The 72,089-nt window shown below is 42.4% G+C and overlaps 2 protein-coding genes across 2 annotated transcripts; one reads left to right on the plus strand and one right to left on the minus strand.

Annotated features, from left to right (window-relative positions):
• Positions 1-12,142: 12,142 nt before the first annotated feature.
• Positions 12,143-14,018, plus strand: LOC135541017 (cytokine-like protein 1). The gene is made up of 4 exons (XM_064967158.1): positions 12,143-12,366; positions 12,456-12,500; positions 12,875-13,021; positions 13,333-14,018. Exons 1-4 carry the CDS (start codon positions 12,226-12,228, stop codon positions 13,435-13,437), a joined length of 438 nt encoding a protein of 145 aa, XP_064823230.1. The 5' UTR covers positions 12,143-12,225; the 3' UTR covers positions 13,438-14,018.
• Positions 14,019-37,078: 23,060 nt separating this feature from the next.
• LOC135541018 (homeobox protein XHOX-7.1-like) lies at positions 37,079-38,987 on the minus strand. Its single transcript, XM_064967159.1, has 2 exons — positions 38,461-38,987; positions 37,079-38,114 (listed from the first exon to the last, which is right to left on the minus strand). The coding sequence occupies exons 1-2, from the start codon at positions 38,888-38,890 to the stop codon at positions 37,696-37,698; spliced, it is 849 nt and encodes a 282-aa protein (XP_064823231.1). The 5' UTR covers positions 38,891-38,987; the 3' UTR covers positions 37,079-37,695.
• Positions 38,988-72,089: the final 33,102 nt, after the last annotated feature.

Below are 72,089 nucleotides of genomic sequence, written 5' to 3' on the forward strand. Positions count from 1 at the left end.
TACAGTATTTAACAGCGGTACACAATAGGGGGGAGAGAGATAATATCTCCTTTTATCATTAATATCAACCTTAAAGGAAAAGGGTTGTTATTAATTGTCCAAATGTTATTAATTGTCCAAAGCAGGGATGGAGAGTGAGCGAGTGAGGTAGGCTGCAGTGGGTTTGCTGGTCAATACATATACTGAACATGTCACCACAGAACATCAGTGAATAACAGAAAAATCAATGAATAACATTTTTATATTGACAAATTTAACAGAAATTGTAGACTTTTAATCTTTTCCAACATGTCAAGTGACACTTTACTTCAAATAAGTATGAAACATTTCACAGTGTTAACTTTCTCTTTATTCCTAGTTGATGTACATTTCAGTACCTCTTCAGTATGGATGGGGTATAGCATACATTTTCAACAACAAGACTGCACTTCCAGTTTGTTCTTTACTCTATTGAACTCTTTTGTCTTCATTATTAGGCACAGCACTTGGAACCACCGTTGGCATGTAAAACATTCAAAAGTGTAACACGTTATAAATAATATCAAATATTAATGCAGTATGACAAATTAGCCATCCATTGTGTTATATTAAAGCATACATTGTCTTACATGCCGTCACTGTTGTCAAACGATTATAAACATGTTAAATGAAGTTGCTAACCCAGTCAGTCTTTGGGCCACATCCAGGTTATTTATCAGTGTCACACATGAAGCAGTTGTTGGCTTTGTTGAACTCTGAAATCATAGACATGAACTGAACATATGGCTGTCCCATGCAACTACATCAAAATAAAGAATTTACATTTACTTTGAATTACATGTCATTACACAGACATTTTTAGTATATCCTCAGCCATTTCTTTTCGTAGTTGCTATATGTATTTTTGTGAAGGTTCTAGATCAATTTGGGCGGGGATGTTGGGGTTCTGTGCAACTTCCTTGGCCATTTACACCAAAAAAATCAAATAGTCTTTGACCTAATTGTCACATAACAGCAAACAATTCATTATTGAAAATATAACTATCAAACCTGCATTACAAAGACCCCACAGCTGAAGGTGTCCTGCTGCATGGTGGGAGTTATTTCCCCTCCTTTCCACTTTATGTCCACCCAGTTGTCTTTTCCATGCAGGATCTTCTCATTTCGAAGTATACTCCTTTTTATGTAAACATAATGGAATTCTGATTAGTTATAGGCAAAGTAATACAAAGACGAAAATTGTAAGCTGTTTTCCTTATCACTATAATCTAATAGAGGTAATTTCCTTTATGCCCCATTCTTCACACAGCCTAAATTATAGGCACTGAACCATTTACAGGACAATAATAAAAGTAGCATATGGGATTCATGTCACGTTCTGACCTTAGTTCTACTGTTATGTCTTTGTTTTAGTATGGTCAGGGTGTGAGTTGGGTGGGTAGTCTGTTCTTTTTTCTATGTTGTGGTTTTGCGTTTGGCCCGGTATGGTTCTCAATCAGAGGCAGGTCTCGTTCGTTGTCTCGGATTGAGAATCATACTTAGGTAGCCTTTTCCCACTTGTGTTTTGTGGGTGATTGTTTTCTGTTTTATATATTCACTGTACAGGACTGTTTCGTTTCGTGTCATTCTCTTTGTTATTTTTGTTTAGTGTTCTGAGTTTAATAAATATCATCATGAATACGTAGCACGCTGCGCATTGGTCCTCCGATCCTTCATAAATGTAGAGCGTTTGTAGACTTTGAGAAAAAAATATTAAGTGACAGTTTCATCAGTACGTGCTTAAAGAAAGTCATTACAAAGATCACAGATGACAGTGCCCACCAAATCTATGACAATAGAGAATGAATTGTAAGCACCAAAGTGTGTTTGTCAAAATAATATCTGAAAATGTCAGTTGTTGAACATTAGCCATCCATTACTTCTATTTGCAATAGCAATTTATGGTATATGCAGTTGAGGAATATTCCATGTACCAACACTACATGTAGGACGGACATAAGACATTCCCACATACAGTATACACAGAGGCATTTTTCAGATATGATTTTACCACTCAGAATCCAGAATGGTTATGACAAAGGGGCCTGCACAGGACGTAATACACCCTTACAACAATCCACTTTTGCTCTTCTTGACTTATTATCTGGTAAACCGCTACTGTGTGTCAAGAAAAGAACCCCAATTAGGGGATAGTGCACTCCAGTAAAAAAATGCCTGGTTTAGATGACAAACTATTGCCCTGTGTCCCCGTTCAGAGGGGCATGAGAGACTAGTCAGTGGTAGAATTGAGTTGGCACTTTACTGGCCAAAACACCCACAGGTTGAGGTTACTGATGGACAGTAATTAGTTTAAAAAAATAAAAAATAAAAAGTGCCTTGACGCATTGTGTCTAACAGTCCACAAATAGGGTCCAAAGTGTTAGGAAATATTTGTTCCCATAAATACAAAGGAGGATGTCTCTCCTCATACCTCTGGCACTTTAGTCAGACTGCCAGACACATGTCTGAAAGTGACAGAGCCAGCAGCCAAGAGGTTTTCACAGTATGTCATAAAATATTATTACACTTATGAATGTATGTAAAATACTAATATGTATTAGATCCAGTACAATAGAATAAAAACTAGTTTGGAAGATTGCCTGCCCTGTGAGTTCTGTTATACTCACAGGCATAATTCAAACGGTTTTAGAAGCTTCAGAATGTTTTCTATCAAATAATAATAGTAATAATAATAATATGCATATATTTGCAATTTAGGACAGATTTTGATGCAGTTCACTATGGGCACGCAATTCATCCAAAGGGGAAATACTGCCCCCTATCCTTAAGAAGTTTTAATTAAGATATCAAAAAAACTCTGAACCAATTACATTAATTTGGGGACAGGTCGAAAAGCATTAAACATTTATGGCAATTTAGCTAGTTAGCTTGCACTTGCTAGATAGTTTGTCCTGGGACATAAACATTGAGTTGTTATTTTACCTGAAATGCTGAGGTGCGGGAGGAGGTCCCTCCGCCCCCCCTGGACATCGAGGGTGCCCCGGTGTACACAGTGTGATCCATACTGGAGGTGTCGGGTGAGGGGCCATCAGTACCTCGTGAATTGGGAGGGGTACGGTCCGGAGGAGAGATACTGGGTGCCGGTGGAGGACGTCTTGGACCCAACTCTACTGAGTGAGTTTCACCGCCTCCATCCGGATCGCCCTGTACCTCGTCCACCGGGTCGTCCTCGAGGCCAGCGTCGGCACGCTGCGGGAGCCGCGCGTCGGGAGGGGGGGGTGTAATGTCAGGACTTCCACAGAAGGTGGCTCCTCTCACCGTTCGGGCGGTTTACACCTGTGTCTTATTGGTTGATTTTGGTGGGTATATTTACCTCCGCTGCCTGCTAGTCTTTGTGGGGATTGTTTTCTGTGGTTGTGTTATTAGGGGTGCGTGTCTGCACCACGGGGTTTCTTTTCTCACGGTAGTTGTGCCATTTGGTATTGAGTTTAGGAGTGGAGGTTTCTCCTCCGTGTGTAGCGCTTTATTCCCTGTGTGTGTGGCAACCTCATTTTGGGCGTGTTTCAGTCCCATGTTGTAGTTGTAGTTGAGTTGGGACTGGTTAATTAACTATTTTGCCACTGGGATTTCCTTGCTCTCCTGCTCCTGATTCCTGCACCTCCCTCCGTTAAGAGGTACATAACAGGGACATGTCGAAAAGCAGTAAACATTTATGGCAATTTAGCTAGCTAGATTGCACTTGCTAGCTAATTTGTCCTATGTAGCTAGCTTGCTGTTGCTAGCTAATTTGTCCTGGGACATAAACATTGAGTTGTTATTTTACCTGAAATGCACAAGGTCAATCGCAATATCGGTCAGGAAGTCTACCGACAGGTGTGACCAAGGCCGCTGTGGAACGGGGAGGGGTTGTAACTTCCCTCTGGGCAGGTGTCTAGGAGCCTTGCACTGAGCGCACACTGAACAGGAGGAGACCCTCACGTCCTTAGCTCAAGTGGGCCACCAGTATTTCCCCGTAAGGCTTCGCACCATCCTATCGATACCCGGAAGACCTGAGGAGGGTAACGTGTGCGCCCTCCGAAACACGAACAACAAGCGGGACGTACCTCCTGTCCAGCTGGACACTGAGGTGGAGTAAGCTCTGACCGAGATGCCCGCTCGATGTCCGCGTCCACCTCCCAAACCGCCGGCGCCACCAGACAAGAGGCCGGAAGTATGGGGGTGGGATCGATGGACCGCTCCTCTGTATCGTACAGACGGGACAGTGCGTCTGCCTTAGCGTTCTGGGAACCTGGTCTATACGATATCGTAAATCTGAATCGGGTGAAAAATATGGCCCACCTTGCCTGGCGTGGGTTCAGTCTCCTCGCCGCCCTGATGTACTCCAGATTACGGTGGTCGGTCCAGATGAGGAAAGGGTGTTGAGCCCCCTCAAGCCAATGTCTCCATACCTTCAGGGCTTTTACAACAGCCAGCAACTCCCAGTCCCCCACGTCATAGTTTCGCGCCACCGGGCTGAGCTTCCTCGAAAGGAAAGCGCAGGGGCGGAGCTTCAGTGGCTTCACAGCCTCGGATGCGTCCACGTCCACCATGAATGCCAAAGAGGGATCCAGGATGAGCCAACACGGTAGCCTCGGTAAACAGAGTCCTCAAGCAACAAAACGCTCTGTCCGCCTCAGCAGACCACCGCAGACGCACCCGTCCCCCCTACAGCAGTGAGGTAATGGGAGCAGCCACCAGCTCAAAACCCTGGATAAATCTCCGGTAGTAATTGGCAAGCCCTAAAAACCGCTGCACCTCCTTTACTGTGGTGGGAGTCGGCCAATTACGCACGGTTGCAATGCGGTCACACTCCATCACCAACTCTGATGTGGAAATGCGATAACCCAGGAAGGAGACGGCCTGTTGGGAGAACACGCATTTCTCAGCCTTGGAGTACAGGTCATGCTCCAACAGTCGCCCAAGTTCTCTACGCACCAGAGACACATGCGCGGCGCGTGTGGCGGAATATATCAGAATGTCATCGGTATACGCCACCACACCCTGCCCGTGCAGGTCCCTGAGAATCTCGTCTACGAAGGATTGGAAGACTGCTGGGGCATTCTTCAACCCATACGGCATGACAAGGTACTCATAATGGCCGGATGTGGTACTAAACGCTGTCTTCCATTTACATTTTACATTTAGGTCATTTAGCAGACGCTCTTATCCAGAGCGACTTACAAATTGGTGAATTCACCTTCTGACATCCAGTGGAACAGCCACTTTACAATAGTGCATCTAAATCATTTAAGGGGGGTGAGAAGGATTACTTTATCCTATCCTAGGTATTCTTTGAAGAGGTGGGGTTTCAGGTGTCTCCGGAAGGTGGTGATTGACTCCGCTGTCCTGGCGTCGTGAGGGAGTTTGTTCCACCATTGGGGGGCCAGAGCAGCGAACAGTTTTGACTGGGCTGAGCGGGAACTGTACTTCCTCAGTGGTAGGGAGGCGAGCAGGCCAGAGGTGGATGAACGCAGTGCCCTTGTTTGGGTGTAGGGCCTGATCAGAGCCTGGAGGTACTGCGGTGCCGTTCCCCTCACAGCTCCGTAGGCAAGCACCATGGTCTTGTAGCGGATGCGAGCTTCAACTGGAAGCCAGTGGAGAGAGCGGAGGAGCGGGGTGACGTGAGAGAACTTGGGAAGGTTGAACACCAGACGGGCTGCGGCGTTCTGGATGAGTTGTAGGGGTTTAATGGCACAGGCAGGGAGCCCAGCCAACAGCGAGTTGCAGTAATCTAGACGGGAGATGACAAGTGCCTGGATTAGGACCTGCGCCGCTTCCTGTGTGAGGCAGGGTCGTACTCTGCGGATGTTGTAGAGCATGAACCTACAGGAACGGGCCACTGCCATGATGTTAGTTGAGAATGACAGGGTGTTGTCCAGGATCACGCCAAGGTTCTTAGCGCTCTGGGAGGAGGACACAATGGAGTTGTCAACCGTGATGGCGAGATCATGGAACGGGCAGTCCTTCCACGGGAGGAAGAGCAGCTCCGTCTTGCCGAGGTTCAGCTTGAGGTGGTGATCCGTCATCCACACTGATATGTCTGCCAGACATGCAGAGATGCGATTCGCCACCTGGTCATCAGAAGGGGGAAAGGAGAAGATTAATTGTGTGTCGTCTGCATAGCAATGATAGGAGAGACCATGTGAGGTTATGACAGAGCCAAGTGACTTGGTGTATAGCGAGAATAGGAGAGGGCCTAGAACAGAGCCCTGGGGGACACCAGTGGTGAGAGCGCGTGGCGAGGAGACAGATTCTCGCCACGCCACCTGGTAGGAGCGACCTGTCAGGTAGGACGCAATCCAAGCGTGGGCCGCGCCGGAGATGCCCAACTCGGAGAGGGTGGAGAGGAGGATCTGATGGTTCACAGTATCGAAGGCAGCCGATAGGTCTAGAAGGATGAGAGCAGAGGAGAGAGAGTTAGCTTTAGCAGTGCGGAGCGCCTCCGTGATACAGAGAAGAGCAGTCTCAGTTGAATGACTAGTCTTGAAACCTGACTGATTTGGATCAAGAAGGTCATTCTGAGAGAGATAGCGGGAGAGCTGGCCAAGGACGGCACGTTCAAGAGTTTTGGAGAGAAAAGAAAGAAGGGATACTGGTCTGTAGTTGTTGACATCGGAGGGGTCGAGTGTAGGTTTTTTCAGAAGGGGTGCAACTCTCGCTCTCTTGAAGACGGAAGGGACGTAGCCAGCGGTCAGGGATGAGTTGATGAGCGAGGTGAGGTAAGGGAGAAGGTCTCCGGAAATGGTCTGGAGAAGAGAGGAGGGGATAGGGTCAAGCGGGCAGGTTGTTGGGCGGCCGGCCGTCACAAGAAGCGAGATTTCATCTGGAGAGAGAGGGGAGAAAGAGGTCAGAGCACAGGATAGGGCAGTGTGAGCAGAACCAGCGGTGTCGTTTGACTTAGCAAATGAGGATCGGATGTCGTCGACCTTCTTTTCAAAATGGTTGACGAAGTCATCTGCAGAGAGGGAGGAGGGGGGAGGAGGATTCAGGAGGGAGGAGAAGGTGGCAAAGAGCTTCCTAGGGTTAGAGGCAGATGCTTGGAATTTAGAGTGGTAGAAAGTGGCTTTAGCAGCAGAGACAGAGGAGGAAAATGTAGAGAGGAGGGAGTGAAAGGATGCCAGGTCCGCAGGGAGGCGAGTTTTCCTACATTTCCGCTCGGCTGCCCGGAGCACTGTTCTGTGAGCTCGCAATGAGTCGTCGAGCCACGGAGCGGGAGGGGAGGACCGAGCCGGCCTGGAGGATAGGGGACATAGAGAGTCAAAGGATGCAGAAAGGGAAGAGAGGAGGGTTGAGGAGGCAGAATCAGGAGATAGGTTGGAGAAGGTATGAGCAGAGGGACGAGATGATAGGATGGAAGAGGAGAGAGTAGCGGGGGAGAGAGAGCGAAGGTTGGGACGGCGCGATACCATCCGAGTAGGGGCAGTGTGGGAAGTGTTGGATGAGAGCGAGAGGGAAAAGGATACAAGGTAGTGGTCGGAGACTTGGAGGGGAGTTGCAATGAGGTTAGTGGAAGAACAGCATCTAGTAAAGATGAGGTCGAGCGTATTGCCTGCCTTGTGAGTAGGGGGAAGGTGAGAGGGTGAGGTCAAAAGAGGAGAGGAGTGGAAAGAAGGAGGCAGAGAGGAATGAGTCAAAGGTAGACGTGGGGAGGTTAAAGTCGCCCAGGACTGTGAGAGGTGAGCCGTCCTCAGGAAAGGAGCTTATCAAGGCATCAAGCTCATTGATGAACTCTCCGAGGGAACCTGGAGGGCGATAAATGATAAGGATGTTAAGCTTGAAAGGGCTGGTAACTGTGACAGCATGGAATTCAAAGGAGGCGATAGACAGATGGGTAAGGGGAGAAAGAGAGAATGACCACTTGGGAGAGATGAGGATCCCGGTGCCACCACCCCGCTGACCAGAAGCTCTCGGGGTGTGCGAGAACACGTGGGCGGACGAAGAGAGAGCAGTGGGAGTAGCAGTGTTATCTGTGGTGATCCATGTTTCCGTCAGTGCCAAGAAGTCGAGGGACTGGAGGAGGCATAGGCTGAGATGAACTCTGCCTTGTTGGCCGCAGATCGGCAGTTCCAGAGGCTACCGGAGACCTGGAACTCCACGTGGGTCGTGCGCGCTGGGACCACCAGATTAGGGTGGCCTGCCACGCGGTGGAGCGTTTGTATGGTCTGTGCAGAGAGGAGAGAACAGGGATAGATAGACACATAGTTGACAGGCTACAGAAGAGGCTACGCTAATGCAAAGGAGATTGGAATGACAAGTGGACTACACGTCTCGAATGTTCAGAAAGTTAAGCTTACGTAGCAAGAATCTTATTGACTAAAATGATTGAAATGATACAGTACTGCTGGAGTAGGCTAGCTGGCAGTGGCTGCGTTGTTGACACTACACTAATCAAGTCGTTCCGTCGAGTGTAATAGTTTCTACAGTGCTGCTATTCGGGGGCTAGCTGGCTAGCTAGCAGTGTTGATTACGTTACGTTACAAGAACGACAATAGCTGGCTAGCTAACCTAGAAAATCGCTCTAGACTACACAATTGTCTTAGATACAAAGACGGCTATGTAGCTAGCTAGCTACGATCAAACAGATCAAACCGTTGTACTGTAATGAAGTGAAATGAAAATGTGATACTACCTGTGGAGCGAGCGGAATGTTGACCGGGTTGTTGAAGTTAATTCGGTAGACGTTGGCTAGCTGTTGGCTAGCTAGCTACAGTATCTCTTACGTTAAGGACGACAAATAGCTGGCTAGCTAACCTCGGTAAATTAAGATAATCACTCTAAGTCTACACACTCTAAACTACACAATTATCTTGGATACGAAGACAGCAAAGACAACTATGTAGCTAGCTAACACTACACTAATCGAGTCGTTCAGTTGAGTGTAATAGTTTCTACAGTGCTAGTAGACGGTAGACGTTAGCTAGCTGCTGGGCAGATAGCAGTGTAGACTACGTTAGGACGACGTCTTCCACTCATCTCCCTCCCGGATACGCACCAAGTTATACACGCTCCTGAGATCCAGTTTTGTGAAGAAGCGTGCTCTGTGAAATGACTCCGTAGCGATGAGCGGTAGCAGGTAAATGTACCCCACCATGATAGAATTTAGATCTCTATAGTCAATGCACGGACGCAGACCTCCCTCCTTCTTCTTCACAAAAAAGAAGCTCGAGGAGGCGGGTGACATGGAGGACCGAATATACCCCTGCCTCGGAGATTCAGAGACATGTTTCCATAGCCACCGCCTCCTCCTGTGACAGGGGATACACGTGACACCTGGGAAGTGCGGCTTTTACCTGGAGGTTTATCGCACAATCCCCTCATTGATGCGGTGGTAATTGGGTCACCCTCTTTTTACAGAAGGCGATAGCCAAATCGGCATATTCGGGGAATGTGCACGATGGAGCTTTGGTCTGGACTTTCCACCGTTGTTGCACCGATGTAAACTCCCACACACCTACCTGAGCACTCCTCTGACCACCCCTTTAGAGCCCTCTGTTGCCACGAAAAAAATGGGGTTGTGAAAGGCCAACCAGGGAATCCCCAGAACCACTGGAAACGCAGATGAATCAATGAGGAAGAGACTCCTTGTGAACACCCTGTGTAAACATGTCCAGTGGAGCCGTGGCCTCCCTGACCACCCCTGACCCTAATGGTCGACTCTCTAGGGAGTGCACATGGAATGGTTTGTCCATCTGAACCAGGGAATCCCTAACATATGCGTAAAACCGCAGTACATGAAATTCCCGCTGCGCCTGAATCGACTACCGCCTTATGCTGGGAATGGGGAAAAAACTCATACATGTGACCAACAGGGGGCTCTGGGTGAGCCTGGTGCTGACTCACCTGGGGTGCCCGAACAGTACTCGGCCTGCCGTCTGGACTCCAAGACGAGCTCCTCCAGCACTTGTTGGCAGTGTGCCCTCTCCGACCACACCCAGTTTAGGAGGAGGCTCCTCCTCCTATCGCCCTCGCTGCAGCACACCCTAACTCCATGAGGGTTGGAGCGGAGGCTGGGGGGGGTGGAACCAACAGGAACCGAGCCGGACGCCCGCGCATAGCCAGCAAGTTGTCCAACCTGATGGACATGTCCACTAGCTGGTCCAGGGTGAGGGTAGTGTCTCTACATGCTAGCTCCCTGCGGAGGTCCTCACGTAGGCTGCTCCTATAGTGGTCAATCAGGGCCCTGTCGTTCTACCCTGTGCCTGTGGCCAAGGTCCTGAACTCCAGCGCGAAGTCTTGAGCGTTCCTCGTCTCCTGCCATAGATGGAACAGACGCCCACCCGCCGCTCGACCCTTGGGGGTCGAACAACATGGCCCGGAAACGGCGGGTGAACTCTGGGTAGTGGTCTCTCGCCGAGTCTGGAGACGAGGGCATTCACGCTCTCACTTCCTGAAGGAGTCGGGTGCACGGTTGCCAGGTAAAGCTCCAGCTGGAGAAAAAAAACCTTGCACCCGGCAGCCGACCCATCGTACTCCCTCGGGAGCGCGAGCCAAATACCGCTGGTAGAAGGTGGTGGTGCTGGTTGGAGTGTGACCGGTGGAGGGGCGGGCAGGCCACCTCTCTTCCGTCTCTTCATCATTGCCATCACTTGATCCATAGCGGTCCCGAGACGATGGAGAACGGCGGTGTGGTGTCTCCACATAGAAGTGGAGAGCGTGTCAGCTCCTGCTGATTCCATAGGGGGGTGCGGGATTCTGTTACGTGCTTCCTAACAGAGGGAGGTGCAGGAATCAGGAGCAGGAGAGCAAGGAAATCCCAGTGGCAAAATAGTTTATTGAGCAGTCCCAACTCAACTACAACATGGGACAGAAACACGCCCAGACGAGGTTGCCACACACGCAGTGAATAAAGCACTACACACAGAGGAGAAACCGTGTGGCTCAGTCGGTAGAGCTCAGTCGGTAGAGCATGGCGCTTGCAACGCCAAGCGTCGTGGGTTCGATTCCCGCTGGGGCCACCCATATGTAAAAGTAGTGGCCCCAGCCGACTTGTAAGTCGCTTTGGACAAAAGCGTCTGCTAAATGGGATATATTATTATTATTTTTTACTCCTAAACTCAATACCAAACGGCACAACTACCGTGAGAAAATAAACCCATTGGTGCAGACACGCACCCCACAGGAAACAATCCCGCACAAAGACTAGCGGAGGTAAATATACCCACCGAAATCAACTAATAAGACACAGGTGTAAACAATACAAACAGACACAAATGAAAAATGGATTGGTGTCAGCAGGTAGGCGACGACAACCGCCGAGCACCGCCCGAACAAGGAGAGGAGCCAGTGGAAGTCATTGGTTCAGAGTTTGTTTTAATATTTTAACCTGCGTGTCGGGATCGCGTTTGGTGTGGGGGGACAAAATAAATGTATGCACGATGGCGCCGGTATTAGTTCCGTGTTACAAGGAAAACTACAGGCGAATATCCGTAGAATATCCAACTTGAAACTGTCTTTAGCTCGGTTTGATATTTCAACCTGCATGTGGTGATCGAGTTTGTTGGGGGACAAAATACATTTTTGCGAATCCGGTATGGTGTTAGGTAGGTTTTAGTAATGCTATAAAGTTGGCTGCCAACAGCTATATTACATCCAAAATAAGAAGAAACCAGAGGAAGGAGAGAGATCTATAAAACGGTAAACCGAATTCCTTTCTCATCTGTGGATGAATTGTCGGAGTAGAGGACCTTGTACATTTCCTGTGAAATAACAACCCAATGGTTATATCAAACGAGAAATTAGCTGGCAACAGCAAGCTAGCTAGCTAAATTGCCATAATTGTTTAATGCTTTTTCACCTGTCCCCAAATTAATATAATTGGTTCAGTTTGTTTTGATATTTCAACCTGCATGTCCTAATCGCTTCTGGTGTGTGTGAACTAAATCAATTAGCATTTTTGGTTAACAATATATGCATTAATACATTTTGATTGTTACAAGATGGGATGATGCACTTTGTTGCGCATCAAAGTGTTATTAGACGTGTATCTTTTTTGACACGCAAAGACACAAACGGCGTATCATATTCCATACACTTGTTTTCAAAATGTATTGAAGAGTGTAATATTTTTCTTCGACGTCATCATCACTTTTTTTTTCGGTTCAACTATAATCTGCAAAGGTGCTGGGCGAAGCACACTCGTGTTGTAAAGCTCTTACCTAGTTGCCTAAACACTAAGCTTGTTTTGACCGACGCAACAACGGTTGAAAGATGAGACTCGCACTTTTGTTGTGTTTCTTCAGTTTTATTTGGTTGGCTGACTGTACACCACCGACATGCTATTCCCGAGTGCTCGGCTTGAGCAAGGAAATAATAGGCCTTTTAGGAAAACTACACAATTATCATCGCACGGTGAGCTATTCCAAATTACATTATTGATTTGATAAAACAGTTTCCTAATGTATCCAAATGTTTTCTAATTGTAACTTTTTCTGTTGCAGAAAACATGCGTTGAGATTCTGCCCAAGATGTTTCTGGATGTGCAAGTGAGTTGTTATAGTTCAACATGCTGTTGATGTGAACAAAAGGTTTATTCTCAAACGTCAGTATTTAACAAATGTTTGACAGTGAACCTGCATCATATTTGATGTCTCATTGGGTTATGTTGCAGCAACTGTAATGAGTTGGTGATGCAATACCTAGGTTTGCAGTAGACTAGAAGATGCATACATTCCATAATGTTGTTGGATGCCATCAAAAGCATAAAAAACATATCTTGCCAATTGATTTAAATTCATATAAAAACATTGTTGTACCTCAGTAACTGAACCTGTTTATGTGAAACTTTTTCATTCAAAATAGTAGAATATCCATTGAATATCCATTGAGGATTCACAATGCCATTATTATTTCCCTATAGAATTCGTGCATCAATACCAAGCTCCGTGACTTCCTCTATGTCATGGAGAACCTTCCTACACAGTACTGCAGAGAGCGACCCAGGATCGTGTTGTTGAAGCAGAAAGTCACCAACCTGTACAGAATCATCAACAGAATCTGTTATCGGGTATGTCTGCTCAGCTCTGCAGAGGAATGAACCATGCTGTCTCTCATAGCCAGAATAATTTATTTTTTAAAAAAAAAAGGTCTGTCATAGCCTACTCTGGATGTGGTGCAGGGAATAACAAGCCTGGTTCCAGCTCTGTTTGTGCTGTCTTGCCAACCGTTATATAACGACAATGACCACATGAGTTGGAGCATTTCTGATAATTGCTTCTGTAGTTTATTATCTGTCGACATTTCAGTCAGCTATGCATCCGCATTCTGCCGTTGGAGATGTCGTGTATGCCTTAGTGTGACTGTTTGACCTCCCCACAGGACCTAGTGTATTTTACAGATGACTGTGAGGCCATTGAGACTGGCCAGAGTACCCCTCACTACAGAGAGGACAGGCTCCAGATGCTGGTGGAAGAGAAGAGATGAGCCCATCCAGAGACAAACACATACACAGGAATATAATTGTGAGGGCATGTAAACTCTGTTTCACTCACACACACACATACATAGCACCACACACAACTCTAGCTAAAAACATGACAACATAGTTTAATTTCTAACCTTTAAGCCTAAAGATTTTGAGTTTTTTTGTCCAAGTGAGGTCTCATGTTAGATGGCATGTGACTGGTTACATTTCAAATGGAGAACTTTCCATAGGAAATTAGCTGAATACCAGCTATTCTGATGAAAAGCTTTTACCAGAATAAACCAAAATGTTTGTGTGCATCACTTACCGCTGCTTACCTACCACACTGTTCGAAAGGCATGCCTTATTTATCCAAATATCTTGTATGTTTCCATAACTCTTCATACATACCGAGGACCCAGCTCGTACATCCCTGAGAAAAGATTGATTACCTCATGCTGATTGTATGACTAGGCCTATTCTTTAACCTAAACTCTAGTAATGTATCTTGTTCAGATATAGACTATACTTAATCATGATTGCATTTTCTTGTAATTGGTGCAGTAGGCTATACATCTGTGTATTAGTTATATGTATGTAATAAAACAACTTTTTTAATGCTCGTGAGCTTTCAAATATGTTGTGTGAGTAGCAAGCACAGTTGCAATTGATTGCAACCATTCACTACCATGTCTCAACTTTACCTGTTGTGCTTGCCTGTAAATATTGGTTGTTTTGCCAATCGGACAATGTTTCTCAGACTGTTAGGATTCAAACAAACGTAATGTTTCTCGCAGAGATGAAGTCAAGACTCTAGAGACCCATACTATAGATCAGACCAAGACAGTTAAAATGGGGGGGAAACACACCGTCTGGCTTCCATATGGAAAAATGTAGTTTCCTGCACTTCTGAGTTGTCACTCCGAGTTAGTTAAAATACTCTGATAAGAGCTGGTACTCAGTGGTGTATCTTGACCACATGGGTTGAGAGACTACAAAAATCATCCTCTTGTCCATTACCAAGGCCCAGATTGAGACATTGTTTTCCAAAACCCTTACCCTGTGTATCGAAACAAGGTCCCAGACCCTTACCCTGTGTATCGAAACAAGGTCCCAGACCCTTACCCTGTGTATCGAAACAAGGTCCCAGACCCTTACCCTGTGTATCGAAACAAGGTCCCAGACCCTTACCCTGTGTATCGAAACAAGGTCCCAGACCCTTACCCTGTGTATCGAAATGATGTCCCAGACTTGACATTGTGTGCCAAGACCATGAGATGAAGACTTCACCTCGGTTTCACTTGACAAGTTTGTCATGTGAAACCAGACTAATAAACATTGGTGTTGTTGTGATACTATCTGCTTAAACACACAACATTTGTTGAACAGAAACCACCAAATTATGAACTCTATCTTATTAGCTATTATACTGCTTTACTGAAATATTGGTGCAGTATTTTTCCACTTTCTTTGTAACATACAAACCATATTGTCTTGCTCATCCTCTGTCTTGCTCGCCTGTTAATCTAGGTGATTGTGTTTCCACACCCCTTTGAGATCTGTTGTAGAGTACTCTTCATTATCCCCAGCGGGCTATTAATTTAGCATAGAGTACATGACAATAAATATACATCAAAACAACACATGCAGCGATATGTACACAGCTAATCGTATTAATATGGTTTATTGAGAAAACTGATCGCAGTTGGCATGAAGGAGAGTTTTGACCTGTTTGTTTTGAACTTGGGGAGCCTGTATCTGCGCTCTGAGGGAAGCAATATACTGTATATTCATCAAACAAGGTATGCTGGGAGTCCCTCAGAATGGATTGTGCCTTACATATGACTCTGTCTGACAGGTGAGAAAGGTCAATTAAGTAACATTATAAACATCAATATGACTTTCTCACAGTGTCCTTACTAAAAATCAAATACCTATACATTTTTAGATAAATTGGTAACACATGAATAGGTTTAGTGTAGGAACACACTGTTAGATGGTACTTATTATAACCACTATGACTTATGAGAGTGAATTGATATTGCTTGTCAGCTTTTTCCAATTTCTGCTGTATCTTCTGGACCAATTTTATATTACATGTGTTCCAAAGGCAAACTGGGAAAATGTATGATACTTTTTGACATACTTGATACTTTACAAGATATCAATCTTACTCATCACTTGGTTTTGAATCCACCAGATATTTTTCTTGGGATTTGGCAGGAGGCCTCCCTTAAGATACAGTATGTGTCATGGATTCTCCATCTAGTGGAGCTGTAGAAATCGGAAACGATTAAAGGTAGACTCAGCGAAATGACGTAATCACGAGCAGATATTGACATGAGTGAGACGCAGGACTTCGTTCTCACACAGTATCTGCGCATGTGCATATGCTCACTTCGCGCTGCAAGGTCGACGGCACCAAAATAGCGGAGAAATTGAGCCTGGCTGTTCAATGCTAGGCTCAACTGGCGTTTTGCAGAAATTGCCCCAATTTACTTTCTGCATCTATCTCATATCGCTGACTCTACCTTTAATGATCTATTTGGTGTTTGCTGGGTGAGAGGAAGTAAAATACGTATTTAGGAAGATTCCAGCTGCACTGTTGAAAGAGAAGATGGGGAACTGTAGATATTATTATAATCCACACATAGAGAAATACATACTTCAAATACAAGACATCCACTGTTTTACAACTGCAATGACTTTCCCAGACATACAAAATATTTTGATTATGCGCCGCTCTCTGTTGGGAAGCTGAAGTATTACAGTATTTGACAATGTAATTACAGTGTTACTTGTACTTTACAGAAATAAAAACAACTTAAGTAAAGTCTAACCACAAATCCCTTTGCAGATTAGGTATTTGCTTAAATTACTGTTTGCCTAGTGATGGGGACCCAAAGTTGGGTCTTGGGATAAAATTGTTGGATAATGTTGTGGCAAGATAGATGGCTGTTTTGTTTATCTGGTCTGGCTTCGAATATTTGAAAGGTTTTTATTTTTAGTTCTCATTTACAACTGCGACCTGGCCAAGATAAAGCAAAGCAGTGCGACACAAACAACAACACAGAGTTACACATAGAATAAACAAGCATACAGTCAATAACACAATAGAAAAAAAAGAATGTCTATATACTGTGTGTGCAAATGGCGTGAGGAGGTAAGGCAATACATAGGCCATAGTAGCGAAGTGATTACAGTTTAGCAAATTAATACTGGAGTGATAGATGTGCAGATGATGATATGCAAGTAGAAATACTGGTGTGTAAAAGAGCAGAAAAGTAAATAAAAACAATATGGGGATGAGGTAGGTCGATTGGGTGGGCTATTTACAAATGGGCTATGCACAGCTCTAGCGATCGGTTAGCTGCCCTGACAGCTGATGTTTAAAGTTAGTGAGGGAAATATAAGTCTCCAGCTTCAGTGATTTTTGCAATTCCTTCCAGTCATAGGCAGCAGAGAACTGTAAGGAAAGGCGGCCAAAGGAGGTGTTGGCTTTGGGGACGACCAGTGAGATATACCTGCTGGAGCGCGTGCTACGGGTGGGTGTTGTTATCGCAGTGGTGGGTGGTATATGGGGTTTTGGTGACAAAACGGATGGCACTGCGATAGACTGCATACAGTTTGCTGAGTAGAGTATTGGAAGCTATTTTGTAGATGACATCAACGAAGTCGAGGATTGGTAGGATAGTCAGTTTTACGAGGGTATGTTTGGCGGCATGAGTGAAGCAGGCTTTGTTACGAAATAGGAAGCCGATTCTAGATTCAATTTTGGATTGGAGATGTTTAATTTGAGTCTGGATGGAGAGTTTAGTCTAGCCAGACACCTAGGTATTTGTACTTGTCCACATATTCTAAGTTAGAATATAACCGTCCAGAGTAGTGATGCTAGTCGGGCGGGTGGGTGCGGGCAGCGAACAGTTGAAAAGCATGTATTTGGTTTTACTAGCTTTTAAGAGCAGTTGGAGGCCACGGAAGGAGTGTTGTATGGCATTGAAGCTTGTTTGGGGGTTGGTTAACACAGTGTCCAAAGGAGGACAAGATGTATACAGAATTATGTCGTCTGCATAGAGGTGGATCAGGGAATCACCCGCAGCAAGAGCGACATCGTTGATATATACAGAAAAAAGAGTCGGCCGGAGTATTGAACCCTGTGGTACACCCATAGAGACTGCCAGAGGTCCGGACAACAGGCCTTCCGATTTGACACACTGAACTCTGTCTGAGAAGTAGTTGGTGAACCAGGTGAGACAGTCAGAGAAACCAAGGCTGTTGAGTCTGCCGATAAGGATATGGTGATTGACAGAGTCGAAAGCCTTGGCCAGGTCGATGAAGACGGCTGCACAGTATTGTCATTTATCGATGGCGGTTATGATATAGTTTAGTACCTTGAGCGTGGCTGAGGTGCTCGGAAACCAGATTGCACAGCGGAGAAGGTACGGTGGGATTCAAAATGGTCAGTGATCTGTTTATTAACTTGGCTTTTGAAGACTTTAGAAGGGCAGGGCAGGATGGATATAGGTCTATAACAGTTTGGGTCTAGAGTGTCACCCCCTTTGAAGAGGGGGATGACTGCGGCAGCTTTCCAATCTTTAGGGATCTCGGATGATACAAAAGAGAGGTTGAACACACTGGTAATAGGGATTGCAACAATGGCGGATCATTTTAGAAAGGGAGGGTCCAGATTGTCTAGCCCAGCTGATTTGTACAGGTCCAGGTTTTGCAGCTCTTTCAGAACACCTGCAATCTGTATTTGGGTGACGGAGAAGATGGGGGGGGCTTGGGCAAGTAGCTGCGGGGGGTGCGGAGCTGTTGGCCGGGGTTGGGGTAGCCAGGAGGAAATCATGGCCGGCCGTAGAGAAATGCTTATTGAAATTCTCAATTACCTAGCCTCAGTGCAGTGGGCAGCTGGGAGGAGGTGCTCTTATTCTCCATGGACTTTACAGTGTTACAAAACGTTTTGGAGTTAGAGCTACAAGATGCAAATGTATGTTTGAAAGAGCTAGCATTTGCTTTCCTGACTGACTGCGTGTATTGGTTCCTGATTTCCCTGAAAAGTTACATATCGCGTGGAGTATTCGATGCTAGTGCAGTCTGCCACAGGATGTTTTAGTGCTGGTCGAGGACAGTCAGCTCTGGAGTGAACCAAGAGCTATATCTGTTCTTAGTTATTCATTTTTTGAAAGGGGCATGCTTATTTAAGATGGTGAGGAAATTACTTTTAAAGAACGACCAGGCATCCTCGACTGACAGGATGTGGTCAATATCCTCCCAGGATACCCGAACCAGGTTGATTAGAAAGGCCTGCTTGTAGAAGTGTTTTAGGGAGCGTTTGACAGTGATGAGGGGTGGTCATTTGACCGCGGACCCATAGCGGATGCAGGCAATGAGGCAGTGATCGCTGAGATCTTGATTGAAAACAGCAGAGGTGTATTTGGAGGGCAAATTGATCAGAATAATATCTATGAGGGTGCCCATGTTTACGGATTTAGAGTTGTACATAGTGGGTTCCTTGATCATTTGTGTGAGATTGAGGGCATCTATCTTAGATTGTAGGACTGCCGGGGTGTTAAGCATATCCCATATCCCAGAACGAATTCTGAAGATAGATAGGGTGCAATCAAATCACATATGGTGCCCAGGGCACAGCTGGGAGCTGAGGGGGTCTATAACAGGCAGCAACAGTGAGAGATTTACAGTATTTCTGGAGAGATTATTTTTTTAAATTAGAAGCTCGAACTGTTTGGGCATAGACCTGGAAAGTATGACAGAACTTTGCAGTCTATCTCTGCAGTATATTGCAACTCCTCCCCTTTTGGCAGTTCTGTCTTGATGGAAAATGTTGTTGTTGGGGATGGAAATCTCAGATTTGTTGATAGCCTTCCTAAGTCAGGATTCAGACGCGGCAAGGACATCGGGGTTGGCGGAGTGTGCTAAAGCAGTGAGTAAAAACAAACTTAGGGAGGAGGCTTCTGTTGTTAACATGCATGAAACCAAAGCTTTTTCGGTTACAGAAGTCAACAAATGAGAGTGCTTGGGGACACGCAGGGCCTGGGTTCACCTCCACATCACCCGAGGAACGGAGGAGCAGTGGGATGAGGGTATGGCTGAATTCTATCATAACTGGTCGTCTAGTGCATTGGGGACAGAGAATAAAATGATCAGATTTCTGGGCTTGGTAGAATAGATTCAGGGCATAATGTACAGATAGGGGTATGGTAGGGTGCGGGTACAGTGGAGGTAAACCCAGGCACCGAATGATGATAAGAGAGGTTGCATCTCTGGACAGGCTAGTTATGCTGGTTGAGGTCATCACATGTGTGGGAGGTGGGACAAATGAGTTATCTGAGGCATGTTGAGTGGGACGAGGTGCTCCACAGTAAACTAAGACAATAATAACTATCCTAAACAATAGTGTGCAAGGCATATTGACATTTGAGAGAGACATAAAGTGGGGCATAAAGTAATCGCAGGTGTTGATTGGGAGAGCTAACTAAGGCAACAACTGGTAAGACAATAACAGCTAATCAACTAAAACAACAACAACAGGTAAAATGGTGGTGAATGGGCAGAGAGGGTCGGTTAACTACAAACATGATCTGAGTTGGTGCCGACAGATAAACAAAAAATAAACAAAATGGGAGTACCGTGATTAATGAACAGTCCAACAGGCATCAGCTATGTAGCCAAGTGATCATAGGGTCAGTGAACAGCAATAGATGGAACAGGGAAGGCGCGGGATAGTTGTTACTACGCTAGCATGCTGGAGACACAGCGTTTAAAGTTAGCAGGCCGGGGTAAGCAGAAGAGTCTGCTCCGACGTTCGGCGAAGGCCGGTTGAAGGCACAGCGGATGGAGTTAAGTCGGCGGACCAGTCGTGGTGGTACGGCGGGGTGCCGTGTTGACAAAGGGTCCAGTCCAAATGGCGAAAGAGGTAATTGTTGTTGTAGTAATTTCATTTACTAGCCGGGAGATGCGCCTGACTCGCGGCTAACTGGAGCTAGCTTCGGGGCAGGGGCGTTAGCCACTATAGCCACTTGGTAGCAGCGATGATCCGATACATAGGTCCAGAGCTTACAGCAAGGATCCGGCGGAGTGGTGGATTTTAGCCGTGTTGGGGTAGAGTCCGGGAGGCATCGACTGAGTAGCCGGGTGATCACAGAGTAGGCCGGGAGGTGGGCCTGGCTCAGGGCTAGCTTCGGGGGTGGGTCACACGGTGGCAGCTAGCTAGCTGTGATGATCAGGAGTAATGGTCCAGGGTTTACTGCAGGAATCCGGCATCGTAGTGGAGAAAACAGTCTGATGCTGGCAAGTGTTATCCAGGCTAAAAGAACGTCTGGTGTCTGTGCAGAAGGAAAGGCCGCTAGCAGTGGCTAACAATGGCTAAATAGCTAGTAGCTAATTAGCTGGCTAGCTTCTGATGGAGGATCTGGCTATAAGGTCTAAAAAAATAGCAGATCTGTGTCACATTAAGTGAGGTGGGTTAACGGAAGCTATATTTTTAATTATTTTTTTATTTTAACCTTTATTTAACCAGGCAAGTCAGTTAAGAACACATTCTTATTTTCAATGACAGCCTGGGAACAGTGGGTTAATTGCCTGTTCAGGGGCAGAATGACAGATTTGAACTCACAACCTTCCGGTGACTAGTCCAATGCTCTAACCACTAGGCTATCCTGCCGCCCCAGTCTATTTATTTTCCATTTTAAAATGGAAAAGAGATTGAAAATAAATTTAAATATGTACAAAAAACAGATGAAAAATACAAAAAGTACACATTTGCTGCCTTTTCCTCTTATCATTTGTACATCATCTGCCTCACTATAACTTTCTGTTTCACCTATGTGACAGGGTGGGAACCAAATTGTTGACCAATGTTTCTCAAGGAACCCTAATCAGGGTGGGACAGGTAGAAATGTATAGAAACACCCTCTGACCTATTCAGCGGAGTCTAATTGTCCTGTGTAGTGTATGCTGTGTTGCTGCACAAGCGTAGGAGGGCAACCCTTTTCTGACCATGCTGTTTGAGAAGAAATGTGTTGAGTTTAGTTATCAGTGTATATGTTTGACAACAATGTTTGCAAATGTTTTTGTATGCCACTCCAGTAATGCCCTTTTGTTTCCAGTTATTTCAGGTGGTTTGTGTTTGGAGAGTATTTGGCCGTCCAAGGTGACCATCACATAATTCACTGTTTATGTTTAAATGCAGTGACTACGTTCCAGTCAGCTTTAAAGGGGCACTCTGCTATTGCTACATCCATTTTTATTGCACTTTTAAAGAAGAATATATCTTATAAATGACTAATGAGCTTAGTTCAATTGTCTTACCCCATGAGAACCCCAAATATATGTTTTTTTACTCCTTTGTTTGTAAACAAAGTAATTGTAAACCAACACTGTATAGCCTCAAAACATGGTTAAAACTACAATTTTGATCTCATTGATGCTTAGTCCTTGCAACATCGCTCTTTCTATGAATTTGAGAGGGGTATAACATTTATTCAGTCCCATCCCTTAGCTTTTTAACAAATCATGGGTGGGGTTTACCGCTTTGTTATTGTTTGAACTTCTGATTGCCCCTTTAAAGGAAGAACCCTTAAACCAGAGACAATGCAGTTAAAGTAGTGTGTTACAGTAATGTAACAACAACAAACAAAAAAACAGGCTGAAAATGTTAGGTTTGTAATACTCATTGTAATAGAATGAAATTAAGAAACATGCAACCTTGTTAAAAAAATAATTCCTCTTTAACCATCAGCATGTGGCTTGTTTGGAGGTCCAATCCCCTCCTATTAATATAGCATAATTGCAATGCTGATTGATAATCATTACAGGGTAACATATTTGCCTTATCCAACTTTTATTGTGTGTCATTATGCCAAAAAGCAAACAAACACTCACGCATCGGGGGTCAGGGGGTCAGATTATGTTCTGTGACATTGCACTAAAACAATGCATGTGCCACGTTGTAAAGCTCAGTAATTTTGCCAAAGGGTGGCAGAAAGCATTCTCTGGTTTGCTGAATTAAATTGGCCTGTAAAAGACAGATCAGACACTTGTTGTTTATATTAAGGGCTTGCTGAAGCAGTATTTATGTGCATTTTAATGCTTTTATTTATGAGGGTTTCAGGCAATTTTCCATCACATTTACAACGTTAGTGTCTTAAAACAAATACTGCCTCATTAGTTCACATAAGAAAATATTTCCCTTTAAATTTTCTAACTGAATGGCAAGCAATCGTAATTATACCTCAACAAACAAATTTGGCCACAAATAGATTTGTGTTTCATTGTATTCCACCCTCTTCGAGTTGAGCAGGACTCCTAAATCCATTCAATGTCTGATAAAGGCTTTGCCCCCCTTGTCATTGGCATTACGTAGTTTGTGCACGTTGCAACCTTTTTATGCAGCTTTTAACACAAGTTAAAACAATTATTTAACAAAAGGACATTAGAGGAGGTGTGGTTGTCCATTCTTTTCAATATTCCAAATGGGGGATGGAACATCTATGATGTGGAATCGGTCAGAACTACACTGTTCTAACCACTAAACAGTTCTTCTTCTTCGGGATTGGTTTGGTGGATTGCATCCAACTTAAAGGTGCATACACAACCTACTGTACTAAAGTGTGAAGCCAGGCATGGCCTACCTACAGTAAATTCTCTTCAATATTCCTGCTTCCAAAAGAAACCGTTGCACCTACAACTAGCCATTCTCCTATATTCCACTATTTCATAAAAAATATAAATCACTACCCAATTAACTCTTCTGCAGTAAAATCTCATACATCCAGGTATTTCTGGAGTTGCCACCTACACTCATTAAAAACCCACTACCCCACTACTTTGACCTTATCTGCTCCTGCACCATGCCAACGGCCTGGAAGGATGGGACACCACCCCTCAACACACCCTGGAACTCTTCTGAAGTCAAATCTCATATACCCAAATACTTCTCTGCAGCTGCCTCCACAACATCTATTTACTTTCCATTTCTGTGGTACAGTTGATAACCATTGCTATGAATGCTATAAGAAGCCAACCTTACTGAAGCATAATTCACTCGTTACCCTATCCCTCTGTATTGGCACAAATCTACTACTCACTGGGTTCCTCACAGGTTCCCTCACTCTTGACCCCTCCTCCGCCACTTTCTTCACTGCCTCAGCATACAACACCCTCTAAACTACTCTGACTCTGGCCACTTCAATCTGCCTCTCTCGGACCGGACACTTCAGATCCCCAGCAGCATGAGCATCCTTACAATTGACACACAACTTTATCCACTGAAACTACACAATTCTCTGTCCCATGCCCACCTGCACACTTCCCACATCTTGGAATCTCTCTCCTACACATTGCTGTAACATGACCATAAATGTTGCACCTGAAATAGCGTAGTGGATTCTGCACAAAACCCCTAACAGGATAACTGATATATCCTAATGTAACAGTATAACTTTAGACCGTCCCCTAGCCCATACCTGGGCGTGAACCAAAGACCCTCTGCACTCATCAACAACAGTCACCCACGAAGCATTGTTACCCATCACTCCACAAAGGCCATGGCCCTTGCAGAGCAAGGGGAACTACTACTTCAAGGTCTCAGAGAAAGTGACGTCACCGATTGAAACGCTATTTAGCGCGCACCGCTAACTAAGCTAGCCGTTTCACATCCGTTACACTAACATGACTCTGTCTGGTGGAGAGTGACTCAAAACTCAAAAGGACTGACAATGACTCCTCTGTTTCACCCCGCTCCCCACTGGGTCTCCGTCACACTAAACGGCGGGCATCACAAACACCAGGAATTTTCTACTTCAATTGCTCCACCTCCACACCTAACGCTACTCCAGAAATGACTCCTTTCAATGGTGCCCTGTTCCTAAGAGCAAAGCAAGAAACAGCAGGGTAGCCTAGTGGTTAGAGTGTTGGGCTAGTTACCGGGAAGTTGCAAGTTCAAACCCCCGAGCTGACAAGGTCTGTCGTTCTGCCCTTGAACATGCAGTTAACCCACTGTTCCTAGGACATCATTGAAAATAATAATTTGTTCTTAACTGACTTGCCTTGTTAAATAAAGGTAAAAAAAACAGATCTTGACCCAAGTTGCGTGACACACCTTCTCACACTGGTCAGAAGTAACACAAACAAATTTCACAAGTCCTCTACAGATTACCTTCACAGGTTCAACTACACACAACTCCTTTCTCACCCACCCTGAAACCACAAATGGATCTGGCAAGGGGTTCTAACCACTTCTCCTTTGAGGTTTATTGGCAGACTACACTAATAAAGTGTATTGCCGCCACGTGTATGGGGCAGTAAAATAACCCCAAAAACAAAATATGTTTTGTATGAACAAATTCATACTAACTACCAAAAACAAAACACACTAACCAAAAGTCCAATGTGCTCCCTACACAGGCTCAAAAATTTGGCACCCCTTGCAGGTCTCCCGCTGTGAATTCTTTCAGGCCCAAAAACTTTACTGCCGCAGCCACAATGATTTCCAATTTTTGGGATTTCTTTGACACTTGAGCAGTATAATTAATAACCATTGCAATACAATCCACAAAATCCACTTTTTAACATATCCACCTTTTTCACACCTTTTACAATTATTTAGCTTGTCTCCACGTGGGAGATCCTATAACCGACCCTTACTTTTGCAACCTTTTGCAACACAGTAAAAATGGTGCCGGAAGAAATGGCAGCAGTTTTACGGGCGCCCAACCAATTGTGCTATTATGTGTTTTTTTTGCATTATTTATAACTTATTTTGTACATAACGTTTCTGCAACCGTATCTTACGGAAAAAAATAGCTTCTGGATATCAGGACAGCGATCACTCACCTCGGATTAGACAAAGATTTTTTTCTACAACAAGGAGAACGCACAGGACATTCTCCAAACACCCCACAGGGCCGACATCCCCGTTATTTGCAAGAGGAAGGACGCAGGTACAGAAGACAGAGCTGGATACCTCATCAGGACCCGGAGAAGGCGAGTGGGAAAGCTGCCGTTTACCGTCAATACAACTCGCCAATGTGCAATCATTGGACAATAAGTTAGACGAGGTACGATCACGAATAACCTACCAACGGGACATCAAAAACTGTAATATCCTATGTGTCACGGAATCGTGGCTGAATGACGACATGGATATTCAGCTTGCGGGATATACGTTGCACCGACAAGATAGAACAGCATAATCCGGAAAGACGAGGGGGGGCGGCGGTCTGTGCATATTTGTAAGCAACAGCTGGTGCACGAAATCAAAGGAAGTCTCTAGATTTTGCTCGCCTGAAGTAGAGAATATTGTGGTAAATTGCAGGCCACACTACTTGCCTAGGGAGTTTTCAGCTACACTTTTCGTGGCTGTTTATTTTCCACCACAGACAGATGCTGGCACTAAGACCACACTCAGTCAGCTGTATAAGGAAATAAGCAAACAGGAAACCACTCACCAAGAGGCGGCTCCCCTAGTGACTGGAGACTTTAATGCAGGGAAACTTAAATCAGTTCTACCAAATTTCTATCAACATGTTAAACGTGCAACCAGAGGGAAAAAAATTCTAGATCACCTGTACTCCACACACAGAGACACGTACAAAGCTCTCCCTCGCCCTCCATTTGGTAAATCCAACCACAACTCTATCCTCCTGATTCCTGCTTACAAGCAACAATTAAAGCAGGAAGCACCAGTGACTCGGTCTATAAAAAAGTGATCAGATGAAGCAGATGCTAAACTACAGGACTGTTTTGCTATCACAGACTGGAATATGTTCCGGGATTCTTCCGATGGCATTGAGGAGTACACCACATCAGTCACTGGCTTTATCAAAAAGTGCATCGAGGACGTCGTCCCCACAGTGACTGTACATACATACCACAACCAGAAGCCATGGATTACAGGCAACATTCGCACTGAGCTAAAGGGTAGAGCTGCCGATTTCATGGTGCGGGACTCTAACCCGGAAGCTTATAAGAAATCCTGCTATGCCCTGTGATGAACCATCAAACAGGCAAAGTGCCGATACAGGGCTAAGATTGAATCATACTACACTGGCTCCGACACTCGTCGGATGTGGCAGGGCTTGCAAATTACTACAGACTACAAAGGGAAACACAGCTGCGAGCTGCCCAGTGACACGAGCCTACCAGAGGAGTTCAACATACACAAGGCTGCAAGGCCAGACAGATTACCAGGACGTGTGCTCCGGGCATGTGCTGACCAACTGGCAGGTGTCTTCACTGACATTTTCAACTTGTCCCTGATTGAGTCTGTAATACTAACATGTTTCAAGCAGACCACCATAGTCCCTGTGCCCAAGAACACAAATGCAATCTGCCTAAATGACTACAGACCTGTAGCTCTCACGTCGTAGCAATGAAGTGCTTTGAAAGGTTGGTAATGGCTCACATCAACACCATTATTCCAGAAATCCGAGACCCACTCCAATTTGCATACCGCACAAACAGATCCACAGATGATGCAATCTCTATTGCACTCCACACTGCCCTTTCCCACCTGGACAAAAGGAACACTTAAGTGAGAATGCTATCAAGGCAAGGGCTGATTTCAAGGTTTTACTGGTAACCTACAAAGCATTACATGGGCTTGCTCCTACCTATCGCTCTGATTTGGTCCTGCTGTACATACCTACATGTACGCTACGGTCACAAGACTCAGGCCTCTAATTGTCCCTAGAATTTGTAAGCAAACAGCTGGAGGCAGGGCTTTCTCCTATAGAGCTCCATTTTTACGGAATGGTCTGCCTACCCATGTGAGAGACGCAAACTCGGTCTCAACCTTTAAGTCTTTACTGAAGACTCATCTCTTCAGTGGGTCATATGATTGAGTGTAGTCTGGCCCAGGAGTGTGAAGGTGTACAGGAAGGCTCTGGAGCAACAAACCGCCCTTGCTGTCTCTGCCTGGCCGGTTCCCCTCTTTCCACTGGGATTCTCTGCCTCTAACCCTATTACAGGGGCTGAGTCACTGGCTTACTGGTGCTCTTTCATGCCGTCCCTAGGAGGGGTGCTTCACTTGAGTGGGTTGAGTCAATGATGTGATCTTCCTGTCTGGGTTGGCGCCCCCCCCTTGGGTTGTGCCGTGGCGGAGATCTTTGTGGGCTATACTCGCCCTTGACTCGGGATGGTAAGTTGGTGGTTGAAGATATCCCTCTAGTGGTGTGGGGGCTGTGCTTTGGCAAAGTGGGTGGGGTTATATCCTTCCAGTTTGGCCCTGTCCGGGGGTATCATCGGATGGGGCCACAGTGTCTCCTGACCACTCCTGTCTCACCCTCCAGTATTTATGCTGCAGTAGTTTATGTGTCGGGGGGCTAGGGTCAGTTTGTTATATCTGGAGTACTTCTCCTGTCCTATCCGGTGTCCTGTGTGAATTTAAGTATGCTCTCTCTAATTCTCTCTTTCTTTCTCTCTTTCTTTCTCTCTCTCTGAGGACCTGAGCCCTAGGACCATGCCTCAGGAGTACCTCACATGATGACTCCTTGCTGTCCCCAGTCCACCTGGCCGTGCTGCTGCTCCAGTTTCAACTGTTCTGCCTGTGATTATTATTATTTGACAATGCTGGTAATTTATGAACATTTGAACATCTTGGCGATGTTCTGTTATAATCTCCACCCGGCCACCCCATATAGCCTGGTTCCTCTCTAGGTTTCTTCCTAGGTTTTGGCCTTTCTAGGGAGTTTTTCCTACCCACCGAGCTTCTACACCTGCATTGTTGCTGTTTGGGGTTTTAGGCTGGGTTTCTGTACAGCACTTTGAGATATCAGCTGATGTACGAAGGGCTATATAAATAAATTTGATTTGATTTGATTTGATATTAATTGACTACAGCTCAGCGTTCAACACCATAGTACCCTCAAAGCTCATCACTAAGCTAAGGATCCTGGGACTAAACACCTCCCTCTGCAACTGGATCCTGGACTTCCTGACGGGCCGACCCCAGGTGGTGAGGGTAGGTAGCAACACATCTGCCATTCTGATCCTCAACACTGGAGCTCCCCAGGGGTGCGTGCTCAGTCCCCTCCTGTACTGCATGTTCACCCCCGACTGCTTGGCCAGGCACGACTCCAACACCATCATTAAGGTTGCAGACGACACAACAGTGGTAGGCCTGATCAACGACAAGACAGCCCATAGGGAGGAGGTCAGAGACCTGGCATGGTGGTGCCAGAACAACAACCCATCCCTCAACGTAACCAATACTAAGGAGATGATTTGAAATACACAAATATTACAGGAAAAGGAGGACCGAGCACACCCCCATTCTCATCGACGGGACTGTAGTGGAGCAGGTTGAGAGCTTCAAGTTTCTTGGTGTCCACATCATCAACAAACTAGAATGGTCCAATCACACCAAGACAGAAGATTAAAAGGATTTGGCATGGGTCCTGAGATCCTCAAAAGGTCCTACAGCTGCAACATCGAGAGCATCCTGACTGGTTGCATCACTGCCTGGCACGGCAATCGCTCATACGGCCCAGTAGATCACTGGGGCTAAGTTGCCTGCCATGCAGGACCTCTACACCAGGCGGTGTCAGAGGAAGGCCCTAAAAATTGTCAAAGTCCCCAGCCACCCCAGTCATAAACTGTTCTCTCTACGACCACATGGCAAGCGGTACCAGAGTGCCAAGTCTAGGACAAAAAGGCTTCTCAACAGTTTTTACCCCCAAGCCAAAAGACTCCTGAACAGGTAATCAAATGGCTACCCGGACTATTTGCATATTGTGCACACCCCCCCCCAACCCCTCTTTTACGCTGCTGCTACTCTCTGTTTATCATATCTGCATAGTCACTTTAACTATACATTCATGTACATACTACCTCAATTGGGCCAACCAACCAGTGCTCCTGCACATTGGCTAACCGGGCTATCTGCATTGTGTCCCGCCACCCAACACCTGCCAAACACTCTTTTATGATACTGCTACTCTATGTTCATCATATATGCATAGTCACTTTAACCATATCTACATGTACGTACTGCCTCAATCAGCCTGACTAACTAGCCGCCACCGATCCCTTTTCTGTTAGTTTAGTCTTATGAGTTGCACCTGTTCCTATTTGTGTTGTCTTGATTTGCTTACCTATTTAAGCTTGTGAAGCCCGCCCTTGTTTGTGCGGGATTATTTTGTGTTCACGTTTTGGATCAGAGGTGTTATTGTGCTCTGGACCATGTTACCCTGTGTTTTGGGTTGGTCAGTGTTTTCAGCCCTGTGTTTTGGGCATGACCATTTTGTGCCGTTTATTTTTCCGTGAACCCTCTGCTCTCTGCACCTGATTCCTACCTTCCACTCCTAGTCATCCGTGACACTATCTTTTACTGTTGTTTTATTTCTTTACTTACCTATTGTTCACCTAATACCTTTTTTGCACTATTGTTTAGAGCCTGTAAGTAATTATTTCACTGTAACCGGGCTTGGCACACCTGTTGTATTCGGCGCACATGACAAATAAACTTTGATTTGATTTGATTTACCTCCTTCACCCTTACATTGCACCTGAGTGGCGCAACGGTCTAAGACACTTCATCTCAGTACTGTCACTACAGACCCTGGTTCGATCCCGGGCTGTATCACAACCGGCTGTGATCAGGAGTCCCATAGGGCTGCGCACAATGGGACCAGCGTTGTCCTGGTTCTGGGAAGGTTTGGCAGGGGTAGGCCATCATTGTAAAATAAGAATTTGTTCATAACTGACTTGTCTAGTTCAATAAAAACTAAAATAACTCTGGATCATATTCCCCACCACAATTGCAACACTGACGTTCTTCACTTCGATTTTCAATACACTCGTTCCATCTGCAAACGTTTGCAACATGGCCAAATCCTTTTCAGTTATTGCATTGTATTGGCTTGTGGACAAATGCTCTAACTGCATACTTTACATAACCAAACTTTACATGGGCAAGGTTGTGCTCTTTATCAAAAAACTAAAGAACTGACAGTTCTAACCACTTGGTAACAACTGAAGCATGTATACTATCTGACCTTGTAGCCTAGTTTCACACTTTATTCAGTGTGATTATCATGATTTAACCTTATTGTTACAGGCCTTGTTTTTCCATGTATATGTCAGGTTGAATGTTAGAACGTTGGGTGCACCGATTGGTGGCCTGGTCCCATATCCACAAAGCACCTCAGAAAAGGTTTTAGGAATCCTGTTGTAAGACAAAAACCTCTCAGCTCAGTGTAGGTTTTAGCATGACAAGACACTGGCCAGACAAACTAAAAGTTTATCTCAGCTGGAAATCATGACAGTTTGAGGTAATGCAACGGAAAGATAGTGATGAAGCTCATTGGTTATTCCCCAATTTGCAACAATGGCAATCGCAATGAGGTGAGGCATCGCCATCTGTGAACTCTATAGCATAGACTAGTGGTTCTCAACTAGTTTTACCTGGGGACCCAAATTTGACAATGACAATTAAGTCACAACCCAATATTATGGACTGTTGATGATTACATTTTGTCTAAAGTTTAGACAACCACAGTAAATGTGACTGCACAAATAGATTATGGATATACTGACAAGATACATGTCCCTCCGCCCTAATGCCATGTTCAAAACCACTGGGAACTTGGAAAAAATAGCTTTGACTGGGAAAACATTTTTGGAACAGTCATCCAACTCGGAAATACAACTCGGGAACTCGGCCTCTTTCTAGAGCTCCGACTTCCCGACTTGAAGATCACTGACATGAATATTTTACTTTGTATTCTTTAGAGTTCCCAGTTGTCATGAATGCACCATATCAATGGGAGTCTTTGTCTACAAAGCGGCATGGTGGGCTGTCTAGCTCCAACCTATCCTTTCGTTGGATTGCTGGATACATTTAATTATTGTAATCCTTTTTAATATTTGATGAAGGTTGTTGACGCCAACCGCCTGTATTCAATCGAAACAACTCCGATATAAAGTGTTTTTCTCAAAGTTGCCAGGATGTCGCGTGTCCTACTTTTATCAGTACACTTACAATTTAGACATAACAAAACTTAAAATCAGTCAAATAAATGTCACGTGGCAAATAAGCCATTCATTTCTTGGTTGACCAAATTCAACACTCATTGGCATCCATACAAAAACTAACATGCACAGGTAGCTTTCTTTTTGAAGTGATTTGTTTGTCAATAAGATGACTGGTCGAGTTCATGCCACATTTAAAGGTAATTCATTTTTACTATCCACCTTCCATTCATCCCAGTCATAACACAGAGGACACTCCTGACCCCTAGTGGATACCAGAAGTCATGACACAGAGGACACTCCTGACACTAAGTGGATACCATAAGTCATATATCAAGAAAACAGAATGTAATGTATGCGCTACTCTAGTCTAGAAATCTAGTAAGGCTAATGCTGCCTCAGAAAACACCATCAATCTGAACCTCTTGTCACCCGAGTGTTATTTTTTTCTCTTTCATCTGAAGATACTTTAGCCTGATGCTTAATGTCTGATAGTGCATATCTAGGCGTGATCTTGACTGAAGGTCCATTACAAGACATGGTCAAACTTCGCTATCTAAGGTTACAGTCTGGATACCAGTCTAATAACTGTAACCTATAACACAGTTTTAAAATAATGCCCACTTCTTTTTAGGATGTGTTTTATATATAAATGGAGGGAATTTAATTGTCAAATTCCCTGACTTTATGGCTAAAGTATTTTGCCTGCACATCGGGGGCTGTCTTGAAGGTGTATTCAGTGAGTTCTGCGCAACAGACATAATGCATGTGGCCTTTCTTTATTACTATTCAATTCAAATCAAATTGTATTTTAAAAAATTCAACAGGTGTAGACTTTACGAGCCTTTCCCAACGATGCAGAGTTACAAATAAGAAATATAAATAATAAGAAAATATTAATAAAATACACAAGAAAATACTGCTGCAAATGTTTACTTCTCCCTGCTTTCCGAGGAAGGCGTTCTGGACACCCGTTCAAACGTCCGAAGTCGTCATCTATTTCTAAGGATCAGTCTTAATTTGCTACCAGTTGATTCATTTTTCTCAACAATGAAAATGAAATTCAATATAATGTAGTAGTAGTCTGTGTAGAGTGTAGACTATATTTACATAGTATGCCTAATTATGCAGGTACAGTGTACACAATCCATACATTTTACTACAAGGTTAAACTCCAATAACATTTTATAGATGTTTAAATAAACTCAATTCAACGGGAGGTGTAAACACAATTGATAAAGGTTTACTTGAAAATCCTATCCCCGAAAAATGGCTTTGGGTTGCACAAACTTCACAGGTAACAAGAGCATACCGTGCTTTAAAATACGCAAAAAAATGTATGTAGGCTTATTGTCCTTATATTTAACGTATTGTCTTGTTTGATTATATTTGCGTAAAGAATAAAAATACCACGTTACGTTACTATTTAATTAAATCATGACTAAATTATATTTCGAAAGAACAATATTATTTACAATGGGCATACGCACTACACATAGGGCTACGTCGGTGAACATGCACATTTCATGAATTCTGTGAAGTGGCCTGAACAGGACTATTGACGTTTACAATAACAACCTTTGTAAAATGCTAGTTGTATTCCTAAAATCATGCCATAAATGATGCATGCCGATTGGACTCTCGTGGGGGACTCATGGGCCTGCACACTTTTGTTCCACTTAAACAGGCCATAACTAACCTGATTCAACTAATCAAGGGCTATAGGTGATTAGGTGATTTGTTAAATCAGGAATAGCCTATAGTTCATAGTGCTGGGCTAGAACAGTGGTCCCACTCCCCAAACAGTCCTTTCTCCAACAGGCATGCGGGATGGAGGCTGCTCTCTCGCGTTTTCAACACAAGGTGGTGTTGTGGTATTTGAAACGAGATGAGGAGAAAATATTGACGCTCGTGACTGCTTGTGTCATTGCTTTGGAAAATACGAATTATTAGCAACACTTTATATAAAGTGTCCCTTTAACCATGTATAGGTTATAGAGTTCTACAATATGTGTAATCAGAATATAATTATGCCTACGTGTGCGTCACTCCAGGTACGCGATCCTACATAAAATATTGATTTAACCAAACTGTCCAAATTCTGTTTCAATTTCTCAATTGATGGTTCTGTGACTGATATTGTATAGTAGGCTAGGTAAAACCATAATAAGAAAAAGAAAGTCATGGCATTAGTGTAACTTGTAAAATATTGAGTGTAAGCCAGTTATTAACGGATGTAAACGAGCGTCAGAGTAGGCCGCCTGCAATAATAATAGGATGTACAAATTCAATTCTGAGTCTGTTCAATTCATGGCTATAGCTTAACATATACTGGTATACATTAGAAAACCAATGAAAGTAGGCCTAACATTGATGATGATAATAGGAATAGGCCTAGTTATTAATAGTATTATTATTATATAATTTGTATATGATGTATACAATAGGGTGCATTGTAAGATAACTAAGTGTGATGGATACATCGCCCTTATAAAGCAATGCGAGCATAATTTATTTCAGCAATTCTGCTTGTGTTAGGTTTGAATTACTTATATTGTAGTTTTGGTTGCTATTTGTGACGGTATATTGATACAATGCCGCATATCGCTATATTAATTGTCCCAATTTAAAATGTTCCATTAAGATGGCCCATGCTATAGTGCATGGTCACGCAGACTACTTTTTTAATGCGCCACTAAAAATAATGCTCAACTTTGAGCCAATAGGTAAACTGTATTAAATTGAACATCATTTTCTGTTTGTTTTTTCCCCAGACATAGACACACGTTTCACATTGCCTGTAGATAATAGGCCAGACCTTGATGCGCTGACACTAGTAGTCAGTCGCTTGAATAAGGGTATAACATATTGCCCATATTTTGATAAAGGATTGGAAATCTGAAATTATAGTTTAAGTTTGCAGTTGTCTAAAAAACACTATTTTGCTCAAAACATGTTTGTTTCCCCTTTAGTGTGTGCAGGCCTACTTTACTGTATTTATACTTGGGATTACGCTTTTCAACAGTAAAAGTTCAAAAATCGCTGGATGACGACTTTAATGCTTGTAATCGAATGGTTTTACGTTCTCACAAAATTAGGATGTTAATTTGCCTATAGCCTATGCATTTTGCTATGCGTTCATGGCATTACCTGGACAACAATTTCCATACCAAACAGCACACATTCTGAAACATTAGAATGCAAAAAATGTGGCATCGTGAATATTTTTACAAATATAATATTCATTTTACCCACCACGGCGTAGTGATCAGTTTAATATTTGAAGAGGAAATAAGCATACTCAACAATATACTATAGGCCTAGCTATTTTTGAAAATAAGAAAATAGTCTAATTTATGATCATTATTTGAAATACTTTCAGATCAGTAGAGGAAGCATCCTAAACGTGTCTGCCTCGATACCGTTGAATAACTTCTTATTCATTGTACTTATATATTTTTTATTTTACCAAAATTCCAAAAAGGTACTAAAATAATTGCCTTCCTTCTCCCTTGACAGTGGGATCTCTAGTGTTTCTCTCCTCGCTACCCGTTGTGATCCTTTGGAAGACATAGACAAGCGAGTTTTGTTTTATTTTTGGCTCCAGGCAAGATAGAGGACAAACGAAAGAAAGACAGTCTTCTTGAAAGACCCGACACATCCCCTTTGGCTCTTTTGTGTCAAGTTTTTCCCTTTCAGTCGGAGCGTTCATCCGTATGATTCTCAATTTATTGTCATTACTTATTTATTAATTGATGCCTCCTGGGTGAAATAGAGCGATTGACTCGCCCCGAGGCACTTTACAAGCCTATAGCAAAAAAAATGGCAGGACAGTGTAGTCCTATAACATAGTATCTTCGAGCGAATCTCGGGCCAATTCAACTTCACAATAACATAACAGCCATAGCCTATACATCTACTGTCGTTAATCCGGTAAAATTAGCGTTTTTTCTTCGCCCATGGAAACGGGTGGCCTTGTTCTCAATAACTTCGTGTGAATGCTGAAGGGGTGAAGGAAAGGAAACACAAGCAGGGAAGAACTGTTACACGTCACCCTCATTGACATTTTAGGAATGAAAGTTCCGCCTTGCCTGCAGCTACAGCCTAGCTGGAGCCGGTGTTCCTCTGCTGCAGATTGCCTTTGTTCATTATGGCAATTATTTTACTCAAATGTAAGCCCTGCCTGAATGGTACGGCCGGTCAAAGCCGCCTCTAGACTTTGGAGCGGGCTGCAATTCGCCCACATTAGTTTCCTATTTTCTAAAAGTCTTCGTGATTGCAGCAATTGACATGGGCATTTATTAGGTTTTGAAAAATATTCCCTCTCTGTGCCCAATTGAGGAATGACAAGGAGCCTGTGTTGATGTGTAGAATGACACACGTCTGCCTAACACCGTGGCTTATCCATAACGTAGGTGTCACCTGGCTAATTATAGTCGATAATGACATTCCACCGAATCGTTTACAGGCAATTTAGCACTAGACTCAATTTCTAATTTACCGGAGTGTTTAAATCCGCACAACTGATAGTTGTACATGTTGCACCCCCCTGAGCTTTTCTGGCGCCAACAAAATCTGGGTGAGTTATTTCAAAGCAATGGACAACAGCTGTAGAAATACATTCCGCGTTTTGCTCAGCGAAATGACATTTGACAGGTCTAATTCATAGCTGTAACACTTACACTTACAAAAATATGGGTGAAGGACATTACAAGCTGGCTACCCCACAGTGCTTACACAGAAAAAGCATGCATTCCATTTGCTTATATTCGGTCTTTGCATAGTCGCCTGTGTGTGCATTTATTTTCAAAGTTCCTGCGTTCTTAACTTAAAAAGGCTTAATTTTGAATTAGGCTACTTTGCCACAATGATAGTGGAAATATCAGGCTTAAGTCCTACTTTCGATTGTACGTACAATAAACCATAGCATTCAGAGTACACATTTTTAATAAACCTACGTTTTGTTGATGAAGTTCATGGACAGAAAAATGTAATAACATTTAAGAGTAGATTGGTCTGAAATATAGCCCACTGGGCACAGACGTCAATTCAACGTCTTCCACGTTGGTTCCACATCCATTTAAATGACGTGGAAACAATGTTGATTCAACCAGTGCGTGCCCAGTGGGAGACTACTCTTCCTCACATTTGCCTGTACGTTAGTTATTTTAGTTAGTTTATATATATATATATATATATATATATATATATATATATATAAGTAATTTCTCTGACTGTTAGTTATTTTCCCTGCATATAAGTAATTTCCCCTGCATGTCAGTTATTTCCATTACATATAAGTTATTTTCCCTGCATGTTAGTTATTTTTCCCTGCATAAATGTAATTTCCCCTGCATGTTAGTTATTTCCCTACATATAACTAATTTCCCCTGCATTTGAATTATTTCCCCTATTACAAATAGTCTTTCAATAGCCTATAGTTTTCCAACCACTGTCTACACTCATTGAACTCGATATTTTCTGACGTCGAAACCACATCATTATGGTTACTAAATGTTACCTTAAATCAACGACTTGTAACAAAACTCTGGTGCAATGTTTTAAATACTCAATAACTGCTGGCACGTTCGAGTTTCAATTAGGCCTACATATCATATAGGCTATTCCAGTCATTTGTACTGTCAGTCAACACGAAGAACTGCTCAATGAAAAAGAATAAACAATTTATTGTTAATTTATGTCACAAATATATTCAATATAAATGAGGATATTTTTCAAATATACAGTATTTTACAGTACACAAATCCCTTCTGAAGGGAATCATTCAAACAACAGACAGTGCTGTTATAATATATAAAAAATGCTGTGGTTCTTCTAATTTAACAAAGAGCGTTCATTGACTTTGGATTCAGTAAGCCACTATTTTATGCATTGACAAAAATGCACATGAAAAGTATAGCATCTTAGTCTGTAGTGACAACAGTCCACATTAGTGATGAAAGCCCAACCTACCTTTGGGTCTTATGTGTGTTGGTGCAAAACCCCATGCTGGTGCGTAGAACGTTGGGATGGTCTAACTTTAACTTTTGGGTGGACTCGGGTAGCCAGTGAGAGTTTTAGTGACCCAATAATCAACCGTGGCATCAAACTAATGACAAAGTAGATGTATATACTTGACATACCGAGGAAATCATAGCACTAATACAAGGCAGTCCTCACTCATGACTATCCAGTCAAAATATTTAACACCAGATAGTATTTTGGCGATGTGGTTCTATGTTGAAGCACTTCATAGTCTAACTGGCACAAAATAGGTCCTTCCTTCAGGCGAGGTGATACATGCTGTATCCGACATGAGCTGCATACAGTCCCATGGGAGACACTGGCAGTGAGTGCCTCTGAAAGTGGTGCGACCCTCCATAAGACGAGGGGACGTGCGCACCGAACGGAAAGGAAATCCCGAACGCTGGAGGCAGCATTGGCTTGGCTGCCATTTTCAGTTTTTCCAGTTCTGCCTCCTGAAGCCTCTTAGATTTGGCTCGTCTGTTCTGAAACCATATTTTCACCTGCGTCTCCGTCAGGTTGAGCGAACTGGAAAACTCTGCGCGCTCGGCGATGGAGAGGTACTGCTTCTGTCGAAACTTCCTCTCCAAAGCCAGGAGCTGGGACGTGGTGAAAGGGGTCCGGGGCTTTCTGTTGGTCTTGTGCTTTCTCAGTGGACATGAGGGGGGACTTAGCCTTCCTGCAATAACCAAGACAGAAAACATCGTTAAAACCCATGCTTTCAAGGTGACGGAAATGTACAAATTGTGTTGTTTTGATGTACAGAATTAATAATAAACACTTTATGGAACTGCAGCGTGATTTTAACATAGGAATTCGTTAAAGCAGATACATTCGAAAATACTCAATTATTGTTGTGTGCTTAAACTGCAATGATACAGGACAAACTAAAATCAAACTCAATACAACATTGCTATAAATAATGCAACACGTTTCACCCAATTGCATCATGTAAAGCTCTATGGGCTATCGCAGTTGATTTTACGCACACATTATGGAAGGATACATAGAAAGAGACCGCTTACGTGGAGGAGTAGGCGAAAAGCGAGGGCTCTGTTTCCAAGAATTTCGGTCTTGACTTTCTGGACTCTCGGGTTTAACCAATGCGTCCTCTTGCATGTTTATGTCGCCTACTGAGAACAGCGACCCGATGGCCAGGGAGGGGGCCGAGTTATCCAGTCTCGAAAGCAAGCCCATCCTTGAGCCTAGCGTCAGGGATGACCCCGACATGGATGATCTTTCTGGAGATGAAAAGTCTCTGCTCGGTTTCCTGTCGGCCATCAGAGCCTCGACGCTGAAGGGAAGAATCGCTACTTTGGGCTTTATCCCTTTCTCCTCTGCCACCCTGCTCAAATTGGTCTGCATCTCTCCTGTGCCAACGAGACCCGAACGTGAGGGAATGTCTTCTGTTTTCAAGCCACCGGATAAAGCTGACATGGCAACAGTTGGGGCCATACAGATTCGGCCTTTACTTGGGGGTAAACAATCGAAGAATTTAAAAGTTGAGTCACAGAAATTGCTGGATTGCTCCTATGCTAGTGGCATCCTCATGTTTATCTGAACACTCTGGCGAGCACTGCTATAAGGCAGACGTATGGACGCCACCGTCCAATCAGATGTGAGGTGGGTGGGACGTAGAGAAGCCATTCGATTTGGAAGGAATCTCAGCTAAAACTGATGTGATGCTTGGTTATTTGATTGGCAGGGGAAAAGAAACATTTTAGGCTACATTTTACAACTTAAAGTAAACAAAACTTGTGCAAATACTTAATTTGGAGTGGTATAACATAAATTAGGGGGAAAAAATAATTTTCAATACTATAATTTTTCAATACGATCATTTATATTACAGTTTTGAATATTATCAATATTATTGATGTTATTATTATGTCAGTGGTGGTGGTACTCTTATAATATCGGTAACTGTGGTTATTCCTGCTTGCGCTGTCAGAAAAATAGGCCCATCAGAGGACACTGTAAGTTTCATGTTTTATTGAACTTATTATCAAATCGTTATACAGGCTGATGTAGTCTATATAGGTTTTTATACTATTTACTTATCTCATGTCTTGTACGACTTTATTATGCTATTATGTTTAACAGTTAAAGTGAAATAGAAACTCTCGAATGTTGGCCAACATTTACTGCCTTCCTTTATGTGATCGGCCTCTTGCAAAGCAATTTTTATTGATGGCTGCAGGGCTCTAATCATATTGAAACAATAATATATTACTGGGATCTTTCCCTTTGACTACAACCATTAAGGTAAAAAAAGTATGTGGAGTCAAGGAAGGTGGTAGAGGCATCCGTGGAGCCTATGTTCAATTTAAGCTAAGGCTGTCATTGATTTACCTGTCTACTCTGCGTATACTTGAATAGTCCTATTCTAATAGATATGTGTGTATCATGTTTTTTTATATATAGCGAGATATAGGGCCAACGCTTACTCAGTTGTTTGTTCTCTATTATTTATCTGAAATTGATTAATTACCTATTTTCCTCATTGACGCACGCACAGTGTCGTGCAGTTATAACTCTATAGAGTAGGGTATTCTTTCTCTTAATTTTTTCTTCACTAAAATGAAGCACAGCTCATGCAATCTTAATTGTGTACGAAAATCACGAATTTAACTATTACTATTTCGTGCAGTCTATTTAGCTATCTGGAAAGCGTCTGCGTCGCTAATTGCTAAGTATAAACAATCTGTCACGATTTGTCAGTCCCTCTAATAGGCAGACAAGTTATGTTGTTTTTAGGCGCCAGCTTCGGCATGATCAGAGGGGTTGACTTTAGGGAGACTATTGAAAGTCTTTAACCCGCATCAAGAGCGCAACCCGCCTCCTCCTTGCCCGCCCTAGCCTTGGGACATTACTATTCAGCCCGAAAAATTAGCTTTCTCAGCCGATCGCACGCCATTCCCAACTATTTAAATGGGTGCTATAGCTAGTGTAATAATAGGCTACTCAGAAGAAAAGGTCAATGCTTCCCAATCCCACTACTTATTTTCAGTGAGTCCCTTGCTGAAAAGGATTCCTCGGAAGCAACGTATCTAGGTTTCCCTACAGTGGTTAGTAGGCCTAACGGGAACATGGTGATTTAGCTCTGAAGCTGTCTCAAGTCCTGAGAGTAAATTCTTGTTCTATCTTGCGTAACTACACCATTCAAAGTGACATGATTTAGGAATGACAGTTGAGGTAGCCTATCAATTATTTCTACTGTGGTTAGGTGTGTTATAACTGTAATATCTACCATCAACTGTAAATTGTTTCCACTTTTGTTTTGGGATCAATAGGTCATTCATTCCTTATATAACTAATACAATTACACGCAAATGTGTAATTTAGCATTTCCTTCATTCATTCTACATCCGGTGCTCAGGGGGAAATACATCTGCAACTATGTATGTTTTTGGAAACACTTAAATCCATAACCAAGAATGAGTGGCACTGCGTGGTCACCGCGTGCTCTCTTTGAAGTCGCTGGGATCTCATGTTTTCCATGTCTGTTTGAAGTTGAGTCCTCCGACGAGCGCCTGCTCACGGCTCGCGCGCACTTCTCCATCTTCGAACACGCACTCGTAAAATGGTCCGCGCCAGTAAACACAAATAGGCACACATGATATACATTAACTCCTCTGGTCAACCGACTGCATCCGTTCTTGACGCTTTAATCGATGTATTTTAACAGGTCTGGGGACACAGAAAGAGAAAGGAGCGACTTTGTATGTTAAATCTCCCCTTGATGTGCGCCAGAGTATTGTGTAAAGACTTTCTTCCTTGTTTACTTGAGTTTATTTGTGTTGTGAACAGAGGGATAGTGGTGGAGGAAAACAATGTTGGGGGCAATTAGCATCCCAAACACTATGCCCTTTCAAAATAATAATTTGCCAGGGAAAATAGGATTACCATACCGTTTCATTTAAATTCCAAGGCAACAAATGAGGGCTGAGCTGCGATACAAAACAACTGTAAGCCTCATCTGAGCTTTGTTTAACTTTCTAAGCTACCTTTGATTTGGAATCAAGAGGCAAGGAGGCAAGACAAAGAGACATTGTGGTCCCCTCTGAAAGTTGTCTTAACCCTTTTCATGCAAAGTGTGACAGTTTTGATTTAATACATAAAAGTCACTGTTGATGTCAAAAGGCATTTCAGGCAAAATATTTTTACTTGTTGAAAGAAAATTACTTTCATCTGGACATATTCAGGTTTTAAAACCAAACACTAAGTTGCTTGTGAACATTATAGCTTTTGTTTTTAATTGCTGATGCTTGTGGAACTATTCGTCAGTGGCAGAATATCCTAATGTTATGGTGTTATTTTTCTGTGCATTTATTATAAAATAATCAAGGAGTGCAAGTACATTTGATGCATTATAGCCATGCTTTATGGACACCAACCCCACATGAGTTGTCTCACTGACTATCGAACTCTGGCAAACTTTTGGTGTGTCACATTCCATGATCAGGTCTCTTTAAGAAATCACTGAGCTTAGCACAGAATGGTATGCCTAATTTTGAGCGGCCTAAATTAATTTGATCACCACATTATGATGCACTTCAGAAATATGAAAGGGACAGCCAACAGCCTCCTCCAAGATCTCCATAATTATAGATAATGTATCCTATTTCAAAGCAGCTAGCTCAGTCAGGCGTAACGAGGCACTTTGCTGCCAGTAAGTAACAATCAGAGTCATATGTATATATATAGATGGCTCTGGTAACAATGCCTCACGGTCATTTAAGTTTCAAAATGCCATGCAGTCTCCAAAGCTTGCAGACTTGTCTGAAGTCTGCTTGGCAGGTTTATGTTCAAATTGGCCTTTCTCACTGACAAAACAAACCAATGAAGAAGTCATAATGTTAGAACTTAGACATGGTACATATACAGTACCCTTGGCAGGGATTACAGCTGTAAGTTTTTCTGGGTAAGTCTCTTAAGAGTTTTGCACACGTGGATTGTACAATATTATTTTTTAAATTATTCAAGTTCTGTCAAGTTGGTTGTTGATCATTTCTAGACAAGCATTTTCAAATCTTGCCATAGATTTTCAAGCCAAATGAATGTCTAAACTGTAACTAGGCCACTCTGGAGCATTCAGTGTTGTCTTGGTAAGTAACTCCAGTGTATATTTGGCCTTGTATTTTAGTTATTGTCCTGCTGAAAGGTGAATTTCCCCTCCAGGGTCTGTTGGAAAGCTGCCTGAACCAGGTTTTCCTCTCTGATTTTGCCTGTGCTTACCTCTATTCCATATTTTTTTTTTATCCGAAACAACATCCAAGTCCTTGCTGATGTCAAGCATACCGTAACATGATGCAGCCACCACCATGCTTGAAAATATGAAGAGTGGTACTCAGTGGTGTGTTGTGTTTGATTTGCCCCCAACATTAAGCTTTGTATTCAGGACAAAACTTAATTTCTTTTTCACATTTTTAGCAGTTTTACTTTATTGCAAAGATTATACATGTTTTGGAATATGTTTTTCTGTACAGGCTTACTTCTTTTCACTCTGTCATTTATGCTAGTATTGTGGAGTAACTACAATGTTGTTGATCCATCCTCAATTTTCTTTTATCACAGCCATTAAACTCTGTAACTTGGGGTTCCTGTGTGGCCCAGCATCGTCCGAGTTAGGGTTTGGCCGTGTAGGCCGTCATTGTAAATAAGAATTTGTTCTTAACTGACTTGCCTAGTTAAAATAAAAGTTAAATTAAAAACATCCTAAAAGTAACTGTTTTAAAGTCACCATTGGTCTCATGGTGAAATCCCTGAGTGGTTTCCTTCCTCTCCAGTAACTGAGTTAGGAAGGATGCCTGTATCTTTGTAGTGATGGCGCCGGAGGGGATGGCTACCATTTTATGGGCTCCTAGCCAACTGTGCGATTTTGTTAGTTTTTTCGCATTGTTTGTTACTCATTTTGTACATCATGTTGCTGCTACTGTCTCTTATGACCGAAAAGAGCTTCTGGACATCAGAACAGCGGTAACTGAACTCGAACTGGACAAAGCTTTTTTCTTTATTGAGAGACCCGAAGGATATACTGCTTTGTCGAGACAAGGCCTAAAATGAGTAGGCAAATGACCACTATCCTCTGTATTACTGGCCAACGTGCAATCATTGGAAAATAAACTAGACTAAGACTATCCTACCAACAGGACATTAAAAACTATAATATCTTATGTTTCACAGTGACTTGGCTGAACGTCGACACAGATAAAATAGAGCTGACTGGCTTCTCTGTGTTTCGGCAGGACAGAACAGCTACGTCTGGTAAGACGAGGGGCAGGGGTGTGTGCCTATTTGCCAACAACTGCTGGTGTGCGATGTCTAATATTAAAGAGGTCTCAAGGTATTGCTCGCCAGAGGTAGAATATCTCATGATAAGCTGTAGACCACACTATCTACCAACAGAGTTCTCATCTATATTATTCGTAGCCGTCCACAAACCGATATCGGCACTAAGACCACACTCAATGAGCTGTATAAGGCCAGAATCAAACAAGAAAATGCTCATCCAGAAGCGGCGCTCCTAGTGGCCAGGGACTTTAATGTAGGCTAACTTAAATCTTAAATCTACCAGCATGTCACATGTGCAACCAGAGGGAATAAAAACTCCAGACCACCTTTACTCCACACACAAAGAAGCATACAAAGCTCTCCCTTTCCTCCTTTTGGCTAATATGAACATAATTCTATCCTCCTGATTCAACCTTACAAGCAAAAATTAATGTAGGAAGTACCAGTCACTCACTCAATACGGAAGTGGTCAGATAATGCGGATGCTATGCTAGAGCTTCCGCTTTCAAGGAGCGGGACACTCATCCAGACGCTTATAAGAAATCCCGCTATGCCCTCAGATGAACCATCAAACAGGCAAAGCATCAATACAGGACAAAGATTTAATCCTACTACACAGGCTCTGACGCTCGTCAGATGTGGCAGGGTTTGAAAGCTATTACGGACTACAAAAGGAAACCCAGCCACGAGCTGCCCAGTGACAAGAGCCTACCAGATGAGCAAAATGCCTTTTATGCTCGCTTTGAGGCAAGCAACATTGAAGCATGCTTGAGAGCATCAGCTGTTCCGGACGACTGTGTGATCACGCTCTCCATAGCCGATGTGAGAAAGACCTTTAAACAGGTCAATATTCACAAAGCCACAGGGCCAGACAGATTACCAGGACGTGTACTCAAGGCATGTGCGTACCAACTGGCAAGTGTCTTCACTGACGTTTTCAACCTCTCCCTGGCCGAGTCTTTAATACCTACATGTTTCAAACAGACCACCATAGTCCCTGTGCCCAAGAAAGCGAAGGTAACCTGCCTAAATGAATACCGCTCCGTAGCACTCATGTCGGTAGCCATGAAGTGATTTGAAAGGCTGGTCATGACTCACATCAACAGCATTCTCCCGGATACTCTAGACCCACAACAATTTGCATACCGCCCCAACAGATCCACAGATGATGCAATCACAATCGCACTCCACACTTCCCTTTCCCACCTGGACAAAAGGAACACCTATGTGAGAATCCTGATCATTGACTACAGCTCAGCATTCAACACCATAGTGCCCACAAAGCTCATCAGTGCAAATGTGCAAATCCGAGATGGTTGCCAATCAGCCTGTCCGTTTGCATGTGTGATCCTGGAGATCAGAGTTGTAAGAGTTATGTTTTAATGACCTTGATCCTGTTTACAGAAGCAAATACTTTTTATGTGAAGGTGGAAGCTGTATATAACAACAATTATTTTATGAAATTTACTTGTACAAAGATTTGAGAAGGCCTTTATTTTTTTCTGCACCTTTCTGGAGTTGGAGCTCGCTGTGTCAGGAGCGTCTGTCTGCGCGCAAGGCCTGCTACGCAAGCTCAGGGGCGTACTGAAGACTAGGACCGGAGAAGCGGTTATCAGATTGGGAAACCTGATGCAGGTGGGCGGTGGCAAAATCTACCTTGTTCTACACAACATCTACTGGTCGTTGCTCACCTGTGCTGAAATACCTGTACAAAACGTCATTATGTATCTGTTACTGTGCCGGCCTCTTTACTCAACGCCATCCTTGTTTAAATAGGCTGAATGATCAATGGGTGAGTGAATTATCTTCGCCTTATATCCTACAATTTGTAAACACTCTGACGAGACCATCGTGTTAATACCACCAGGAACTTGTTCTCTCTCTGCAATTACATTTGTACCACTCTCAAACGCAACTGGACCTACAATTGATGGAATACTTGCTGAACAACTAATCAAATGGCCACGCAGACTATTTACTTTGACCCCCCCCCCCGCCCTTTGTTTTTACACTGCTGCTACTCGCTGTTTATTATCTATGCATAGTTACTTTACTAATTACCTCAACTAACCTGTACCCCCATACATTGACTCGGTACCAGTACCACCTGTATATATCCTTGTTGTTGTTATGTACATTTATTGTGTTACTTTTTCATTGATTCAATATTTTTTTAACTTTTGTTTAATTAGTAAATATTTAATTAACTCTACTTCTTGAACTGCATTGTTGGTTAAGGGTTTGTTAGCAATCATTTCATGGTAAGGTCTACTACACCTGTTGTTGTATTTGGTGCATGTGACAAATACAATTTATCTTGATTTGACTGGTTGTATTGACACACCATCTAAAGTGTAATTGAATAACTTCAACATGCTCAAAAGGATGTTTAATCTCTGCTATTTTTTTGTTTTTACCTATCTACTGTTTGGTGCCCTTTGTGAGGTATTGGCACACCTCCCTGTTCTTTGTGGTTGAATCGGCAATTGCTTGGCCTTTGACTGCAAGGCACTACTAAGGTTAGTGCGTACGGCCCAGTACATCACTGGGGCTAAGCTGCCTGCCATCCAGGACCTCTACACCAGGCGGTGTCAAAGGAAGGCCCTAAAAATTGTCAAAGTCCCCAGCCACCCCAGTTATAGACTGTTCTCTCTACTACCATATGGCAAGCAGTACCGGAGTGCCAAGTATAGGACAAAAAGGCTTCTCAACAGTTTTTACCTCCAAGCCATAAGACTCCTGAACAGGTAATCAAATGGCTACCCGGACTATTTTCATTGTGTGCCCCCCCAACCCCCCTTTTTACTCTGCTGCTACTTTCTGTTTATCATATATGCATAGTCCCTTTAACTATACATTCATGTACATACTACCTCAATTGGGCCAACCAACCAGTGCTCCCGCACATTGGCTAAAAAGGCTATCTGCAATGTCTCCCACCCACCACCCGCTAACCCCTCTTTGTTCATGTACTATATGTACATACTACCTCAATCAGCCTGACTAACCGGTGTCTGTATGTAGCCTCGCTACTGTATATAGCCTGTCTGTTTACTGTTGTTTTATTTCTTTACTTACCTATTGTTCACCTAATACCTTTTTTTGCACTATTGTTTAGAGCCTGTAAGTAATTATTTCACTGTAAGGTCTACTACACCTGTTGTATTCAGCATTTCACTGTAAGGTCTACTACACCTGTTGTATTCAGCATTTCACATTTCACTGTTGTATTCAGCATTTCACTGTAAGGTCTACTACACCTGTTGTATTCAGCATTTCACATTTCACTGTTGTATTCAGCATTTCACTAAGGTCTACTACACCTGTTGTATTCAGCATTTCATTTCACCTGTTGTATTCAGCATTTCACTGTAAGGTCTACTAAACCTGTTGTAGTCAGCATTTCACTGTAAGGTCTACTACACCTGTTGTATTTGGCGCACGTGACAAATAAACTTTGATTTGATTTGAATCTGTGTTTGACATTCACTGCTCAGCTGAGTGACCATACAGATAATTGTACAGAGACGAGGTAGTCATTCAAAAATCACATTAAACACTATTATTGCACACTGAGTCTTTTGTATTTTGTATTTTATTATGATCCATATGAGCTGCTGCAAAAGCACCACCTACTCTTCCTGGGGTCCACACAAAACATGAAACATGACATAATAGAGAAGAACATTAATAGACAAAAACAGCTCAAGGACAGAACGACATCTATTTGAAAAAAGGCACACGTAACCTACATATCAATACATACACACAAGCTATCTAGGTCAAACAGGTGAGAGGCTTTGTGCTGTGAGGTGTTGCTTTATCTGTTTTTTGAAACCAGTAAAGGCTGCTCATCAAGTACAATGTCTGGATGCTCCTTATTAATCACATCAGATCCACATAAGAGTCACAACAAAATATTTTGTGTGATCTCTTATACACTATTTTAGGCCCAGCTTTCGGGGCTTTGGCTTTCCTGGAAATAGACATTATATTGTGATCCCTGCATCCGAGGGTTATGGATGGTTATGGATACAGCTTTAGAACAGTGTTCTACAGTATTAGTAAACATTTTCTATGGGATTGAGGTCAGTGCTTTGTGATACCCACTCCAATACATTGATTTTATTGTCCTTAGGCCATTTTGCCACAACTTTGGAAGTATGCTTGGGACCAGTGTCCATTTGGAAGACCCATTTGCAAACAAGCTTTAACTTCCTCACTTATGTCTTGAGATGTTGCTTCAATATATCCACATCATTTTCCTCCCTCATGATGCCATCTATTTGTGAAGTGCACCAGTCCCTCCTGCAGCAAAGCATCCCCACAACATGATGCTGCCACCCCCGTGCTTCATGGTTGGGATGTTGTTCTTTGGTTTGCAAGCCTCCCCCTTTCTCCTCCAAACATAATGATGGTCATTATGACCAAACAGTTCTATTTTTGTTTCATCAGACCAGAGGACATTTATCCAAAAAGTACGATCTTTGTCCCCATGTGCAGTTGCAAACCATAGTCTGGGTTTTTTATGGCAGTTTTGGAGCAGTGGTTTCTTCCTTGCTGAGCGGCTTTCAGGTTATGTCAAAATAGGACACGTTTTACTGTGGATATAGATACTTTTGTACCTGTTTCCTCCAGCATCTTCACAAGGTCCTTTGCTGTTGTTCTGGGACTGATTTGTACTTTTCACAGCAAAGTACGTTCATCTCTAGGAGATCGATCGCGTCTCATTCCTGACCGGTATGACGGCTGCGTGGTCCCGTGGTGTTTATACTTGCGTACTATTATTTGTACAGATGAACGTGGTACCTTCAGGCATTTGGAAATTGCCCCCAAGGATGAACCAGACTTGTGGAGGTCTATAATTTTTCATCTGAGGTCTTGGCTGATTTCTTTTGATTTTCCCATGATGTCAAGCAAAGAGGCACTGAGTTTGAAGGTAGGCCTTGAAATACATCCACAGGGACACCTCCAATTGACTAAAATGATGCCCATTAGCCTATCAGAAGATTTTAAAGCCATGACATCATTTTCTGGAATTTTCCAAGCTGTTTAACCTCTCTAGGCTAGGGGGCGGTATTTTCATGTCCGGATGAAAAGCGTGCACAAAGTAAACTGCCTGCTACTCAGGCACAGAAGCTAGGATATGCATATTATTAGTAGATATGGATAGACGACAATATTCTGAAGTTTATAAAACTGTTTGAATGATGTCTGTGAGTATAACAAAACTTTTTTGGCAGGCGAAACCCCGAGGACAAACCATCCAGGAAAATGTTTTTTTTTGAGGTGACAGTGCTTTCAATGGGATTTCTATGTGGATCTAGATTTCTAAGGCACTTGCTTGCAGTTCCTATCGCTTCCACTGGATGTCAACAGTCCTTAGAAATTGGTTGATGCTTTTCCTTTGTTTAATGAAGAAGTAGGGCTGTTCAGAATGAGGGTCAAGTCTAGTGTACTGTTGTGGTTGGGGCGCCTGACCTGAAAGCTCACTCCACTTTGTTTTTATCCGCTATTGGATGCAGTTTATACCATCTTAAATTATATTGATTATTTACATTAACTTCTCTAGGGTATGTGGGACGCTAGCGTCCCATCTGGCCAACATCCAGTTAGGTTGCAGAGCGCCAAATTCAATTACAGAAATGCTCATTATAAAAAATCAGAAAACAAAACATATTGTACATAGGTTTAAAGATGAACTTCTTGTTAAACCAACCACAGTGTCACATTTATAAAATGCTTTTCGGCAAAAGCATACCTAGCCCAGAACATAGCCCAGTTGACAAATTATTACAAACAGTAACCAGCCAAGCAGAAGCGTTACAAAACTCAGAAATAGAGATAAAATTAATTCCTTACCTTTGATGATCTTCATACGGTGGCAATTAGAAGACATTAATTTACTCAATAAATGTTCCTTTTGTTCGATGAAGTCTCTTTATATCCAAAAACCTCTGTTTTGTTAGCGCGTTTTCTTCAGTAATCCACAGGCTCAAACTCAGTCAAAACAATCAGACAAAAAAATCCAAATTGTATCCGTAAAGTTCATAGAAACATGTCAAACGATGTTTATACTCAAGCCTCAGGTGTTTTTTTTTAGCCTAAATGATCTATAATATTTAAACCGGACAATAACGTTGTTAATATTAAAGGTAAACAAGAAATGCACATGCGCCTTAAACTCTGCGTCACGTTAGGGTCCACTCGTTCAGACTGGTCTTACTCCCTCATTTATAAGAATACAAGCCTGAAACGATTTCTAAAGACTGTTGACATCTAGTGAAAGGCATAGGAAATGGATACTGTCAATGGATACTGTAAGGCATTGAATAGAAAACTACAAAACCCCCGAAAAAATACTTCGGGTTTTCGCCTGCTAAAACAGTTCTGTTATACCCACAGACACTATTTTAACAGTTTTGGAAACTTTAGAGTGTGTTCTATCGAAATCTACCAGTTATATGCATAGCATATCTTCCGGGCCAGAATAGCAGGCCGTTTAATTTGGGCATTCTTTTCATCCAAAATTCCGAATGATGCCCCCTACCCTAGAGAGGTTAAAAAATACCTAAAGTTGTATTAGGAAAGTTGTTTGAAATTTTTGGACAAAGACTACAGGTAACTTATTAGATATTTTGTAGTCATGTTGCGCGAGTTGGAACCAGTGTTTTTCTGGATCAAACGCGCCAAATAAATTGACATTTTGGAGATATAACGACGGAATTAATCGAACAAAAGGACCATTTGTGATGTTTATGGGATATATTGGAGGGCCAATAGAATAAGCTCTTCAAAGGTAAGGCATGAATTATATCGTTATTTATGAGTTTTGTGTCGCGCCTGGTGGGATGAAATATGATTGTCTGTGTTTGTTTGATGGGGTGCTGTCCTCAGATAATAGAATGGTTTGCTTTCACCGTGAAGCCTTTTTGAAATCTGACACGGTGGCTGGATTAACAAGAAGTAAAGTTGTAATTTGGTGTATTACACTTGTGATTGTATGAAAATTAAATATTTCTAATAATTGAATATGAATTTGGTGCTCTGCCATTTCACCGGATGTTGTCAAATCGATCCCGTTAACGGGATTTGATCCCTAAGAGGTTTTAACAAGAAATTTGTGGAGTGGTTGAAAACAAGTTTTAATGTTTTCAACCTAAGTGTATGCAAACTTCAGACTTCAACTGTATCTGTTTAGTTAATGACAGTAGCTCAAATAAAATTATATTTGTCACATGCTTCCTAAACAAAAGGTGTAGACTGACAGTGAAATGCTTAGGCCCTTCCCAACAATGCAGAGAAAACAGTTGTATGTGTGTATGTGTGCGTGTGTGGAGAGAGAGTTGGTGGCATTATTGTTCTATATTAATACATTGGAAAGTTTTATTGATGTGAGTTGGTGCCTGTTTGATGACATCTGGTTGACATCAGATTTAATTAATTCATTATTTCAATTAAATCCATTAAAGGGGCAATCTGGGATTGGTACATCCATTTCTGGACTTTTTAATTATTAATATACAGCCATTGATTCTTGAAGAATGTAACTTAAAAATGCCTCATGAGCAATGGTCTTACCCAACCAGAACCCAAAATATAAGCTTACTGCATTCTCCATGGTCCAGACTTACTATTTGATAATCATGACTTCAAATCTCATAATAATGAGTGGGGGAGCTTAAGGTACATTTTGTCTTAAGTATCCTGCCACGACAGGATCACATGACTAGAAAATGTCTGATTCAAAATTATTTTATTTTTCGTTGAGTACCCCCTACCTAATTCCCCGACCAACCCACTGGGTCACTCTGGTCTTCTTCCACTGCTCGACATCTCATCATACCCAAATCCAAAGTTCACCGTTTTGGCAACAGGGCATTTTCCAGGGCAGCACCCAGACTATGGAACTCCCTGCAACCAATGGTTATGTAATTGGTTTCAACTTACAATATGAACTTTGACTATTGCATACTTTGCTGTCACACCTTGCATGAAAATACATGTTTATTCTGGTGCGGAGTAGGGTGAATAATGGATGTACATTAATCACATTTTTCAACGTGAGATCATCAAAGTAACGCCATGACCACTTCAAGGTCCTAGGCTTTCATAATACAAATCTATAGAATGGTTTATATGGATAATATCCATTCCTAACAAAAAAAACGTTTTAAGTGTTTCCCCCAAAGTATGGTCTTGTTGTTGTGTTTGGATGTATTGTTTTAATGGTTAATATTGTTATTCTTACAAATATGTCGGCCTAAAATGTATATAACATATGTATATTTTTTCCAAATAAATCATCTTAAGATAACCATGGAGTTTTGGGTCATTATATGGATTATTATTGTTATTATCATCATTATTTTTATTATTATAATTGCTAGAATTATTAATAGTAAAAAGGTACAAAAATGAACCCATACCTCCAAAAAAGGTTCCTTGAAGAACTCAACATTTCAAAAAGGTTCCCCCACAGTGGCAACTCGAAAATATTGTTTCTATCTAGAGCCTATCAAACCAGTAGCGCATCATCGTGTCCTCAGTCAGGATATTTTCTTAGGACAGGCTAAGGCTTTATGCACGTGTGTGTTTGCATCACTATAGATGATATATAATGATATGATTACAGTAAGTTTTATTCCTATTACCTTTCTCAAATCCATGCACTTTCAAATAAGCCTAAATAATATTTAATCCAAAAAGTAATGTATATGTGTATATGCTGCATGGATGTAGGCTATTTAGTATAGTGTATATGTTGCCTGTGTATGGCTATTGCGTGTAGGCTATTCATTAGAATAAATCAAATAAACAAAACATTAAAAAATATATATAAAATCTTCATATTTTTGTGACAATGGAATGAACCGATTTAATCTTCGATATTAACATTTAAATGTTCTATCTGATTTCACCCAGGCATCCTAAATATAATATCTTACGCTGTTACTTGCTTTAAAAACATCTGCTAACAATTCTTCAAAATTGAATGATAAGATTCCCTAAAGGAACCACGCGCGTAATGATGAATACGGGTTAAGAAAATTACAGGTGAAAGGAGCTTTATCAACCCATGCATAGACACTGAGGCTATACTACGCATATTGAAGTCTCAAAGTTGTTCAAATTCGCTAAGTACTAAGCGAGAGTGTGATTGGATTCACCATTCATCTCCTCACCTTTCACGGGTGACAGGGATGAGAGCGTCCCCACGGTGACAGCAAAAAATTCTCGCGGTAAAGAAAGGGGTTTTAGTTCGCTTGTCGCCGACGCTGCGGGGGCCACAATATTGTTCACAGGCCAGCGTCATCCAAGTAGTATTTGCGTGACATCGTCTCCTCGAATGCTCAGAAACGCTCATAATTTGCTACAGTCACCCTCAAGCAAATCCAGGAGAGGTATCGCAGGACTGTTTCAGTGCAATGGACATGCCATGCGGAGAAAAATGGTAATAGTCATTTATGCAACATTTGTCCATCTAAGAATAGTGAAATGCCAGAATATGTAGCATAGTAAAATGATCTACTATTTTTTAAAGGAGATTTACAAAACATTTTATTTCCAGTTTATTTTAAAGGCGAAGAGCATACTTTTCGTTTTTTGGGAATCGAAGCATTATGTTATTTAAATAAAATAACTATCCTAATGAATTGGCCTACTATAAATTATTATTATTATTATTCGTATTATTATTGTCTTCCTTTATAATCTTTACATTAGGTTGGTAATAATAGAAACTATTAGGACATCAGGAAGATACTTATCCCAAAGCACTTGTTAATAATATTAATGATAGGGGTAATCAACAAGGTTAATCACATGATATCGCACTCTGTCGAGTCGTCATATTCAGCTTGTCTGAGTCTACATTAATTCAACCTACCATATTATGCTATTATAATATATCTTCACATGCAGTCCCTCGCTCTCTCTCTCTCACACACACACACACACACACACACACACACACACACACACACACACACACACACACACACACACACACACACACACACACACACACACACACACACACACACACACACACACACACACACACACACACACACACACACACTTTACAGTTGGTCATACATGATCGATCCTACAAGCAGCATATGACCTCTAGGTGACATGAAAAGACAAATAATTTTAGGATGAGAACTGCCGAATCTGTCGCCCCCGCCCTTAATGTCTTGCTCCCTGTCCCCTGTAAGTGTTAGATAAAACCGCTTAGCTCGTTGGATTTACAACATTCCATCCTTCAATCAACGACATCTCAATTACCCGATGTATTGGTGTGAAATTGAATTATTGCCCGTTATTTCTCTCACGCCATTAAACAAAAAGCCTACTAATAAAATCATTTGCAAATCATTGGCCCGGTTAATATGATATAGGACATGCAAATTAATGATTTAACCAACGAGAATCATGAAATGTGGTTTTGATCGTTCCCCATCCTTCTTAACACGCTTGCTGCAGTGCGCATGTTGATTGTGAACTAGCTAAATATATTCTTAATTCAATGTTAAGAAGCGCATAGCAAGCAATATTTGCAGCAAAAATCCTTTAGAGACACTGGATAAAAAACGAGTCGAAGATGCTAATGATTATGTAAATGAGGTCATCAGAATGCTGTCACCCATAATTCCCTATAATCCAAAAACAAATTTGCAGTGTTATTAATCTGTTGTCATGAACAAAAATGTCACCTACTTTTTCCATTTTGACAAAACTTTGCAATTAACATTCATATGGAGAATTTCATGACATGCACTTTCTTGTCAGGAGACAAGAGAGACTTAATCCCGTTTTTCAAGGTTTCATGTTACAAAATCAATGAGTCCTTTTATATGAATCCTATATTCATATATTTCCTGGCATTGTTTGTCACGGGATAGAAAGGAACAATTTAACTGAGGAAATTAATGTAGAAGTGCTGTTTTTGACACTCAGACCTGTTTAATAGATCCTCAACTGACACAATGCACTGAAATGCACTGAAAACAGTTTAAACTATTCAACTTCACTATTTACTAAAAACAATAGCTACACAATACAATGTATGATCTACAAATCATCTGTATGTAAATGTTGTCATCCTACTGTACATACTAGACCTATCATGTATGGTAATACCACATAATAATTGAAAAATGCTACATTGTGTTTCAATCTCTATGAAGTCTAGAATTACAGGCATTTCACAAACAAAAGTATAACATTATGCTATTAATAGGCCTAATGTCTTTCTGAAAATGTTGCCTCTGCTATTACATTTTAGCCATTTAGCAGATGCTGGTATTCAGAGTGATTTACAGGAGCAATTCGGGTTAAGTGCCTTGCTAATGGGCACACAGACATATTTTTCATCTAGTTAGCTCAAGGATTTGAACCAGCAACCTTTTGGTTACTGGCCCAAAGCTCTTAACCTTTAGGCTAGCTGCCATGCCACTAGCTCCCTGCTATCTCCCTTTCAACCCAGAAACTAAAGCAATTCCCCAAATGAAAGGTGCAAATACATATCCAAACAAGGATGATAATCTAGACAAGTTTGTATGAATTGCTGAATCATCAGTGTTCAAGTCAAAAAACAACAACTTTGATCTAAGCAGTAATTATGGAGTCACATTGTTTCCAATTATTTAGATATAAAGAACAACTCTGGGGTCGTTTTTGTGCCACATTGTGATATCAGCGTTCTAATCCTGTCTTGACATTCTAGTGCCACACTGTAGATCTTCATCAGCCTCCCCTTTGACAAACCCAAACCCCCATTTTGGTTTGTTCCATCCTTCCTTAGATCTGAGGGAAAGGAGATAGACCGGAGAAAATCAAAACTACAAAGCATCTGTAAATGAGGGGTTGTCGGCTATGGAAGGAAACACTCTCCTGTCCCCCAGATCACAAAGTAACAGACTTGGCTCCAACATAATCTCACAAGACTCAACAGTCTGCAGCCCACGTTTATCCACAGGGGGTTGAGCTACCCAACCCCAGCCTCATCGTCAACCCCTGTCTCAACCCCCCTTTTTCCTGAAAACAGAACTCTCCCTCACAGTGACCCTGTGCTGACTCCAGCTTCATAATCCTTTAAATTTGGGGCTAAGCCCGAAATGATGAGGAGCCGGGCTTTGTCACAGGTGATGTCCTCTGCCTCTCTGTGTTTCCCCGTGGCAAGGGAGAGCTTGGGTAGAGTCGCAGGAGATCCTCTCCATGTCTAATGGAGGCTAAATGGTGCAAGAATCAAAGCCCACACAAATGGCCCTGTGGATGGAGCAGGAATTCTCACAAACCAAGCAAGCCGTAAAAGGGTGTTCTTCTTCTTCTTCTTCTTCTTCTTCTTCTTCCACCAAAAGGCTAAATGGTGAGTGTTGGAAGTGTAGGTTTTAGAAAAGTTGAAGTCCCTTAAGCAGTGAATGAGGGGTCCTCGAGGTGAATGGACTTCCTGACCAATCAGGCATATTCATAGCAGTGAGACAATAATAGCAATAGACACTCAAAACCTCCAAGGGCTGCCACTAGAGTTGTGCACCGCTACTTTGTCCATCTGGCAACTCACCGTCTTATTCTCTGAGGCCGGTATTCTATTGAAGAAGTGGCATTCAGAGGTGTACTGTGGAGGGAGTTGACTCATGTTAAGCAAATTGACAGTTAAATGCTGACTTGGGAAATAACACTAGCGGTTAATTCCTCCGATTCTTCAGAGGTTAAAAATCTTACTATCATGTAATAATTAAAAAAACATATATAAAAATCAAGGTTTAACTGACGTGTGTGTATTTGCCTATGTTTTGCCAAGACTTGCCAAGATTACATTTCCTATCCAACACATTCACATAGAGGACACAAGGCTGTCCACATGCTTACACACACACACACACACACACACACACACACACACACACACACACACACACACACACACACACACACACACACACACACACACACACACACACACACACACACACACACACACACACACACACACACACACACACACACACACACACACACACACACACACACACACACACACACACACACACACACACACACACACACACACACACACACACACACACACACACACACACACACACACACACACACACACACACACACACACACACACACACACACACACACACACACACACACACACACTCAGCGAGGAGGTCGCCTGAGACAGTGGCACCACACAGTCGGATCCCATCCCGGCAGGAGATACGGTATATTTAATTTAATACTATTGATTTTGACACTTTCAATTATGGCTCCTGCGTTTATGGGGCTTGGATCTACTGATCTTTGATGCAGGCCCTATCAGTGTGGGACCACATGGACGGGAGGGCTCTTTGTCTCCCTTATGGGAGACACTGTCTGCCCCCGATACTGACATATTGCCCCAGCCCCCCTCCTGCTCCCCATAATTAATTTCTCATTAGACAGCTCTTTATTGTTTAATTTGTGCCGTTCGTTATCAAATTGGGCAGATTAATTGCTACAGAATTTAGAGGGGGATGAAAAATACCCACTTTTAATTGCCATGGGGTTTTATGACACCCTATAGCCTTCATTTGCCCATCCCAGACATATAACTCACTAAGTATTTTCCCCTGACTTTCTGAAGAATGAACTGGATGGGTAAATTCTTTGTGAAGATCAAGGTGCCATCAAAGAAGCTTGTTAAAGGGGTTCTCATTAAAGGGTTTCTCAGTGATATTTTTCCTCTTGCAGTCGTAATTGCAAAAGTCACCCTTACAAATCAATGTGTTTATTTATGGCTGTGGCCATTTGCTTGTGTTGTGTTGTGTTGTGTTGTGTTGTGTTGTGTGTGTGTGTGTTGTTGTGTTGTGTCGTGTGTGTGCCCATTGTGCCGGGTGGTCTGCAATGAGACTAGCTCACTGTAGCTATAATCAGCAGGCAGGCTTTAAAAAGGCAATAATGTGAACTCAGGTTATTCATTGAGATTATTATTTGGAGGCTTGTGTGTGTTTGTGTATTAGATTATTAGGTTCCATTTACATAGACAGCCCAATTCTGATATTTTTTCCACTAATTGGTCTTTTGACCAATCACATCAGATCTTTTCATATCAGCTCTTTTTTTTGAGCTGATCTGATTGGTCAAAAGACCAATGAATGAAAAAAATCATCTGAATTAGGTTGCCTGTGTAAACGCAACCTTAGACTATATTTTGTAAGTGTTTGCATGTGTATCTTATTCTAACAAAATTACATGTTGGGAAAATCGGTGTGATGTAAATATATGGGAAAACTCAGTTGAAGGAGTTTTTCCTCTTTATTATATAATATGCACAAAAAGCCACCCAGTCGAGAGGGTAGCCAAGATGAGCCGATGATATTGACAATGTTTCATCACTTTCCTTTGTCAGATTGTATATTTTCCCCTACACAATCCCCAAGTAAGCGCACATACTGCATTGCTTGGGATAGAGCACAAATGAACAGAAATACAAGTGAGATAGATACTGTAGTGTACATTACACAAGACATTGCATGAAGTTTGAAATGTTTCCAAAGTGTCCTTTGTGTTTGGATTGAAAAGGAGTTGACAATGACAAGACATACTGATTTGGTTTTCCACAGGTGTGGTCAAGTTCACATCAAGTGCATTCAATTCAATTAATTTAATGACCCTAATGCCAAATCATGGCAGACTTAATTTAATGTATTAGAATTCTGATTCATTCATTCCAGTAAATTCCCTCAATTGACTGGAATTGAAGTATAATTGACTCTGGTAGGACCTCAGGTAAACTGCTATAGCCTTCCAGTTCAATTCAGAAATGTTGATCGTGTTTTCAGCACATATTTAATTGGTGAGTGAAACACTAGTGGCTTTTAACACCTAATAACTGGACACTTTTCTTCACTTTGCCCAGGCACCTTGTTAACTACTCTTTCTAAGCAAAGCTTAAGTGAAAACAGATAGGAATACTTCCAACCACCGCTTAGAGGGGTCAAGTTTCGTGAGCTGATTTACAAAGAACAGAATACTTGGTTTCAAAAGTGTAGGAGCTTGAAACAATAATTGTTTAGTCATGCCTTGGTGGTTGTGTAAATGATAAATGTTAGTCATTCAGAATCAAATTATAGTCACCCAGTGTCTTTTATGGAAACAATGAATATATTAACAGCCAATGAGCAAAGAGTTCATGGAAATAATTGATTGGTCAACAATTTTCTACAGTATTGTTGTTGACAAATGTAACTAAATGGAAAGTGTATAAAAACAAAATCAACTCTCATGTTGATTATGTTTTATCATGTTTTGATGACATCATTTAATGAGAGCATTGATGTCAAAAGTAAGATAATTACCACTGGTGCCGTGCCCCGATACACCTTAGCAATTACCACATCATTCAACGATTATGGTTCATTATCGTTGTCAGCAGCCAGTAACCCAAACAATGGAGTTAAGCATAAACCTATGAGCTAATTGCTTACAGACACAAGTAGATCTGGAGCCGAGGAGGGGCCATAGACTTTGTTGTGATAAAGTGCAGTGTAACTGCGAGGTTGAGTTACGCAAATATGAGTCATTAATTTCTCATGAGTTTCAGATGGACATAGTCAGAAGTACAGCTACACCACCAAACACTGTGAATCATGCAACTCTAGAGAGGATATGAAAAACCAAACTATTAGCTAAAGTAAAACGTACTAAATGAACCATTAGCTATAGTAGAACATACTAAATGAACCACCAGCTATAGTATAATATACTAAATGAACCACCAGCTATAGTAGAATATACTAAATGAACCACCTGCTACAGTAGAACATACTAAATGAACCATTAACTATAGTAGAACATACTAAATGAACCACCAGCTATAGTAGAATATACTAAATGAACCACCTGCTACAGTAGAACATACTAAATGAACCACCAGCTATAGTAGAACATAATAAAGGAACCACCAGCTATAGTAGAACATACTAAATGAACCACTTGCTACAGTAGAACACACTAAATGAACAACACCAACTATAGTAGAACATACTAAATGAACCATTTCTATAGTAGAATATACTAAATGAACCACCTGCTACAGTAGAACATACTAAATGAACCACCAGCTATAGTAGAACATAATAAAGGAACCACCAGCTATAGTAGAACATACTAAATGAACCACTTGCTACAGTAGAACACACTAAATGAACAACACCAACTATAGTAGAACATACTAAATGAACCATTTCTATAGTAGAATATACTAAATTAACCACCAGCTGTAGTAGAACATACTAAAGGAACCACCAACTATAATAGAACATACAAAATGAACCACCTGCTACAGTAGAACATAATAAATTAACCACTAGCAATAGTAGAATATAGTAAATGAACCACCAGCTATAGTAGAACATACTAAATGAACCACCTGCTACAGTAGAACATGCTAAATGAACCACCAGCTATAGTAGAATATACTAAATGAACCACTAGCTATAGTACAATATACTAAATGAACCACCAGCTATAGTAGAATATACTAAATTAACCACCTGCTACAGTAGAACATACTAAATGAAACAACAGATATAGTTGAACATACTAATTGAACCACCTGCTATAGTAGAATATACTAAATGAACCACCAGCTATAGTACAATATACTAAATTAACCACCAGCTATAGTAGAACATACTAAATGAACTACCTGCTACAGTAGAACATACTAAATGAACAACACCAACAATAGTAGAACATACTAAATGAACAATTACCTATAGCAGAATAAACTAAATGAACCACCAGCTGTAGTAGAACATACTAAATGAACCACCAACTACAGTAGAACATACTAAATGAACCACTAGCTATAGTAGAACATAATAAAGGAACCACCAGCTATAGTAGAACAAACTAAACGAACCACCTGTTACAGTTGAACACACTAAATGAACAACACCAACTATAGTAGAACATACTAAATGAACCATTACCTATAGTAGAATATACTAAATGAACCACCAGCTGTAGTAGAACATACTAAATGAACCACCTGCTACAGTAGAACATACTAGATGAACCACCAGCTATAGTAGAATATACTAAATTAACCACCAGCTATAGTACAATATACAAAATGAACCACCAGCTATAGTAGAATATACTAAATTAACCACCTGCTACAGTAGAACATACTAAATGAAACAACAGCTGTAGTAGAACATACTAAACGAACCACCAGCTGTAGCAGAACATACTAAATGAACCACCTGCCGTAGCAGAATATACTAAATGAACCACCTGCCATAGCAGAACATACTACATAAACCATTAGCTACAGCAGAACATACTAAATGAACCACCAGCTGGAGCAGAACATACTAAATGAACCACCTGCTATAGTAGAACATACGAAATGAACCACCAGCTATAGTAGAACATACTAAATGAACCACAAGCTATAGCAGAACATACTAAATAAACCACCAGCTGTAGTAGAACATACTAAATCAACCACCAGCTGTAGCAGAACACACTAAATGAACCACCAGCTGTAGTAGAACATACTAAACGAACCACCAGCTGTAGCAGAACATACTAAACGAACCACCAGCTGTAGCAGAACATACTAAATGAACCACCTGCCGTAGCAGAACATACTAAATGAACCACCTGCCATAGCAGAACATACTACATGAACCATTAGCTACAGCAGAACATACTAAATGAACCACCAGCTGGAGCAGAACATACTAAATGAACCACCTGCTATAGTAGAACATACGAAATGAACCACCAGCTATAGTAGAACATAATAAATGAACCACCAGCTATAGTAAAACATACTAAAAGAACCATTAGCCATAGTATAATATACTAAAAGAACCACCAGCTATAATAGAACATACTAAATGAACCACCTGCTAAAGTAGAACATACTAAATGAACCACCTGCTGCAGTAGAACATACTAAATGAACCACCAACTATAGTAGAACATACTACATTAACCACCTGATACAGTAGAACATACTAAATGAACCACCAGCTATAGTAGAATATACTAAATGAACCAACAGCTATAGTAGAACTGTTATGTACTTGAGTGAAGACCCAAAAGCGGTTTTAACAGAAAACAGAGTTCTTTTAATGAAAAAACAGGAACGGCATAGATCCTCCTCCGACGTTGACAATAGAACAAAAGAACGTAGTAGAGTGCAGGATGCACCTGCCAGGCCGACTCCGACAGGATAGGACAAGGTGGAAGCAAACGAGACGATAGCTTGCTTCTGGCATGAAAAACACAAACAAGAATCTGACACCGAAAGTAGCAGGAACAGAGAGAGAAATAGAGACCTAATCAGAGGGGAAAGAGAGAACAGGTGGGGAAAGGGTGAATGAGCTAGTTAGGGGAGATGTGGAACAGCTGAAGAAGGAGAGACAGAGAAGGTAACCTAATAAGACCAGCAGAGAGAGACAGAGTGAAGAGAAAGGACAGGAACAGACATAATAAGACATGACAGTACCCCCCACTCACCGAGCGCCTCCTGGCGCACTCGAGGAGGAAACCTGGCGGCAACGGAGGAAATCATCGATCAGCGAACGGTCCAGCACGTCCCGAGAGGGAACCCAACTCCTCTCCTCAGGACCGTACCCCTCCCAATCCACTAGGTACTGATGACCACGGCCCCGAGGGCGCATGTCCAAAATCTTACGAACCCTGTAGATAGGTGCGCCTCGACAAGGATGGGGGGGGAGGGACGAGCGGGGGCGCGAAGAACGGGCTTAACACAGGAGACATGGAAGACCGGGTGAACGCGACGAAGATAGCGGGAGAAGAAGTCGCACTGCGACAGGATTAATGACTTGAGAAATACGGAACGGACCAATGAACCGCGGGGCCAACTTGCGAGAAGCTGTCTTAAGGGGAAGGTTCTGAGTGGAGAGCCATACTCTCTGACCGCAACGATATCTAGGACTCTTGGTCCTACGCTATTAGCGGCCCTCACAGTCTGCGCCCTATTACGGCAAAGTGCCGACCTGACCCCCTTCCAGGTGCGCTCGCAACGCTGGACAAAAGCCTGAGCGGAGGGGACGCAGGACTCGGCGAGCTGAGATGAGAACAGCGGAGGCTGGTACCCGAGGCTACTCTGAAAAGGAGATAGACCGGTAGCAGACGAAGGAAGCGAGTTGTGGGCGTACTCTGCCCAGGGAGCTGTTCTGACCAAGACGCAGGGTTACGAAAAGAAAGACTGCGTAAAATGCGACCAACAGTCTGATTGGCCCGTTCGGCTTGACCGTTAGACTGGGGATGAAAGCCGGACGAGAGACTGACGGAAGCCCCAATCAAACGGCAAAACTCCCCTCCAAAATTGAGACGTGAACTGCGGGCCTCTGTCTGAAACGACGTCTGACGGAAGGCCATGAATTCGGAAAACATTCTCGATAATGATCTGAGCCGTCTCCTTAGCAGAAGGGAGCTTAGCGAGAGGAATGAAATGAGCCGCCTTAGAGAATCTATCGACAACCGTAAGAATAACTGTCTTCCCCGCTGATGAAGGCAGTCCGGTGATAAAATCTAAAGCGATGTGAGACCACGGTCGAGAGGGAATGGGAAGCGGTCTGAGACGGCCGGCAGGAGGAGAGTTCCCAGATTTAGTCTGCGCGCAGACCGAACAAGCAGCGACAAATCGACGCGCGTCACGTTCCCGAGTGGGCCACCAGAAACGCTGGCGAATGGAAGCGAGCGTACCCCGAACGCCGGGGTGGCCGGCTAACTTGGCAGAGTGGGCCCACTGAAGAACGGCCGGACGAGTAGGAACAGGAACGAACAGAAGGTTCCTAGGACAAGCTCGCGGCGACAGAGTGTGAGCGAGTGCTTGCTTTACCTGCCTCTCAATTCCCCAGACAGTCAACCCGACAACACGCCCCTCAGGGAGAATCCCCTCGGGGTCGGTGGAGACCTCAGAAGAACTGAAGAGACGAGATAAAGCATCAGGTTTGGTGTTTTTTGAGCCCGGACGATAAGAAATAACAAACTCGAAACGAGCGAAAAACAGAGCCCAACGAGCCTGACGCGCATTAAGTCGTTTGGCTGAACGGATGTACTCAAGGTTCCTATGGTCAGTCCAAACGACAAAAGGAACGGTCGCCCCCTCCAACCACTGTCGCCATTCGCCTAGGGCTAAGCGGATGGCGAGCAGTTCGCGATTACCAACATCATAATTACGTTCTGACGGCGATAAGCGATGAGAGAAAAACGCGCAAGGATGGACCTTGCCGTCAGAGAGGGAGCGCTGAGAAAGAATGGCTCCCACGCCCACCTCTGACGCGTCAACCTCAACAACAAACTGTCTAGAGATGTCAGGTGTAACAAGAATAGGTGCGGATGTAAAACGATTCTTAAGAAGATCAAAAGCTCCCTGGGCGGAAACGGACCACTTAAAGCACGTCTTAACAGAAGTAAGGGCTGTGAGGGGAGCTGCCACCTGACCGAAATTACGGATGAAACGACGATAGAAATTCGCGAAGCCAAGAAAGCGCTGCAGCTCGACGCGTGACTTAGGAACGGGCCAATCAATGACAGCCTGGACCTTAGCGGGATCCATCTTAATGCCCTCAGCGGAAATAACGGAACCGAGAAAAGGGACAGAGGCGGCATGAAAAGTGCACTTCTCAGCCTTCACATAAAGACAGTTCTCCAAAAGGCGCTGGAGGACGCGTCGCACGTGCTGAACATGAATCGGGAGAGACGGTGAAAAAATCAGGATATCGTCCATGTAAACGAAAACAAAAATGTTCAGCATGTCTCTCAGGACGTCGTTAACTAGTGCCTGAAAGACAGCTGGAGCGTTAACGAGGCCGAAAGGAAGAACCCGGTATTCAAAGTGCCCTAACGGAGTGTTAAACGCCGTCTTCCACTCGTCCCCCTCCCTGATGCGCACGAGATGGTAGGCGTTACGAAGGTCCAATTTGGTGAAAAACCTGGCTCCCTGCAGGATCTCGAAGGCTGAAGACATAAGAGGAAGCGGATAACGATTCTTAACTGTTATGTCATTCAGCCCTCGATAATCCACGCATGGGCGCAGGGACCCGTCCTTCTTCTGAACAAAAAAAAACCCCGCTCCGGCGGGAGAGGAGGAGGAGACTATGGTACCGGCGTCGAGCGATACAGACAAATAATCCTCGAGAGCCTTACGTTCGGGATCCGACAGAGAGTATAATCTACCCCGGGGGAGTAGTTCCCGGAAGGAGATCAATACTACAGTCATACGACCGGTGTGGAGGGAGAGAAGTGGCCTTGGAACGACTGAACACCGTGCGCAGATCGTGATACTCCTCCGGCACCCCTGTCAAATCACCAGGCTCCTCCTGTGAAGAAGAGACAGAGGAAACAGGAGGGATAGCAGACATTAAACAGGTCACATGACAAGAAACATTCCAGGATAGGATAGTATTACTAGACCAATTAATAGAAGGGTTATGGCGCACTAGCCAGGGATGACCCAAAACAACAGGTGTAAAAGGTGAACGAAAAATTAAAAAAGAAATGGTTTCGCTATGATTACCAGAGACAGTGAGGGTTAAAGGCAGCGTCTCACGCTGAATCTTGGGGAGAGAACTACCATCTAAAGCGAACAAGGCCGTGGGCTCCCTAACTGTCTGAGAGGAATGTCATGTTCCCGAGCCCAGGTCTCGTCCATAAAACAGCCCTCCGCCCCAGAGTCTATCAAGGCACTGCAGGAAGCAGATGAACCGGGCCAGCGGAGATGGACCGGAAAGGTAGTGCAGGATCTTGAAGGAGAGACCTGAGTAGTTGCGCTCACCAGTAGCCCTCCTCTTACTGATGAGCTCTGGCTTTTACTGGGCATGAGGTGACAAAATGACCAGCGGAGCCGCAGTAGAGACAGAGGCGGTTGGTGATTCTCCGTTCCTTCTCCTTGGCCGAGATGCGGATACCCCCCAGCTGCATAGGCTCAGCATCCGAGCCGGCGGAGGAGGGTGGCAGTGATGCGGCAGGTGGCAGTGATGTGGAGAGGGGAGCAACGGAGAACGCAAACTCCTTTCCACGAGCTCGGCGACAAAGATCAAACCGTCGCTCTATGCGAATAGCGAGAGCTATTAAGGAGTCCAGACTGGAAGGAACCTCCCGGGAGAGGATCTCATCCTTAACCTCGGCGAGGAGACCCTCCAGAAAACGAGCGAGCAAAGCCGGCTCTGTTCCAGTCACTAGAGGCAGCGAGAGTGCGAAACTCAATAGAATAATCCGTTATGGATCGATTCCCCTGACATAGGGAAGACAGGGCCCTGGAAGCCTCCTCCCCAAAAACAGAACGGTCAAAACCCGAATCATCTCCTCCTTAAAGTCCTGATACTGGTTAATACACTCAGCCCTCGCCTCCCAGATTGCCGTGCCCCACTCACGCGCCCGTCCGGTAAGGAGAGAAATGACGTAGGCGATGCGGGCTGTGCTCCTGGAGTAAGTGTTGGGCTGGAGAGAGAACACCACATCACACTGCGTGAGGAATGAGCGGCACTCAGTGGGCTCCCAGAGTAACACGGCGGGTTGTTGATCCTGGGCTCCGGAGACTCGGAAACCCTGGAAGTGGGCGGTGGATCGAGGTGGAGTTGGTGAACCTGTCTTGTGAGGTCGGAGACTTGGACGGCCAGGGTCTCAACGGCATGTCGAGCAGCAGACAATTCCTCCTCGTGTCTGCCTAGCATCGCTCCCTGGATCTCGACGGCGGAGTGAAAAGGGTCCGGAGCCGCTGGGTCCATTCTTGGTCAGATTCTTCTGTTATGTACTTGAGTGAAGACCCAAAAGCGGTTTTAACAGAAAACAGAGTTCTTTTAATGAAAAAACAGGAACGGCATAGATCCTCCTCCGACGTTGACAATAGAACAAAAGAACGTAGTAGAGTGCAGGATGCACCTGCCAGGCCGACTCCGACAGGATAGGACAAGGTGGAAGCAAACGAGACGATAGCTTGCTTCTGGCATGAAAAACACAAACAAGAATCTGACACCGAAAGTAGCAGGAACAGAGAGAGAAATAGAGACCTAATCAGAGGGGAAAGAGAGAACAGGTGGGGAAAGGGTGAATGAGCTAGTTAGGGGAGATGTGGAACAGCTGAAGAAGGAGAGACAGAGAAGGTAACCTAATAAGACCAGCAGAGAGAGACAGAGTGAAGAGAAAGGACAGGAACAGACATAATAAGACATGACAGGAACATACTAAATGAACCACCAGCTATAGTAGAACATACTAAATGAACCACCAGCTGTATTATAATATACTAAATGAACCACCAGCTATAGTAGAATATACTAAATGAACCATCTGCTACAGTAGAACATACTAAATTAACCACCAGCTATAGTTGAACATACTAATTGAACCACCTGCTATAGTGAACATAATAAATGAACCACCAGCTATAGTAGAACATATTAAATGAACCACCTGCTACAGTATAACATACTAAATTAACAACACCACCTATAGTAGAACATACTAAATGAACAATTTCCTATAGAGAATATACGAAATTAACCACCAGCTGTAGTAGTACATACTAAATGAACCACCAACTATAGTAGAACATACCAAATGAACCACTAGCTATAGTAGAATATACTAAATGAACCATCTGCTACAGTAGAACATACTAAATGAACCACTAGCTATAGTAGAACACACTAAATGAACCAGCAACTATAGTAGAACATACTAAATGAACCACTAGCTATAGTAGAACACACTAAATGAACCACCAACTATAGTAGAACATACTAAATGAACCACTAGCTATAGTAGAAAACACTAAATGAACCACCAGCTGTAGCAGAACACACTAAATGAACCACCAGCTTCAGTAGAAAATACTAAATGAACCACCAGCTATAGTAGAACATACTAAATGAACGACCAGCTGTAGCAGAACATACTAAATGAACCACCTGCTGTCAGGATTTGGCCAGGGTTGTTCCGGGTTTTGGTCACTAGATGCCCCCATTGTGCTTTTTGACCTTATGTTTTTTCCCTTGTTCCCCATTATTATTTGCACCTGTGCCTCGTTTTCCAAAGTTGTATTTAAACCCTTAGTTTCCCTCAGTTCTGTGCTTTGTGTTTGTATGTTAGCACCCAGCCCTAGTGTTCTGTGTATTCTTGTCGATTCCGGTGGATGCTCTTGTGGAATTCTGTTTTTGTTTTTGAGTATCTCTTGAGGCTTTTTGTGCTATTCCTACCACCTTTTGGATTTGCCATTTTTGTATTGAAGGACTTCTCATACTTTTACTTTATTAAATACACCGTCTTAAGTACTGCTGTGTCTGCCTCATCTTCTGGGTTCTGCTGACTATTCGTGGCTCAGTTGGTTAACTGACTGTTTCTCACTCCGGAGACCCAGGTTCGTAACCGGGTCCTGACACCTGCCATAGCAGAACATACTAAATGAACCACCAGCTGTAGTAGAACATACTAAATGAACCACAAACTATAGTAGAACATACTAAATAAACCACTAGCTATAGCAGAATATACTAAATAAACCACCAGCTGTAGTAGAACATACTAAATGAACAACCAGCTATAGTAGAATATACTAAATTAACCACTAGCTATAGCATAATATACTAAATAAACCACCAGCTGTAGTAGAACATACTAAATGAACCACCAACTATAGTAGAACATACTAAATGAACCACCAGCTGTAGCAGAACATACTAAATGAACCACCTGCCATAGCAGAACATACTAAATGAACCACCTGCCATAGCAGAACATACTAAATGAACCATTAGCTACAGCATAACATACTAAATGAACCACCAGCTGGAGCAGAACATAATAAATGAACCACCTGATACAGTAGAACATACTAAATGAACCACCAGCAGTAGCAGAACACACTAAATGAACCACCAGCTGCAGTAGAAAATACTAAATGAACCACAAACTATAGTAGAACATACTAAATAAACCACTAGCTATAGCAGAATATACTAAATAAACCACCAGCTGTAGTAGAACATACTAAATGAACCACCAGCTGTAGCAGAACATACTAAATGAACCACCAGCTGTAGTAGAACAGACTAAATGAACCACAAACTATAGTAGAACATACTAAATAAACCACTAGCTATAGCAGAATATACTAAATAAACCACCAGCTGTAGTAGAACATACTATATGAACCACCAGCTATAGTAGAACATATTAAATGAACCACCTGCTACAGTAGAACATACTAAATGAACCAACAGCTTTAGTAGAACATACTAAATGAACCATCTGCGACAGTAGAACATTCTAAATGAACCACCAGCTATAGTTGAACAAACTAATTGAACCACCTGCTATAGTGAACATAATAATTGAACCACCAGCTATAGTTGAACATATTAAATGAACCACCTGCTACAGTAGAACATACTAAATTAACCACTAGCTGTAGCAGAATATACTAAATAAACCACCAGCTGTAGTAGAACATACTAAATGAACCACCAACTATAGTAGAACATACTAAATGAACCACCTGCTACAGTAGAACATACTAAATGAAACACCAGCTATAGTAGAACATACGAAATGAACCACCTGCTACGGTAGAACATACTAAATGAACCACCAACTATAGTAGAACATACTAAATGAACCACTAGCTATGGAAGAACACACTAAATGAACCACCAACTATAGTAGAACAAACTAAATGAACCACTAGCTGTAGTAGAACATACTAAATGAACCACCAGCTATAGTAGAACATACTAAATGAACCACCAGCTGTAGCAGAACATACTAAATGAACCACTTGCCATAGCAGAACATACTAAATGAACCATTAGCTATATCAGAACATACTAAATGAACCAGCAGCTGTAGCAGAACATACTAAATGTACCACCAGCTATAGCAGAACATACTAAATGAACCACCAGCTGTAGCAGAACATACTAAATGAACCACCTGCTATAGTAGAACATACTAAATGAACTACCAGCTATAGTAGAACATAATAAATGAACCACCAGCTATAGTCAAACATACTAAATTAACCATCTGCTACAGTTTAACATACTAAATGAATCACCAACTATAGTAAAACATACTAAATTAACCACCTGATAATGTAGAACATACTAAATGAACCACTAGCTATAGTAGAATATACTAAATGAACCACCAGCTATAGTAGAACATACTAAATTAACCACCTGCTACAGTAGAACATACTAAATGAACCACCAGCTATAGTAGAACATACTAAATGAACTATCTGCTACAGTAGAACATACTAAATGAACCACCAACTATAATAGAATATACTAAATGAACCACCAGCTATAGTAGAACATACTAAATTAACCACCTGCTACAGTAGAACATACTAAATGAACCACCAGCTATAGTAGAACATACTAAATGAACCATCTGCTACAGCAGAACATACTAAATGAACCACCAACTATAATAGAACATACTAAATGAACCACCTGCTACAGTAGAACATACTAAATGAACCACCTGCTACAGTAGAACATACTAAATGAACTACCAGCTATAGTAGAATATAGTAAATGAACCACCAGCTATAGTAGAACATACTAAATGAACCACCTGCTACAGTAGAACATACTAAATGAACCACACCAGCTATAATAGAACATACTAAATGAACCACTTGCTATAGCAGAACATACTAAATTAACCACTTGCTATAGTAGAACATACTAAATGAACCACTTGCTATAGCAGAACATACTAAATGAACCACCAGCTGTAGCAGAACATAAATGAATCATCAACTATAATAGAACATACTAAATTAACTACCTGCTGTTGTAGAACATACTAAATGAACCACTTGCTATAGCAGAACATACTAAATGTACCACCAGCTATAGCAGAACATACTAAATGAACCACCAGCTGTAGCAGAACATACTAAATGAACCACCTGCTATAGTAGAACATAATAAATGAACCACCAGCTATAGTAAAACATACTAAATGAACCATTAGCTATAGTATAATATACTAAATGAACCACCAGCTATAATAGAACATAATAAATGAACCACCAGCTATAGTAAAACATACTAAATTAACCATCTGCTACAGTTTAACATACTAAATGAATCACCAACTATAGTAAAACATACTAAATTAACCACCTGATAATGTAGAACATACTAAATTAACCACCTGCTACAGTAGAACATACTAAATGAACCACCAGCTATAGTAGAACATACTAAATGAACCATCTGCTACAGTAGAACATACTAAATGAACCACCAACTATAATAGAACATACTAAATGAACCACCTGCTACAGTAGAACATACTAAATGAACTACCAGCTATAGTAGAATATAGTAAATGAACCACCAGCTATAGTAGAACATACGAAATGAACCACCTGCTACAGTAGAACATACTAAATGAACCACACCAGCTATAATAGAACATACTAAATTAACCACTTGCTATAGCAGAACATACTAAATTAACCACTTGCTATAGTAGAACATACTAAATGAACCACTTGCTATAGCAGAACATACTAAATGAACCACCAGCTGTAGCAGAACATAAATGAACCACCAGCTATAATTGAACATACTAAATGAACCACCTGCTTGGGTAGAACATACTAAATGAACCACTTGCTATTGTAGAACATACTAAATGAACCACCAGCTATAGTATACTATACAAAATTAACCTCTAGCTATAGCAGAATATACTAAATGATCCACCAGCTACAGTAGAACATACTAAATGAACCACCAGCAATAGTAGAATATAGTAAATAAACCACCAGCTATAGTAGAACATACTAAATGAACCACTTGCTATAGCAGAACATACTACATGAACCACTTGCTACAGTAGAACATACTACATGAACCACCAACTATAGTAGAACATACAAAATGAACCACCTGCTACAGTAAAACATACTAAATTAACCACCTGCTACAGTAGAACATACTAAATGAACCACCAGCAATAGTAGAATATAGTAAATAAACCACCAGCTATAGTAGAACATACTAAATGAACCACCTGCTACAGTAGAACATACTAAATGAACCACCAGCTATAGTAGAATATACTAAATGAACCACTTGCTGTAGCAGAACATACTAAATGAACCACTTGCTATAGTAGAACATACTAAATGAACCACTTGCTATAGCAGAACATACTAAATGAACCACCAGCTGTAGCAGAACATAAATGAATCATCAACTATAATAGAACATACTAAATGAACTACCTGCTGTTGTAGAACATACTAAATGAACCACTTGCTATAGCAGAACATACTAAATGA

The sequence above is a fragment of the Oncorhynchus masou genome, chromosome 6, assembly GCF_036934945.1.
Source record: "Oncorhynchus masou masou isolate Uvic2021 chromosome 6, UVic_Omas_1.1, whole genome shotgun sequence".
Classification (NCBI taxonomy): Eukaryota; Metazoa; Chordata; class Actinopteri; order Salmoniformes; family Salmonidae; genus Oncorhynchus; species Oncorhynchus masou.

Coding starts and splice junctions, on each gene's coding strand:
- LOC135541018 (XM_064967159.1), bottom strand. CDS start 38,890: ATGGCCCCAACTGTTGCCATGTCAGCTTTATCCGGTGGCTTGAAAACA. Junction 38,115..38,460: donor CTTTTCGCCTACTCCTCCAC/GTAAGCGGTCTC, acceptor TGGTTATTGCAG/GAAGGCTAAGTCCCCCCTCA.
- LOC135541017 (XM_064967158.1), top strand. CDS start 12,226: ATGAGACTCGCACTTTTGTTGTGTTTCTTCAGTTTTATTTGGTTGGCT. Junction 12,367..12,455: donor TACACAATTATCATCGCACG/GTGAGCTATTCC, acceptor TTTCTGTTGCAG/AAAACATGCGTTGAGATTCT. Junction 12,501..12,874: donor AGATGTTTCTGGATGTGCAA/GTGAGTTGTTAT, acceptor ATTTCCCTATAG/AATTCGTGCATCAATACCAA.